Source organism: Varanus komodoensis, unplaced genomic scaffold, assembly GCF_004798865.1.
Source record: "Varanus komodoensis strain SLA01 unplaced genomic scaffold, ASM479886v1 scaffold16, whole genome shotgun sequence".
Classification (NCBI taxonomy): domain Eukaryota; kingdom Metazoa; phylum Chordata; class Lepidosauria; order Squamata; family Varanidae; genus Varanus; species Varanus komodoensis.
Window position 1 is genome coordinate 23,410,117 of NW_025335468.1, and position 72,089 is coordinate 23,482,205.

At 41.5% G+C, this 72,089-nt stretch overlaps 1 protein-coding gene and 1 pseudogene across 5 annotated transcripts; one reads left to right on the forward strand and one right to left on the reverse strand.

The window, feature by feature from the left end:
* Nucleotides 1-2,679: 2,679 nt before the first annotated feature.
* On the forward strand, nt 2,680-25,065 carry CCDC34 (coiled-coil domain containing 34). Of its 5 annotated transcripts, XM_044426002.1 has the most exons (9): nt 2,680-2,783; nt 3,354-3,589; nt 6,909-7,038; nt 8,543-8,650; nt 10,539-10,697; nt 13,002-13,143; nt 17,798-17,888; nt 20,394-20,443; nt 25,028-25,065. In XM_044426002.1, the coding sequence occupies exons 1-9, from the start codon at nt 2,733-2,735 to the stop codon at nt 25,048-25,050; spliced, it is 990 nt and encodes a 329-aa protein (XP_044281937.1). In that variant the 5' UTR covers nt 2,680-2,732; the 3' UTR covers nt 25,051-25,065. The 5 variants fall into 5 exon arrangements, with proteins under 5 accessions (XP_044281937.1, XP_044281935.1, XP_044281936.1 ...); XM_044426000.1 differs by lacking the exons at nt 20,394-20,443; nt 25,028-25,065 and having other exon boundaries at nt 8,543-8,659; nt 17,798-18,222; XM_044426001.1 differs by lacking the exons at nt 20,394-20,443; nt 25,028-25,065 and having other exon boundaries at nt 17,798-18,222.
* A 46,954-nt stretch (nt 25,066-72,019) lies between these two features.
* LOC123021324 overlaps nt 72,020-72,089 on the reverse strand; it is a 949-nt pseudogene continuing 879 nt past the window's right edge.

Here is a 72,089-nt window from a genome sequence, read left to right on the forward strand (position 1 = left end):
CAATAAATTGCTCTAAGAGGGATATAACCTTGGTTTTATTTTCAAGTTATGCCAAGCATGGAATTCGTCTTTTTCACAGTTGCTGCACACTGGATTGACATTTTCACTGAACTTGTCTACCACAACCCCAGGGTCTCTTTTTTGGTCTGCTAGCTCAGATCCCATCAGTTTATACTTGAAATCAGATGTTTTGCCCAATATGCATCACTTTGCACATGGTTACATTGAGGTATATGTGTGATTCTTCAAGTTGGAGAAGCTCTTTTGAAGCTCCTCACAATCCTTTTTTAGTTTAGCTAGCCTAAATAGTTTGGTGCTGTCTACAAACATAGCCACTTCACTGCTGACTTTTTATTCCAGCTCATTTAGAAACAGATTGAAAAGTATTGGTTTTCCCTGTAGGACCTTATTAAATTCCTTCATTGGGAGTATATACCATGTATTCATATTCTCTACTTTTTCTTATTTCATAAGTTACTTCGAAGGTCCTCTCCTTTTATTCTAAGGTTGCTTAGAAAACTTTGATAATGGATTTTGTGAAAAGCCATTTGAAAGTCCAAGTAAATGATAATTATCAGGTCACCCCATCTACATGTTAAACATGGCACTCTCCACTCTAAAAAGGTTAGTGCAACAACGCTTACCTTTGCAGAAGTCATGTTGATTCTTGGTTCACCTATATGCTTGTCCAACTATATGCTTACTGATTTCATCAATAATAATGCTTACAGCCATTTTACCCACAAGCTAGCTAATTTCCCTTATACCCTGGAATCCTTAAAAAAAAAGTTAAATTGGCCATTCACTAGTTCTCAGGTACAGAAGCTGATCTTAAGGACATGTAACATACCTTTGTCAGATCACGGGTTTCATATTTGAGTTAAAGCAACTCTAGGATGGCTACCATCTTGGTCTGATGATTATCTTTTGATTTGTCAATAAGGTTGAAAATTTTATCCTTTATCTCCACTATTTGCCTCACTTCCTCAGGTTTCTTTTCTGAACGCATCTGCTCATGCACAAATATCATTCTGTTCTTTATTTTCAGCAGTGAAAACAAATGAAATAACTCAGGTTCTCCTTAATATCCTTGTCCTCCTTTAGTATTTCAACTTTGTCATCCTCCTTTAGTACTCCTTGAATTCCATTATCATGTTTTTCTAGCTGGTTTCCTGGTTCTGCTATAAATAATTATTGTTGCCTGTTTAAGGGACTGTCTGTAACTTTCAGAATAGGTAGTGCAAAATTCAGCTTAACAGAGAGCTTTCATGAACTCAAATGTGGGGAAAAAGCCATGGCAAGCTTGATAAGGCTCATGATCATGGCAGGGAGATGACAACTTGGTCCTCCTGCAGTGTCTCTTGGGAGAAGCAAGTATGTGTATGGAAGGGCCAACAAACCACAGTGATACTCACCATCCGTCCGATACACTGGGATTTCTGTATGACAACCAACCCAGTGTGGCATATTGCAAGGGCAGGTTGTCTTGATGTGTGAATGTGTCCATTGTCTGCTTGCATCTTCTTCATGTGAGTTTGTGTTATGTTTTCCTAATCCAAACAGGCTTCCATTTTCTGAAGGAAGCATTTTTTAAAGTATCTTCCTTGATCTTGCTCATTAACCATGCTGATTAGACATAGAACTGTGGTATGCAGCTTGTATTATTGTCGTTTTGAGTGATTTCCATGTATTTTGAAGGGGTTTAATCCCTTTGACTCTGCTTTTCAACTTCCTGTTTACCAGATCTCTTATTTTAGAGGTTTCCTCTTTTCAAGTCAAATGTGACTGTGCAGGAATTTCTTAGCAATTTTCCTTTTAAATATACCTTAAATTTGATAGCTCTGTGGCCACTCTTTCTAAATGGTTCAACAAAATTTGCACCTTGTGCTAGGTCCTGTATGACACAATTTAGGATTAAATCTAGGGTCATATCCCCTCTGATCATTTCCATGACTGACTGTTCTCAGATACAGTTATTTATGGCATCAAGAAATTTAACTTTGCTGTGACAGAACCACGTATCCAGTCATAGCATGGGTAACTGAAATCACCCATCTCTGTTCATCACGAGATCACCTGGAGCATTATGCTCTGGAAGATAACATATCGCTAATACTAAATAAGTTTTGGAGCCCGTTGTTGTCATCCACAGCAATCCTGTCTGGCCCTTTTAGGTTTTTTAGTCAGCTCAACATTATACCCTATTTGATGCACAGAGCAACACCTCCAATATGCCATTCCCCTTCCCTCTTGTTGAGTTTATATTCAGAGAGTTTTTCTCCTGCTAGTTCTCTCCATTCCACTAAGTTTCTGTAATGCTCAGTATATCCAGGTTCTCAAAAAAATTGTGCAGTCCAACTTTCCCATTTTGGTTCAGATACTTGTAGGTTTTGCATTTTAAAAAATCCAGTACACAACGCTGCTCCTCAGATGTCCCTGGCATGCGCATCTTCAACTATGGCACTTGGGCCCCTTTCACTGGTTACCATGTTTCACCATATGCAGATGGTCTCTCTCATCTCCTACATCTGGTAATCTGGCAAGATTTTCATGGTCATCTCCCAATCCAAAGAGCACAGGGCTGGTGGTGAGTCGATACTTCTATGAGCCAAGGAGACACATTGGAACAACCTTGCATGTTTATTCTTTCACCGAGCTCTTTGTTATTTCACACATTCCCAGCCTGACAGGCCTTCCATACTTCCATAAGGTTCTCGGACGGAGGCGCGGCAATGCTACGCAGCTGGAGCATCTGTAGTGACGGCAGCGGCCGCATTGTCGAGGTAATTCAATCAGAGATCAATGATCGAGGGGGCGGGAAGTTCTAACTATGTGAAAGGAAGCGACGGGTTGAAGAGCAAACAACGGCCGAAAAGCGCGGGAAGTGGCGTCCCGGAGAAGAGAGGAGGAGCCCGGCTGCCGCGCCTGGAGAGTGGGCGGGCCGGAACGCGCTTGGGGCGGGCGGGCGACAACGGCCAAGGGCAACGCCGTTGCCATGGCATCCGTTGCGCGTGGTGATTGGCGGAGTCCGCTGCGCCGCAGGGACGGCTGGGAGCAGAGTAGGCGCTGCGCGGTTCGAAGCGGCGGCCTCAGGTAGAACGGGCCGTCGCTGCTTCGGAGCGAGCCGTTAGGGGGAGGGGCGCAGATTGGGCTGCGCCTGGAGGAGGGTGCTGGGCTGTGGACGGACGGAGGTGGGCCGAGCCGGGCCCACGGGTTGAGAGGCGGCTGCGAGCGGGGAGGGGAAGGGCTCTGTATGGGTCCGGGCGAGGGAGTTGAGGCAGGAGCTTCCCGAGGTGGGCCGGGCGACCTCTGAGACCCTGCCCGCCGTTCACTCTCGTGTTCCTTCTTCGCAGGTCCCTGTCACCATGCCCACTTCCGTGCCCCCACGGAGCAGGCGAGGGGCAGCCCATTCCACCCCATCCTCCCCTGTTAGCTCCGACGATGAGGGGGCCGGCAAGTCTTCCACTTTCTCTTTGATCTCGCCAAGTTTTCATCAGAGTTTCTCAGATTTCCACCGCAAGGAGCAAGAGGAAGAAGCAACACCAGCTAACGGGGGATCAGCCATCCCTCAGAGGATTAAACACCATAGGTAACGTGCTGCCCAGGCTGCAGCTCTTTTGGTTAAACTGAGGTGCTCAGGGTCATCTGTCTGGAAGTGACTAGGGAAAAAAAGGCCCTTGCACACTGGATCTAAGTACAAAAAATGTTGTAGGTACAGGTGGATCAACTTGCCCCTCACCTGCTTTGTGGTGGATCAACTTGCCCCCCAGATTCCCAAAGCAGGGCAGCTAGTTACATAGCATTAGATTTCTTCATGTTCATCGCTGCTGTACAGAGTTTCTTCTGCAAGCGATCTGCAATGAAACCTAGAGAAATGGTTTGGTTTCTGGTACGGTTATCCAAAAGGCTAGATTGTTGCTGTTTTACACACAGGTTGTATACAGCTTCCCATATAAAAATCTTTTCTATATATAATAGTTTTATTCAGAGCTTCTTTTTTTTCTTATTATTAAGCAGCTCTAGTTTCAGGTTTTTGAGGGCCCTTGGGCAAGATGTCTCAGTGGGCCCTCTCCCTCAGTGACTTACTTTCTCTATTTTTATTTATTTATTTAGAAAATTTCTATGCCACCCCATTCTCCGAAGCCTTGGGGCGGCTCACAAAACATCAATTAAAATATAATACATTAAAAATTAAAAATATAAAACGAATTAACAATATAAAATGAGTCGCCCTGGTGTAAAATAAGTTGCCCTGGATACAATATTCTACCTAGTATTGTAACTAGCTGCCATTACATTTTTATCCCAGCTCTCACTTAATTGCTTGGCAGACAGAGAGCTAGTGAGCAAGTAGACAGTGACTTTTCATTAACACTTCTGGGCCACAATAAGAGGCAAGTAAACAAGTATGTTGCACTGGTGAAGAGGAAGATTGATACCAAGGGCCTCTTGTCAGGCGGTTACCCAACAATAACAGCCCTCTGCATAATCACAGACTTTTATTTGTGATATTCTTGAAACTCCCATTATAGTAGTTCCTTACAACCTTATTCCTTTCAGGAAGAAAAATCTTGAAACTTAACAGTGTAAATGAAATGTCAGTGACATTGCGTTCTCGAATTATTCTACTGAGTGAGTGGAACAAAAAGGTGGCACGGTAGAATACTAGCACATACTTTAAGCACTAAGCAACAGGTACTCAGCCAGAGCAAGCTTTCAGTACATTCCTCTTTCAATACTTTTCCTGATTAGCCCATTCCTTTCATATATAAGCATCAAATTAATTTGTGGTGTTTTTAGAAAAAGTTATATAAATCTGAATGCACTGGTTCTTTCACAGATAGCCAGTAACTACTGATAATTATTTGGTATAACATATTATAGACAATATAACATGAAGGTGGTACCCATCTTACTGACCAGGGGCTTTGTGACACAGTAAGATGGGTACCACCTTCATGTTATATTGGGTAAGAAGGGTACCACTCTCATAACTCAGTCTTGAGTATTATGTTCATGCATTTGGTACTCTTTTCATATGTAACTAAATTTAGTTATTTAATCCTTATATTCATGAATCAAAAGCAGCATATTTTGATCACGTGATGAATTTAATTATTTCATGCCTTGTAATTCTCCCAACTACCCTCTAGGCTTACTTGTTAATTATGAACAGATTGCAGTCATGAATGTATGTTCTTGGATTTTTGATAATTCTTTAGCAGTGCCTTCCACCCACTCCATCACTTTGCGCAGGAAGGGGATATTGGCTATTGGTCTAAAATTATTCACATCACCTGGGTACAGGCCTGGCTTCTTTAGGAGTGCTATTAGCACAGCCACCTTTAAAGGGGGCTGGCATCACTCTCTCTCTCTATCTCTCTCAAGTAGGTGTTAACAGCCTCCTGGGTCCAGGTGCGAACCCCCTCCCTAGATCTCCCTAGATTAGCCATGATGGGCAAGGGGCAACTGGTGGGCTGGATTTGTCCAGGCACCATGTCTACATCATTGGGCTGCAATAACTGAAATGGATCCAATGAAACAAGATTAGATAGTGTGCTAGACACCTCTGCCGATTGGACTGGGACAACCGTGGTGTTCAAGTCGGAGCAAATCAGAGTGATTTTGCCCTCAATGTGTTACGGAAATTCATCACAGTGGGCTGCCGAGGGTTTATTATTTATTTTTCGATTTATAACCTGCCTTTTTCCTACAAAGGGCTCAATGCAGCTTACATCATTCTCCTCCTCCATCTTATCCCCACAACAACAATCCTGTGAGGTGGGTTGGTCTGAGAGTCTGTGACTGGGCCAGAGTCACCCAGTTGGCTCCATGGCTGAGCGGGGACTAGAACCCAGGTCGTCTGAGTCCCAGTCACACGCTCTTAACCACTACACCACACTGGGTTCAATGATACCTCTTTTGGAACCAAAGTGTAGAAGGCCCTGAACCACACGGAACAGCTCCACTGAATGGCACTCTGAAGATGTGATGCAGGTGGAATAAAAGTGTCCCCGTCACCTTTACCACCATGAGATAGGCTTGATAGTGAGCACTAAGCCATGCTTGGTCGGATTTGGCCCAAGTTTTCCTCCACTTGAGCTCCAGCCATCTTCCCTCCTGCTTCATCACCCTCAGCTCAGATGTATATCGAGCAGGTTGGGCTCTGCGATGGGGGAGAGGATGGTTGGGGGCAATCATGTGAACTGTTCAGGTTATCTTCATATTCCATGGAGAGACCTGGGCTTAGACAAGAGCACCTACCACAGCAGCCAGAAAACCCCCCAAAGCCTTCTGGAGACATAGATTCCATTAGACTCAGAACAGACCAGCTGAATGGGTCCTCCAGCCCTGCAGAGGGAAGAGGAAGCTGAAAGTTCAGAGTTGAGAAAAAGACCTTCATCCCATTGTTCCTTTGCAAATTTATGTATGCAGAATCAATCTCTTACCTGTTAAGTGCTAAGTTTCAAAAAAATTCAATGAATAGAAAAAAATTGTTGGGAGTGGAATAGATCTGCAGAAGAAGCTAAGTGTGAGGAGGGAGGAGCAAGTAGTAAAAATGAAAGTGGGCCGTTTCGAGCAAAATACTCTTTTGTATATGTTTATCTTACTATTTCACTAGAGGAGAAAACCTGATAGCAGGCCATAAAAGAGACCCAATGTCAGAATACTTTAAGTTGCTCTATCTATGGGTAAGGCATGTATGCATGCATATTATGTAGAAATCTAGCCTTACTGACTAGTGGCTTAAATCACATCCACCCTATCTAGGGGACAGATGCCTACGGGTACGATGTCATGACTGTGCCAGTGTTGTAAATGTTTTATAACATCATTTGTTCTGTATTGTATTACTTGAAAATAGTATTCATATAAGCTGTTGCAACTAATATCTTGTCATTTCACAGTGGTGAACACTTTGATGGCACACAAAAGAAAAATAAGTCACCTATGGAAGATAATCTGTCAGCGTGGGAAGAATGGTTTCTTTGCAAAGAGAAGGAGCTGCGTGCTCGCTTACAAGCACGAGCTTTGGAGGTGAATACTCAGATTATTTTTACAGTTGACATCAGACTGTCAGCACCAAGATGCCTGTTTCCCTTGTTTTTGAAAAATAAATTGCATTGAGTTTTATATTTTAATGCATTTGTGCTTGCTTTATTTTTTATTTTTATATTCAGTGATGATTCATTTGTTGTGTGCAGTGGTATTGTTATTTCTAAATGGTTATGCATGTGTTTCTTTAAGTGTTGTAACACTGTAAGCCAAGGTAAATAGTCAAGGAGGTCTTTGGCTCTAAGACATCTGGATACATTGTATCGTATTTGGTTTATTGTTCCAGGATGCATACTGTCATAACCCCATCCCATTTCTTACTTTGATATGGGGGTGGAGGTGAAAATCAGAAATTTTCTAAATAATCAGACTTTATCTTGACATTATTTTAAGTGTAAGTGTGCTGTCAACCCTTTCGACAAAGTGCACGTGCACATAGAGCAATTCAAGTAGATTACTCATTCCATATTTTAAAAACATAGACACTGTATATTGAATATGACTGAAAGAGATGGTTTTATTGAATTAAACACTGTTTCATCCAGATAATAAAAACTTCTTACTTGATCCTGCACTTAGGCAAACTCTAATATCTTAACTTTATATTAAAAACAAATATCTTAATTTTGTTATTGTTTTCACAAAGCATATCAACATGGAGTTCTATATTTTTTTACTTCCCCTATAAAATAAACTAGGTTTGATCATTGTGGGCTTGATCAAACACTACCTTTCTCCAAGTTCAGCAGATCGTGCAGAAATGGAAGTGTTTGCTCTTCCTAAACCTCTGAGGCATATCATCCCAACATCACCATTGAAAACAATCTGTGTCAGGTAGTCCGTATGTGACATCCATGGGGACCTGCAATGGCACCCATGTGACATCCATGAGGACCTGCAATGGCACGTGTAATGCTCTCTGTTTCTTGGTCTCTTTCATTTATTTTAGACCAGGTTCTCCTTCCTCTTCTAGAAAAACAAAACTGAGATAATGATTTTTCTTTGAAAAAGGATTTTAAACATCTTAAAACAGAGTTCATCTCAGAAAGATTCTTTGAGCCATACTTAGAGAAGGATAAGTGGCTCCCAAGGAAAGAAAATCCTTTCCAAAATGAATTGGGTATAAGAAGTTAGTCATGCACCGGAGATCATCTTTTCTTATGTTTTGGAACACATTAACGTCTTAACCTCTTACAGTTTCCTTGGGTCATATATTGACCACTGTTTTATACAACCTCTGTGTGTGTACAATCTCTCCATGGTATATTCTTTGGACAAAACTATTACGTGTTGATGGTGACTTCATAATATGTTAAAACATATTTAAGAGTAAAATAGCCCTGAAAGCTATTAAATTTTCACTCTTAAACAATTTCTCAGTGTTACCTTTTTAGTGTTACAAAATGTTCTTGACAAATGCTTGTAATAATAAAGACATTTGAATCCAGTGCAGAACCAAAATAGTAATTTTGTTCTTTCGTAATAGGAGTTGAACATAGAAATGGAGAAGAAGAAGGAAAAACAGGAACGTGAGAAGAAAAAACTGATTGCGGAAGAGAAACACAAAGAATGGGTCCAGAAAAAAAATGAAGAGGTGAAAAGGGTGAAGAGTTCCTTCATTCTCTCATGTTATTGTACATTTTTACAGGACCAGTTATTTCTACTTTATGATATTTAACTTGGGCTTGGGATAACTTTTTCACTTTCCAATTTAACACAAAAATTCTACTGTTTTATGCGTTTTAGGGGGGTTGTACAGCATTGTACTTAGGAAGAAAACCTGATGACTGACCTGTTAGTGACTGTAATGAACATGAATTTAGAATGCAGTCTTGCATGTTTAGACAGAAGAATAGACTTTATCTCTGAGCATTCCTCAAGCAGCTAGGGAATGCTGGGAGTTGAATTTTTTCAGTCTGAACATGAATATGATTGCACTGTAATTAAATGGCAGAATTAGCAGAATAATCCTAATCAAAAGTTAGCCTATTTCTGTGGAGATTTTTCCCAGTTAAATGGATATAGGATTGTATATTTTTTCTTGTAGGTGTTGTTTTGAATAAGGAAAACTGATCACTGGCTTGTGCACTAACTTGAGGTTCCAATACTGCCCATATTATTTTTAAGAAGCTGTGTAGTAATGCCAAACAACTATGTTCACTGTGGATGTGTTCACCAGGGTCACATACCTCCTTCTCTCAGGAATTAGCTTGGCCCATTTTTGGCCCAGCTGCAACTAACCTTTTAACATGCAGGTATCAGTTTAAATCAGGGGTGGCATTTTTCCCACCACAAGGGCTGTATTCTGTTTTGGAGATGCTCTCAGTTGCATTCAGTGCCACCTCTCCCCCATTCCATTGCTAACCATTGATAGTAGGAAACATGTCTACTCACTCTTTAAGCAAAGTAAGCCTCTGCGTGTCTGCTTAGAAGTAAGCAGGAGAGAATAACCTAGCAGAACTTTTGATCAGCATCCCAAACACCAAACCTCTGCACGTCTAGTTGGACATTAGCAGGACAAGGCAGAGAAAGAAGTAGAACTGAATTACTTAACAGCAGTGTCAAACAACGTTTTTATTCCAAATAAGCATAAGCATCATGTCTACTCAGAAGGAAGCAGGGCAAGCCTCTGCAGGGCAAGGCCCCTGTATGCCACAGGGAAATAATGCTCTCATCCCCTATGGAATGCTGATTGGAGATTTTTTTTTCCTTTCATAACAAAGGAAGAGTAGATAGAGGAGGGGATTGGTGGGCTGGATGGGGGACCAGGCTGGAGTTTTTCCATCCTGAGTATTAGTGAATCCACATATAACAGACTTGGCCTGTCCCTGATTGAACAAACATAAAGCTTCCACTTTGAGTAACCATATCAGACTTGTCTGCCACCATAACAAAACTGCTGGGATTCATTTATGTCAGTAGCCATTAGAACTGTGTAATCACAGTTTTCCCATCTAAGAGTGGCTATTAACATTTTAACTGAGAACTCTCCTGTAGAGAGATGACTGAAGGCACAAAAGTGCTGTACTAAGCACTCTGTGAACCAGAGCAATAATGTGACCAGTTACCAATGAATGAAACAAAAATGATAGAACATGATACAACTAATGTGCATATAATAGATAATACAATGCAAAGGCTGGCTGCACATTCAGTTTACAAAAAGTAGTTTTGTACTCTTTTAAATAGACTGGAGCAGATCCTGTATTCCTGATCATAACCATAGCCTGGTTCTCAGTAAGATGGTAAATCTGTTTTTAGCCTGTATCATTTAGCAGGTCTGGCAGCCAAGAAGATTGATTGATTGATTGAATGAATGAATGAATGCTGCCCCTTAGCCAGAAGGCTTTCTGGGTGGCTCACAGCACAAATCATGACAATAATACCGATAAATCCTGCACATAGAATACCAGGGACAAATTGTCCTTCGAATAAGCTATTTTTGTCACTGTTCTCTCTAAAATATTGAACATTATTAATAGGAAAAAAGAGAAAAGGAGCGTAAGCTCAGTAAGGAGATGGCAGAAAAAACTGCTAAAGAACTTGAGAGAGCACAGTCAAAAGAAAAAGCAAAAGAAATGTATGAAGAATGGCTAAAGAAAAAGAAAATGGAAGACGTTCAGAAGAAGAAGAAAGAGAAGGTATATTTTATTTTAATTTTTCATTTGGAGAGAGATTGTAGATGGGCTTTGAGCCTTCTTGGTATGCAACCAGTTAACCTTTTTGTATGCATTTTTTTCCTGAACAAATTGGTTAACAATCGTTGGGTCTTGATTCTGTCCTTTAACATGTTGCTTGGCTTTGTTGCTGGCTTTATTTGGAAAGTTTTGTTCTATTCTATGAACCATTAAATTAAATCATTTAGGCACTTTTTGCATAGTGTATGAACTCTTCTCCTCGTCATATAATTTTATTGTTAGGATAACTTTCAGAGGAAATTAATGGGTGAAGAAGATTTATCTTAATATGTGGAGGATCTAATTTGTTCTACAAATTATTTGTGAAATAAGATTGGTCAATGAACAGATGTTTGGGTTTAATGGATTGCACACATCCATTTTCTAATTGCCCTTCATAATGCAGTTATTATTAGTAGCTGCATAAGAAGATCAGCAGGGTTTCTAAAATCAGTTGCATTTTTCCTCAGTTGTCACCAAACTGAGTTTGTAGATTTTGCAGTTCCAGTGGTACTTCGGCTCACGAACGCCTCAGTTCATGATCAGATTGAGTTGCGAACAAAAATTTCATAAAAATGTTGACACAGGTCACGAACTCTGCATTGGGTGGTGACCGTGATGGCGGCCATCTCCCCACCCTCCCGAGTGGGAAGATGGCCGCAATCGTGCTGGGGGTGGGGGGGAGATGGCCAAGATTGTGCCCGCCTTTTCTGCAGGAGTATGCCCATGATTGCGCCCGTCTTTCCTGCATGAGTGCAACCGCAAACTCATTTCCCCCCAGCACAATCGCGCCCATCTCCCCCCCGCAAGCATGCCCGCGTTTACGCCCATCTCTCCTCCCCAGCGCACCCGCATTTGCACCTGTCTCTCCCCCCCAGTATGCCCACGTTCGCGCCCGTCTCTCCCCCCCCCCCCCAGCGCGCTGGGATGAGAGGTGCGTGCAGGGATGACGGCGCGATTGCGGTCGTGCTGCGGAGGGGGGAGATGGCTGGGCTCTTGCTTGGGCAGGGGGAGGTGGCTGCGATTTTGTTGCTCTTTGTCACTTTGCTTCTTCACATTTTTCTAATTAAAAAAAAAATAGTCACAGAACAAATTAACCTTATTTACATTGAACCTTATGGAGAAATTTAACTTGACTCACAAACAATTTGGGTCACGACCAGAGTCCTGGAACAGATTAAGTTCATGAGCCAAGGTACCACTGTATAATAGAAGTGCTTTGAAATTGTCGAGCATGTCTTGTTGATAAACTGTGATGCAGTGACAGTAACAATGATAGTTATTGAATGATGGTAATACTAACAACATTTTGCAGCATTTTTGCATGTTTAGAGTTCTCTTTATATACATAATCCAGATTTAGGTGTGTGCAGCTAGGCTGGTAGATACAGACCTTCCCCATCCCGGTGGCAGCCCATTCAGTCCCCAGCAAAAGCTACACAGAAGGATGGGGGACTCTCTGAGCTGTTGAGTGTTCAGGGGGAGATGAAGGAGATAAGATCTTGAAAGATCAGGTGGGAACACCAATCTTGATCCAAGATCATGTCAGTAATCTGGATTTAATTTATGGTGCTGCTTTTAATACTTAAAGTCCTTCCTGATTTGGGACTGGAGGACCTGAAAGATTGCCTTTTAACATTTACTTAGACTTTGAGAACTTCACAAGTCCTTGTCCAAAGTGAAATGCAGCAAATAGCTATAGGCTATGAGAGCAGAAGCCATTTCAGTAATGATGCCCTAAGGAATGCCTGCCCCAGAGGGCTTTGCTATGCATATCTCATTTTATCCCTTGAAGATCTTATTTTAAAAAATGGGTCTTTAATTTGTCCTAGCTTAAAGATGTTTGCACTCTGTACTTCTCTATTATCATTTATTTTTTAAATTTTAAATAACTTAGTATTTTGAGCTGTTTTGAGAATGTTGTCATATGGCAGATTATAAATAATACTTTTATGTTCCATATTGCCAGTTGAGTTTAGAACTGACTAAATAATCAATTCATGACTGAAGTGATATTTGAATTGGGATCTTTCCATTTCTGTACATTATGTTGTGGTGGTACTACAGTGAGATTGTTTGTAAATAATGAACATATAGCTGAAACTTTTAGAACCCTAAGGTAAATTAAATTCCATTAATTTTAGTGAGGGAGTTAAACATATAAGAAACATTCTCCAAATCAAATTAGTCATACTGCAAGGGCTTAAAACGGATTGAGTTATGCCCAAAGAAATAAAATAGATTGAGTTGGCTGTGTTCCTTTTGTAGGAGAAGGAACGGCAAAAGGAAGCTGAATTACAGGAGAAAAAAGAAAAATCAGAGAGGATGTTCAAAGAATGGCTGCAAAATTCTAGAACTAAGATCCGCCCAGCATCAGCTGACTATGTCTATGCCAATGGGAAACTGACTGGTTTGTATCTATACTAGATAGAGTAACAGAGTATGTAATTAATTTGTAATAGCAATATCAGTTTTCTGATATCTTTCCTATTTATTTTCAAAGGCTTTGTTTAAAATGTTCATGAGATAGAATTCCTTATCCGTAGATGATATTATGGAGAGACTACAAAAGGTAGATGTTGCCCCATTTCAAGGAGTGTGTGTGCATGTGTGTGTGAATGCATTGTTTTCCCATAACTCAGTGGTATTTCATGTAAGGTCTTCTGCTTTTCAGAGCATTCATTTTGGTCAGTCGAATTCAATGAAATTGAAAATGGGAGAAGATGCTTCTACTTGCTGACTTTGCATTGTGATTCTGTCATGAATTGTCCTCTTGTTTAAGAACTTATTAAATGTCTAATCCACCTTTGTACTGAAAGATTTGAAGGCAGTTGAATATAAACCATAAATCAAATGCAACACAGCACACCAGATATAAAATTACATTTTTATTACATTAACCAAGTACTATCAGCCCATAATCAAGCACTTAAATTAATACAGAAATACAAAGCAAGCCATAAATGAAACAATCAATCATAGATATGAAACACATGTCACCATACTGAAAAGTTTCAAAATAAGCTTTCCAGATCTTCTCTCTCAAATAGACCATGCACAAAGATTGCATTTTTCAATTCTTCATTCTCCTTCTGCTCCTTGGAATGCTGTGTCCGATCTTCAGATTTGTGAAGGCAAATGAAGCAACCACTGTTGTGATTTAGAATCATTTTATCCAACAGAAAGGGGAGTATCAAAGATATAATGTCAAAATCATTCAGGACTGGCTCATAAATTTGGACCTCACTTCATGACAGAACAATATGACAGTCTTTCCTTTACTCCTTATTTATGTTTGTTTGTGCATTTGTTCTCAAAATACTTCATCCCTGAAACACATTGGGCTTTCCATAATAAGCAGTTTTCCTAACATAAGTTGAGGGTTCAGCCTCTCCTGTGTTTATGTTTAATTATGTTTAATTATTTCTCCACTGAGTGTACCATCCGAGAAATCAGGCCCTTCCCTGTGATGGATCTGGAACTGTTTTTGTGCATTGTAAAAGTCATATTTGTCTCGCTGTAATCCTGCATCAAATTATACAGATCTAAACCCTGTTGAATGCAGTTGGTCTTTAGTACATGAAATGAGGCACATGATTTCAACCTCTCGTTCCATCTTTTTTCACACAAATAGTTGTTATCACAAAGCCATGATTTGTTGCTGTTTCTAACCACATTATTTTACTATAATGAATGTAATGCATTGTCATTAAATTACATTTTTTACTTAGCATTTTCCCCATTTTTATTCATCAAATATATTGCCATTATACAAATGTTAACCTAAAGTTACATGCTGATGAGGGGGCAGGTACTGCTGTTCTTTATGAATACTAAGTAGCAAACCAGACACAAAACAAGTTGCACTTTTGACTTGATATTATTATTATTATTATTATTATTATTATTATTATTATTATTATTATTATAACATTTCTATGCCACCCCTTGCCGAAGCCTCAGGGCGGCTTACAACACAATAAAATACATTGAAATACAATAGAACATAATAAATTACCATTAAATACAAATTATACAAATATATTAAATACAAATTATAAATGGTGGTGCATATTTATTTCATTCTTTGTGTTAAGATATCATAACTTGTTGACAGCTGCCATCTCTTGTCTAAGTGATTTATTTAAAAAATTATTTCCAGTTTTGTTCACACAGCGAAACATATTGCAGACCTTGTTTTGACCACCCTAATAAAATGCATTGAAATTCCTTTCTTGACAAAGATGTTGTCATGGGGAAGGCAATCCATCTCTGCTGTCACCTTTTAGGTATAGCCCACAGGGAATGCTTACCCTTCTCTGAAAAAGAGTGATAACAAGTACTGCTGAAAATTAACTGGCTTTCAGCATTGTTATCTTGGGTAGCTGTATTCTGAGATCTGAATTTTGAAATGTTTCCCCCTACCTTCCCAGTTTTCCCCAAACAGTATGGAATAGGCTGTTGGGATCACCCTACATCAGGGAGAAGCATTTTGTGCAGACATTGTTGTGCTGTCCTGTAGAGCATCAACCCACGTTTGGGTGATTTCACTTTCCTCTAGCAGCTTCCTGCACTACATCCCATACTGTTCAGGAAGTTTTCTGATTCTCCAGAGAGGCTGTTCAAAGAGTGCAGCGGTAGGAAGACACACAAATGTCCTTTTCCAGGAATTGCCTTGTGTGAATCTTGAAACCTAGCCACTGTGATATTACAAAGCTATAAAAATAATACAAGAATTTCATTATTTTTATATTTCATTGTATGAGATGTTGCACATTATGTGACAATATTTACACATAACTATGATGTATAATATCAGTCCAGACTATAAATGTTACTTCTGTTAAAGTAATTTAAAAAACAAGTAAAACCACTTTATTCTAGCATATCTACACAAAGTTCCACATAAGAGTATTACTTCCTTGTTCACCTCCAGGTTGAGAAAGTTTTAATACTGACTAGTGGAAGAAATGGCCCCTCCTTGCTTGCAGACTGGTGCCTAGAAGGCAGGGCTACATGTAAACAGAGGAAAACCTCCTCATCCCAATTTTGCTCCATTTGCTAGTCTGTGCTTAAAAACCTAAGATCTCCTCAGAATTCAGAGAAACATTTTCAGTTAAAGCTTTTGTTTCAAGCTTTCCCATTTTAAACCAATAAGCATTATAGAAGTATATGTAACTGCTAAATGCAAATGGCTTAATATTTGCTGTTTAACCTGTTAAAATAATTTGAAAAGCCTACCATTTTTAATATTGTGCCTTATATGTAAACAATTATGCCCTAAGAAGTAAGGACTGAAAAGCAGCATGTTGGAACCTTTTCTGTTGATCACTTCCATCTTCATGAGGAAATGTAGGTACAGAGATGTTTTTCTCCCTCACTTGTAATCAAGCCTAGGGGAGAAGGAGAGTCAGGACAGATAAAAGGAAGCATTTCACATAGTGCATAGTTAAACTAGGGAATTTGCTTCTAGAAGGTATAGCTGTGGGGATTGCCTACTAGTCATGATGGTTGTATATTACTTCCAATATCAGAGGCAGTATGCCTCTGTATACCAGCTGCTGGAGAACATGAGTAGGAGGGTGATACTGTACTCATACCTCGTGGGCTTCTCATGTGTGTCTTTTGTTGGCCACTGGTTAGAACAAAATGCTGGGTTACACAAGCTTTTAGTGTGATCCAGCATAGATCTTCTGCTTTTGACCTGTTTTGGGGAGTACTATTCCTACATATTTATTCAGATATATGTCACATAAGAGAAGAATACACTCAGAGTAATGTAGAATTAATATATGCATATTGTGCATACTGCACATTTATATTGGTCTGATCCCTTCTCATTTAATGTTTGGAGAAAGAATAAGTTAACTGACAGAATCAAATCTCATTCACACAACTTACAAGTCCTGAGAGACCTAACCCTAGTCGATGGTCTGACCATCAGAGCATTCAGAGTTGTATGCTAAGCCAAAGTTCTAGCTTAATTCCCTAAAACTATAAATACATTTCTAAGTAACTGATGCAATCTGTATTAAGAATATGGTGGGTTCTGTAACACAAAATGAGCTGAGCAGTTTAAAAAAGGGTGTTCCATCTGAGAGAGTTACTAGTACAAAGTCCAAAAAGTTAGTCAGAGTGACACATAGATAAAATACTTCAGATTTGAACTTTTTAGTTGACCTAAAATGTTTTTTTTAAATGCTCCTCACTATTACATTTGAGGTTATACTATTCCAAAAACTGGCACTGATTCATTCAGACTGTGAATTAATCACCTAATGAATGCTTGCTTCCTATCTTACCATACTGGACATACATAGAAGTAATGTGAATGTTAAAATAAGTATGAAAAGGAGGCCTGTGAACAACAGCATTTAATAATTGCTTCAAAGTTGATGCTTCTATTCTCAGAACATTTCTATTTTGTTTTTTGTTTACTGTACAATGCAACATATGTGCATATAAAGTTTTGTGGGATGGAAGTCTTTGTTATCTTTCAAGTTCAAGTCAGATATGATCAAATGGAATATAGACCATGTGGTCCCCCCTTTGCTAACAGAAAATGTGTTTATCAGGACCCTGTAGAGGTGAAAGTAAACCCTGATTAATATATTAAAATGAACTATCCCATCTGAGAGGGATGGTTTAACTTGGAGTCCTGCACTGAGCAAGGTGGCTGGACCTGATGATCTTCTTGGCCCCTTCCAACTTTACTATTCTATGCAGATCATATATTAGTTAGATGGATGATTTACAGTGCTGTCCTTTGTGAAATCAATCCAATTGTCACAAATCTTCAGGTTTAGATGATCAAGTTAAATTAATGCTATTTATTAAGGATGTAACCCTGTGCATCTTTAAACAGAAAAGGTCCTCCAGTTTTCAACATTGCACATCCAGCATGGCTTGCAAGGAAATGCTATGATTTGTAGGGTTTTTTCTAAATATGCAAAGGAATGTGCCCTAGATAACATATTATAGTTAACCTACCAAAGATCTTAGCTTGAAGAGAAATTTAGCACAAATACCAGTTCTTAACTGTTTATCCTTTCTAAACATTTCAGGATATCCAGATGGAAATGCCTATCCAGCGCCAGCCTTTTACAACCCCATACCTTGGAAGCCAATACATGCACCTCATCCTAAGGAAGAGAAGTATGTTTCAGTGAAGAAAAATAAGAGGCCTATATCCAGTAATACATATAGACCTTCAGTGCTTTTTCATAAATCAAAGAACAATCTTTATATTGGACCATTGTGCAGAATTCAGAGATAGCACAGCACAGGATTTTAAAAAATCCATGTAGGCCCCATATTGTAATTTCATAAATTGTGTTATTAAGTCTAAGATTTTTAGGCATCTATGATTTATTAACATTTAGCAAATGTTTCTGATTATATCTTGTTAAAATAAAGCACCATTCTAATGTTTAATGTATTTTATATGTAATGTGATCTATATCTGAACAATAAAAAGTAATTGTTTTCAGCCTTTCCTCAATATTCTGTGTACTTCTGGTACTGCATTTGTAAATGCAGCTTCTTGATTATGTGTGCTTGTTGAGATAGCACTTGATCTCGGAGGTTATAGCAATTTAGTGGAAAAGGAAGAGAAAGCATTGACCTCCAACTATGCAGAGAGGGGTTTTGGGATTTAAGTCCATTTGGTTCTATCAGTCAGTGGAATTGTGTGGGCTTTGATTTAAGTGTGCTTACATAACTAACTACAGAGTGACATTAAAGAACGTTCTGGTATCGGCCCTGTTAAATGGTTTGTGTGATGCCTCACTTTGATGTGCTATGATTTGTTAAGGAATAAGCAATACATATTCATTTAAAGTAGCATTGGTATAACTACATTACCTGCTCGTCTTGGTTCTTTTGGTGAATTTTGAGTATTAACAAGTTTTTGTGGAGGTTAAATGTATACATAGTGGTTATTCAATGCTTATTTTTAATCTTACGTTAGTGAAACTAAGTTTCTTTGTAAACTTTATACAGAATTAGCCACTATACACACTTAATAGTTTCTAAAGAGGTTTTGTGTTCTACTGTGTGCTTAAAAGCAACTATTTTTAGAATAAAAACAGTTGTTAGCAAGGCAACAGAATTTCACATTAGTAATCATTAATGGATTAACGAAACGCAATGTACTTCAAGGCACGCCATAAACAGAGTATATGCAAACAGTAACTAGATCTTCCATATTTAAATTTAAATTTCTTTGGAAGCTTTTCAGTGTAGTTTTTGAGAGCGTAAATATACTGAACCATGATTCTTGCCAGCACTAAAGGAGAAATCACTGGCTTTATGCATAATTTAAAAACAAGGGCTGTTTCTGTCTATTTGTTATCCTAACCACAATGAATATTCAGATATTCAGTTTTCCAGACATTACACATGCAAGAATTCCTTGCTACTCCCCCCACCCTGCCCAAGAGATAAGTTGAATACTGTTTCACAGAACATTTTATTGTCAAATGTTCCCACATGATTATACAAATAGATTGGAATGGGATCAAGTTTTACAAGCAGAAATAATGTCTCAGTATGACTGTCAGTGATACGGGGCGGCATACAAATGCGATACCATAGCTACTACTTTACTGCCCTTGCTTAGAGTCATACCCCATGTAGAGGTTTGATAGAAGTCCATTTCAGTATTAACAATTTTGCCTGTTGTATGCATTTGTTTTTCAAATGCTTATATTCTCAGTTTGTGTATTATATTACAGTAATTGATAGGTGATGTTTTAAAAGTCAACCATTTCAGTTTAGCTGTTGTTCTGCCTTTATGAGCTGAAAGATGCTTGTTTCATGAGACTTTCAGTAACCAGACAAAATAGTAAGAATTATTTATATTATTACTATGACAAGTCTCTGGCCTCTTCCACTCTGTTTAATGAAGAAATTTTGGCAGTCACACAAAGATGGGATCATGCAGAGACTAGTATTGGAAATGAATCACATATGTGTTCAGTTCCCAATCATATTTCTACTACTGTCACGCATGTAATGGCAAAGGAGTTGACTGCATGTTGAATCTGCAGCACAGCAGGCTCTAGGTTTCAATGAGGGCCTAGGCAAAGTGTCCTTTGCTGGGCCACAACACAGCTATTTGGCACAACGCAGCAGTTGTCATTTAATTTTCCAAAATTCCCGCTAAATATCACTCTGAGGAACAGTGGGAAATACTCTACTGCCTGTTGGTGCTCTGAGTCCCCAGCCCATTTTAAAGGAATGGACTGAGTAGGGCAGATTTTAGTAATGGGCCCTGGTAGGATGCTGGGTAACTAGTGACTAAACAAGGATGTCTAGTATTAGACACAACACTGAACAGTGGTGTATTTCTTCTGTATCTTGTATTCCTTCCTTAACTGTTTAATGTACTAAGTGGTATAGAGTATTTCTAACCTAGTTTCCAGTAGTATGTGAACACTGAGATGTCATATTTGTCAACGTAAACCATGGACTGCTTTTCTAACTCTGGTTGAAGAAGTTGCTGTTGCTGAAGCAACCATATAGCAGCTCATTTTATCATATCAATTTCCAGTTTCACCTTTTAGAGATTAGTTTAAATCATTTTGAAAATGCTATTTTGTTGGATTAGTTAAGCAGGGTTCTCTTAGCTCACTGTTTATCTGGTCTTTGTAATTGCAGAGTTTCAGTCTCAACCCAAGTTCGCCTATTTGGGGACAATGAAGACAACAGTAAGCAGACATAAAGGCTGTTAGTCACTAATTCCTCGGCTTTCCATGCTATACCATAGCATACATGAAATAAACAGAAGGCATAGTGCAGCATTACTGTGAGTGATAGTATTGATGGGAATGTAGATGCAGGATACTGTCTTTAGAGACAATCTTGATTACAGTATTTTTCTGATAGGTACAAATTAATAAATATTTCATCTTTGGTCTTAGCTATTCATTCCCTGTTGCTCAAACATGTCATGAAACAGTCTGTCCTGTCTTATGCTTATGAGGCAGGGAGAATGCAAAAAAAGTCATGTGAACTAGCCAGTATACATAGTAAAAAATTCATGCACTTCCATTGTAGGGAGACAGACATACTTGCTGTGTTGCATAAAATACAATTTACAGTTGCTCTTAAAGTTCCATCAGATCAACCAAGAGCTCATTAAATTGCTGCCTTGTGGCATGCTCAGTTGGACTGAGGGAAAGAAGGGAAATTTGCATTTAAAAATAAGAGCTGCATCTGGTTTATTTGGATAATCCTTCCCTGAAATCATGTTAGCTAAATTGCCACATTCCTTTTACTACACAAAATGAATATAGAATTTATTGTGGAGCTACCACCATTGATTTTTCAAGGTGATTGAGGTATGTGGCCACTAGTATCTAGCTCACACCTCATGATGTCTATTCATTTAAACTAAATTTGTGTGTCTAGGCTTTCTATCACACTGGTGTGTGATAAAGTAGAAAAAGAATAATGGCATATAACATCACAGATACTGGCAGATTAGAAAGCAGGACTGGTCAGTCACAGTAAAGGGAACTAAAATCCCAAATAAAAATTTGACATCTAAAAAACGATGACAGACGTTGAATGAATGGTCATAGGAAGTTCAACATACAGGGTGCCACCGAGCTCATCTCACATAATGAGACTCTTCGGTGAAGATTTTAATGAGACAGGTTCATAGAAGAACCTTTTTGTTTTATGGTGACCGTGTTCTGCATTTAATACATGCACATGATCAGCAGGCAGTTATGGTGAGTGGAAGTGAGGTGAAATGCTAAATATGATGTCACAATATGAGAAATTTTAGACAATGAGGGAACTGGACTTAGGGACTCAGTTGCCTTGTTGAAATCCCATAATTCATGGTATGTTCAGCTATACAGTCTAAAACATAGCCTAGCCAAAAACAAAAGGGGAATCTACAGCATGAGATTGAGCAAGTCCTTTGTAAACAAAACAGAGTGTTCTGCCTACAGTAATTCTAAAATTCTATTGACCAGTTGTGATAATGAAATGGATGACTGAAGGGACTGAAATGAAGAATTTTCCTTTCAACCAGCCTTTCCTGACCTGTTTCCCTCCAAATGTTTCGGACTACAACTACCAGCATTTCTGACTAGTGGACATGCTAGCTGGGGTGAGGGAACTGGAGTGCAAAACTTCTGAAGGATACTTTGTTGGGGATGGCTGCATGAAATTCAGATCTGACAGTGGAATTTACCCTTCTTCCTCAAATTTCCTGGCAAGACAAGTATTTTATCTTATTTGTAGAATATATTGCATCTAGAAACAGGCCTATCTAAATCTTTAAAAAGGCCAACTCCTATAATCAAAGCTCTTGCCTTATCTGTAGCATCACAAATGCAATTTTGTTCCTTTTTGAATAAGGTTTTTGGCAAGATTAGTCATGAGTGCACATGCTGGCTTCAGTTCAATCAACATAATGGTTTTGCTGAGCAGAGATGGAAGAAAGTATTGTTTGGCTGGATTCCAAAAGGATATAAAACACGGAGAAAAATATTATGGTTTTAAAGCTAGTTTAAAGATTGGACATTGAAAAACATTTTAACTTGTGTGGCTTTGGTCTGTTTGTTTTTTAACACAGTTCAGTTTTATTTAAGTGTAGAAAGGTAATTCTGAAATCTAGAGAAAACAAAGTTTTGTGTGTGTGCTGAGGTAACTTCTGTGGAAAGAAATGAATGTTAATTAGGCAGATCTTTGGGAAGTGTGATACTGGAAACTATGTCTGACTGTATCTGTTTCCATAAGATCTATTGAAAGTTTTTGCCTGATTTCCTTGTTGTTGTTTTTTTCCTTTTATGTTTGGCAGAGTCTTAAAAATGCATCTGAATACCTGGAAGAAGGTGTTGTTGTTTGTGCTCTAAAGCTTTTTGGCTAATCAGGCAGTAAAGTGAAGTAAACCTTTTGCAGGCAACTCTGCCTGAGGGCACAGGGTCTGATGCAGCAGGGCTGACTGGTATCAGCTGCCACCACCAAGAGCAACACAAGCCCAGACTTCCTGCTTTTGGTCCCTTGGGAATGGCTGGCCAAGGATCCCACTGGGGTCCTTGGTAATGAGCTTCTTTGCATCCAACCTGTGCCCTTAGGGGAGCACAGCTAGGTTGCAGGTTGCTCTCAGCATGTTGAGTACAGGCTGGGTGTTGAAATAGCATAGCATGTCTCCAAAATCTGGTGAGACCTCTTGTGAGCCTCCAACCTTTCACCACCCTTAAAAACACACAGTCTGATTTTTGAGGAAACAGAGTTAAGATTTATTAAAGAACCAGGAAAAGAATGATCAGATGATACAAATCAGTTGCCCGGCACAAACAGTAAGTTCAGTGAAGCATATTGATGGCAAAGAGCAAACAAAGAAGAAAACATGGTCTAGATAGCAAAGCCTTGTGCTAGGCTGTCTGTTGGGTTCCTATGATGGACTACATATGTCCATGGCAGGATTCTCCTGGTGCCTGTATCAGGTCTCCTGCCTCTCACTGGATGGGGAAAACCACCTGGGCACCTGTACTGGAAAAATCTTGGGCAATATATCTGCATGTCTGCCTCAAGCTCATTTACTTTCTGGGAGACTTACTCATGGCACCCGGCACCTATTCTGGAACAGAAAGACCCACCTCCACTTACTTCCTCATTGTGGCATATCCCCTCTAGTTCTTCCCCTGTTGCTTGGGTGGAGATTTCAGAAGAATGTCTTTTTCCTGTGTCTGCTGTCTAGTATTGGCTCATTCCCAGCTCTGAGATGGACTCTAGGAGATTAAGCACTTGGACGGTTTACTTTGGAATAGATTGGCTAAGTTGTAGCACTTGGCCTACAGAAGCCAAGCCAGGAAGCCTTGTCCTCAGCCAAGTCAACTGCTTTGCAATTCAGTGTCAGGTGACCTTGCCTTTAACTTAAGCAGACACCTGATTGCAAAAGGAAGGTTACTATTTCCTAGACGCAGGTAAGATTAAATCAGTCTGGTCTGGCTGAGTGGGCTACTCCAGGACACCCATGAGAACACTGGAGTATGAAGAAGCAGCTAGGAGATACGCATCCAGTTTGCCCAACAAAGCCAGCCCACAACGAGCTGCAGTGCATTCCAAGCAGGGGTTGCCATTTTGTGAAAAGTCAATCACCAACGGTTATTTGCGAGTTAATCCTTGCAACAACTAACTGAAGGCTGTTCAAGTAATCCTCAGTGGCTGGGTTCACACAACACAAAACCCCAAGCAGAGGTTGCATATTTAAAATGTTATAAAGCTCATGCTGTGGCTCATAGGAACTGAAAAGCTTCAAAGAGCCCCCAGTGAGCTCAGTGTTTCATGTGAACCAGGACACAGGGTTTAGTTGAGCAGAAAAAAAAAATTGAAAAAAAAAGATTCCTGCAACCTCAGCTTTTGTGTGATGGTTTAATAGGCATGCACTAATACATTAATAGGGGTAGTCTGCTACAGCAAAATCAGCTCCAGGCATTGAGTAACCACTAACGCATCTTTTTCTAAAAATTTCTGTGGTAGCTGTTTCTGCGAGATCAGGTTCAGTGTATCCAAGCAGTACCTGTCAACAGAAGGAATGCCTATTCATAATAAACTTGCAACGTTAGTGGGGTCCCCTCCCATAATAACCCCTGAAATACTGCATTGGCAAAACCAAGTGTATCTGGTTCTCTTTGTCTCTCTCTGTCTCTGTCTCTGAGCATGGATAAGAGTGTCTGGGGGAAAAAATAGGCCAACCTAGCTGCTTTAGGACATTCCTGTCCATGAGGGCATTCCAGTAAGGTCATGACATTAGCCAAGTGAGAGAGGACATCCCTTGAGCTGATTTGCTTCCACCACTACACTTCAAGCATACTTGCATAACACTTCAATTATCTTCAACAGAAGCCACATTTCAGGAGGAAAAAAACGTAAAGGATGCTCCTGCTGCACTAGCAGACACTCAGAATGCACTGCTGTGGTTCAATTCGGGGTGCTGCTGCATAGGGGAGCTCAGCTGCTCCTACTCTTATTTCTGTTTTTATTCTATTTTATTAATGATGTTGCAAACTGTCCCAAGACGTCTGTAATGGGATGTATAGAAAAGTTTTAAATAAAATAAATAAACTAGTTACATTCCAATGAAAAATGCCCTCAAGAGGAACTTATTGAATTTAATGCTCTTTGGAGGACATTCTGACTTCTACCCTTCCTTACTTTTATCTCTTACATGTGCAATATGGCATTTGGACCTCTCTCCCAACTTCATTTTTTCCAGCCCATCTAGCCCATTTAGTCTAGTTTGTATACAGGCTTAACATTTTGTGCTCCAGTTTTCATTGCAGTTAAGTTGTGAAGACGACAGGGCAAATGCTTCTTATCCCTGGAACTGGTACTGTAGCCTGGCTATCCACTTCTGGAAGAAAAATGTACAGGTAAGTCACATCTGTCTGTCTTTTTGGACTTCTGTATGTCCCATTAACATCATCTTGCAGCTGTTCCATAATCTAATGCCCTCCAGTATTCCTGACCATTGGCTATGGTAGTGGGGGGCTGATGAGAGTTGAAGCCTGAAACTTCTTGGGTAAACCAGATTAGCCATTTCATACCTTGTCCAGCATGGGATTGAAACTGGTCTAAAGATGTTAAGGTCCAGGGGATTCAAATTAGGTATCTTCAGGAGGGGCCATATAATAGCCTCATTTAGGCAAACAGGCAGGAACCATACCCTTTTGAAGGAGGCATTGATATAAGACAAGATTATTCCCTCAGTGTATTCACTCCTTGGACTACCAGCCAAGGTGGACACAGATTGAGAAGACAGGTGGTTTTTCTCCCAGTCCAAGCAGCCTGTCAACATCATCAGGGCTCATAAATGGAAACTGATCAGAGATAACTCCATTCAAAGAATTACTGGACATGGATAGCTGTGTCTATCTCCAGCTCCACAATCACCCCAAGCTCGACTTTAAAATCTGAAAAATTTTATCTGCAAAATGGTTGTTAAAAGCAAGCAACTGAAGACAATAAAGATAGGTTAGAGGGCATTGGGGCTCGAGGCAAGTCTGCTGGATGTGAATTTGCAGATGTGATATGAGCAGAGAAGAAACCTTTCACTGCTCAGATCGCCACCTCTTAGAAGTGAAGATGCCCTCTAAAAAGAGTTTTGTCAGGGATGAGTTCCTCCATTGGCAGTCCAGTTGTCGTCCTTCCCACTTCATACGTTGGAGTTCCTTTGTACAGCAGGGAGCTCTTTTGGAAGCAGGACAGACAGGTCACTCAGGAGTGATCATGTCTAAGGCGACTAGGGACTCAACAGGATTGTTGGCAGAACTGACCAAAGTCTCCCTTAGCGTGGACTGGAAACCTGTTCCTATTAACCATGGGAATCCGCTTTATGCCAGGCTCAATTATTTGTTTATGTATCCCAGAAATGCCTACTGACTGGCAATTGCTCTCCAAAATTTCAAAGAAAGAGCTTTCTCCTTACTTGCTATCTCATATTTAAAGGAAGATGCCGGGGCTTGGCTTAACCATTTTTGGCATGCAAGCAGATGCTGATGATCCCAAACCTCACATTTGATATCATGACTATTTTGGCTTTGAACAAAAGTCCCTATCTATTGGGGAATGCTACTTAGCTGTTATACCCATATATCTATATTTTATAACATACTGAATTAACTTGAAACCACCTCAGTTTTACATGTGCCTTAATGCAGACTTGCCGGCTTCTAGCTAACGCTAAGATGTTGTAGCTGTGAAATTTGGATTTCTTCGTTGTTCAAGTCACGGGGCCAACGGCACTTAGGGCTGGCTATGTTCCACCTAGTAGTAGTCTGGCTGAGGATTGATGATACAGCTAGTGGAGCACATGATGTCTGATTTGGACTGAGGAGATCTGATTCCAAGTTAGCCATGAAGCATACTGAATGATTCACTCTCCACTTCACTGCCCTCCCAGAGTAGCCATGGGGACATATTGGGATGAACCTGACTTGTGTATTGCAGTGAGTTCCTTGGCTGAAGGATGGAGTCCAAATGTAATAAATAAACTAAATTTAATGGGCAATGGTTGATTACACCAGGGATCTTTTTTATTAATGGCAACGTTTTATTAAAGCAATTTTAATAATCCTCATTAATAAAAAGCTGCTCTTCATAAAAGTGGCCAACCCTGCTTCACTGTACTGGGCACAAATCCAGACAGTAGTTAACTGTGTCTGTGCAGGTTTTTAACTAAAGCAAAATTAAACTTGGAAATAAACATTGAAATGTGAGGGATTTGTGTATAGGAAAATCATTTAACTAAACTATGTTCTCCTTCCACAAGAAAAATTTCTCCAGACTGGATTTAAAAAGAAAAACTATACTATGCTTGTCCCACCAGCACTGTGTTTGCACTACCTTACTCTACTAGTTTCAGACACACAATCTACATCCCACTTGGACTTCTCACATGGGATACACTGGTTGAAAAATGTCAGAAATTAAACCACCTTTTTCTTGTACAAGCAGTCCCTGAGTTTTGGATGAACAACACATACTTATGAACCATCTGCTCTAAAGCCTATTAATTTAAATTGGCATCACCATAGAGATATAGAGTGCGAAAGAGCAGAGAGCAAGGCCTCCAAAGCACGCCTTCCAGCCCTGTCCATCTGGAGATTGAAATCTCTCCAGCATTTCCTTACTGCGAAGAGGCACTGGTGAGTTTGCATGCTGGGGGTGGGTAGAGATAGTCATAGTTTTTTTCACTTTCGTGGGGGTCCTATGCCCCTAACACCCACAAATGTGGAGGGCCAACTATCTGTGATCCAACTTGCATACAAATTCGACATAAAGATGAATTTCCTTTTCCTCGGGAACTGAACTGTTTGTAACCTGGGAACTGCTTGTATTGGAGAGAGAATGTTGGCAGTCCTTAAGTTTTTTCAATGGTTATTCCCCTTCTTCAGTGCAGCTACCTCAAGGCACATGCTACTCGGATATTGGCCCATACTGACTCCTTAATGCTTTTCTGTTGTCTTTGCACTGTGTGTGCTTCTGGATTAGGAAAAAATACTAGAAACTAGAAGCACAAGCAAGCCTTAAATGCAGACCCACCCTAACACACTTTATCTAGGCCTCATCTTGCTGATCCTGTTTGCTCCTCATCTGTTTATAATTCACCACCTTCCCAATCAAATGTAAGCAGTACTTTGTACAATCCACAGCCTTAACCCTTCTTCCCAGAGGCAAATCTGACATTAAATCTTTCCTTCCTTCATTCCTATCCTCTCCATTCAGCTGATGACCCATCAAGCTTCCTCCCTGCTTATGCCAAATCACACAGCCCCCTTCCATCGCATATATAAGGCAAAGTGGCAGAGTCAGGCCTGCTCCACCCATGGCAGTGTTTTCACTCAAAGATAAGAGGGCAAAGGGGGTGAGTGGGAGGAGACCATCTTCTCACATATGCTTAACTGAAGACAGCTTTCCTCTCCTGGTTGGACTTGTCCAACACATCAAGAGGGCTCTAGGTGAGGGAAGACTGATGGAGTTTTGAAGGATAGAGGGGACAACAGCGGAACTGTTTTCTCTTGGCATCAGGGCAGTAGAACCTCTGATCTCACAGGTTTCACAACCAACCCACAGAACCCCTGTTGGCTCCTCCATGTTGAGTAATTCCTGCCATTCCTTTCACATTCTGTGGGGATGCAGCCACAGGGGACTTGGTCAGTACTTGGAAGGGCAAATGATCATCTCAGTCAGGCTTTTGACCAGTGCTGGGAGGAGCTGCTTGTCTCAGCTGAGTGCATGTTCCCGGCTCCAGGTGCCAGCTCTTTTCTAGCACCTGCCGTTTCCCTTTCTGTGCTTCTCAGCTCAGAGAAAGGGAGAATGGGTTGGGTGATGACCATGGCCACTGATTTAATCCAGCCTCCAGAGGACTTCGTGGGGGCCAGTTCAGTCCCCAAGCCAACTTTTGTTCTGCACCCCTGCTTTACCCATTGCAAGTGGGTATAATAGAAGGCACCTCTCTACCTGACGAAAGACAGAAGGGCTTTGCTGGAATTTCATCCACCTTTATTATTTGAAGCAAGAGGACCTATATGAGACTACATCAGATTTACATACTTATAGTATTTGCCAGTAGCTGTGTTCTCCAGCAGGCTGGCAGGAATAAAATACTAAAATGCAAAAACCAAAGCCAAAATGAAAGCAACCATAAAAATATTACCAGCAGCATGTGAAAGAGTAAACTAAAATACACACCATCACTAAAAGTACAGAGCATCTCTACAGTTCAGTGGATTAAAAGTAGATAGATCTACAAACCCTGAGAAATCTTCCTCTGACACTGGAAAGTATATAAGGATGTTGCCAGGTGAGCCTCTCTGAGAAGGACCTCCCATCACTTGGATGCCCTCACTATAAACAAGGCTTTGCCCAGTAGCTAGCCATGTCTGAACTAGCCCCATGAGAGTAGCATTACTGGTACATCCACATGTAATCTTAATCAGAATTTAAAATTCCTCTTTGATAGTGGAACAGATCAGAAACTTTCTTATGGAAGATAGCATCATGGCCTTAAGCAAGATGTTCCATTAAGATTTCAGGCTCTTCTTTCTGTTTTGTTTGTTTAGTTATTGAGGTTACTTTGGAATCTGGTTTTATTCTGACCATGGAGAAAACAACACCCACTGCTTCTAAACTGGTTGCACTGGATGGCTTTGTCAGTGGGCAGGTTTGCATGTGTGTTTTCCAGAACGTTCCAAGTAAAAATGTCCTTTAAAAGAAATTATATTACATAACTTTGGGAAGGCTGTTAGAAAATAGTTTTTGCTAGATTCTATGGCAGGATTAAAGTGTTCAAAATGTAATGTCAACATTATTCGTCATGGTTCAGGAAACAACTGTATTTTTGCTGTGTCTTTCAGAATCAAACCACATGTGGCATACAGTTGTATGTAACTTTGCTCCATTTTTAAGAACTGAAAAGTAGGCCTAGGTAGCTGGCTACCCTCGCTTACCCCTAAAGTTGGGCCGCTTTCCCACTCCAAATCACCCATCTCTTTTCTGCTTTTCATGGGATAAAACATAAGGGGTCCTTTTCCTGGCAAGGATAAAATCATACAGCCTTTTTCTCTGCTTGTCTTATTAAAAGTGTTTGGTTTTCATTTTAAAACTAAATCTCAGTTAGTGGTGATGCACAGAAGAGATTCCCCAGTTGAATACAAGCAGAGGGAATGACAATATAGGGGGGAGTCCTTAAAATATCAAGGTCTTTAACCAAATTATGCCAGGAAACAGAGACACATCCACTGAAGCTTACAAGGTGGTATTTATTAACACCATGAGCATGATCCATCCAATACAAACAGAGGATTTTGTACATATCTCTTCTCCCATTTTTGTCTTCACTACAGCATCTTGGCTGTTAGTTGCAATGAGGGATCTGTGTGCATTCTGTGCCCCTTCAACCCTCCCCACTTTAGCTTCTGCAAACCTCTGACACCCATGCACACCCTTGGGGAGATGTGAAGAGCCCTCCACTTGTGAGCTCTGCACCAAAACTGTTTCCAAAAGGTTTTGTGAATGCTATACATGGAAAAAAGCAGATGGCTTGGAAGGAACTCAGTGACACTTGACCATCCATGAACATTTATTGAAAGAGTGGAAAGGACCTACTTCTGGGTCAGCTGATGCACCAGAATCGTATACTACCCAATAATCAGAGCTTAGGACACTGCTGTTGCCTGTGGCAATGTTGGAAACCCACTCTAGCCTTTCTGTTGCCCCAGCAGTCTCTACTGGTACTGATGTGCTAGTTGTCTTTCCCTCTGCAGAAGCTGGCAGACTTGCAAACAGCCATCTGTTCTGGCTTAAGTTTGTGCCTAGAGCTGTTTATGTATGGTTAATAAGCAACTTTTGGGGACTCTTCAAAGTAAGTGGGGTGAACTACAAGCTTATTGTTGCAATTAAAGCAACCCCTTGGATAACTGCTCATCATAACTGTGGTATAAAGGAGGAGGACTGAAATTGTTCAGTGGTGATCTGTAGGATCATCATTTAAGCACTTTGCTGGCCTTAGCTGAAGTTATTGCAATGTGAAAAAGAAGTTTGGCTATGTTCTTGTCTTTTTTCTCACTTGACTATCCCCGGCATGTTTTAACATGACATGGTCTTCACCAGCAAAGTTGCTCAAGTAGGGGGAAATAGTGAACTGTCTGAGTTTTCTGCTGACATTAACATTTTTATGGTGCTTAAAACCAAAAGGGGTTGTGAGGGGCTCCAAATGGATCTATCCAAGCTGGAAGAATGGGCATCAAAATGGCAAATGCTGTTGAATATAAGTAAGGGTAGAGTAATGCATATTGGGACAAAAAAGCCAACTTTAAGTATACACCGATGGCATCTAAACTAGCAGTGTCCGAGCAAGAAAGTGGTCTTGGGGTAGTAGTGGACAGCTTGATGAAAATGTTGGCCCAGTGCTCAGCTGCTGAGAAGAAGGCCATCTCCATGGTAGGCATAATTAGAAATGGGATAGAAAAAAACTGCCAAAATCTTACTCCGCTTATCGAAATCTTTGGTGCAACCGCACTCAGAATATTGTGTTCAGTTCTGATCACCTTACTTGAAAAGGAAAAATATAGAATTGGAAAAGTACAAAGAAGGGCAACAAAAAGGATCAGGGGGTGGAGCAGCTCCCCAGTGAGGGAGCTAGGCAACTGGGAATGTTCAGCTTAGGTAAAAGGCAAGTAAGTGGGGGGCGGGCGTGATAGAGGTGTTTCAGATAGTGTATGGTGTGGAGAAAGTGGAGAGGGAGAAAAATATCTCCCTGCCTGTAACACTGGAACCCAGGTTCATCCTGTGAAGTTGATTGGTGGGAGGTTTAGGACAGATAAAAGAAAGCCCTTCAAACAGGCTATAGTTAAACCATGGAATTTGGTGCCACAGAAAGTGATGATGGCTACCAATCTGGATGGCTTTAAAAAGGGATTTCATAAGGGAGGAAGCTATTGGTACCTACTAGCTTTGCTGGCCATGTGCTTCCTCCTTTACCAGAGATGGCGCGTGCTTATACCAGTTGCTGGGGAACTTGGGCAGGAGGAGGTCTTACACTCATCCTGCTGGAGGGATCCTGTGGGCAGCTAGTTTGCCACCGTGTGTACAGAGTGCTGAACTAGATAGGCCTTTGGTCTGATCCAGCATGGCTTCTTATGTTCTTATGCCTGCAAGCCTGGCTTCAGGGTCTGCACTGACAGGGACCGACTGCAATCCAAGTCCCAGAAGTGGATGCCCTGCCAACTGCCACACATCCTGACCCTCCTCTTCTTCCTTCCATGCTCCCACTGCGTGCTGCCTGTCCTCTTCAAGCACCGTTCAGCACCATTCCTTACCTTCTCCTGAGCCATACAGCATATTGGTTACAGAGGAACAGGGCAAGTGGATGGGCAGCAGCCATGAGGACAGGATGGCTCCTTGAGAACATCTTGGTCAACTCTTCTTCAACCTCAAGGACAAACTCATCCTGCTTGCCTCCGGTGGACATAAACTTCTTCAAATGTTGTACTCAAGGCCATCATGACACGATATTGTCTCATCATTTAGACTCTATGCACTAGCCATGTGTCTTCGTTTTCTGTGATCATTGATCATACAGTTTTAGTGTCCCTTAGTGTCTTCAACTGTATAGTATATTAATGATAGCTTTGTATTAACCAGATAATAAATGGTTCATTTTACTGAATTATTTGAAAACATGGAGTTACAGAAGTTATTTGGCAATAGTAGTGTAGTCAGATGGCAAATTAAGGAAGTGTATAGTGTAATCAGTGTAGAATGGGGAATGGGGGAAGACTCGGATATCATGCAAATAATCCCCCCCCCACCCATTTACAACTCAGTGCAACATTTGGATGTTTGCCAGATGTTTTTACATCAATCCAGTTAAGGGAAATGCCTCTTTCCTTTGAAAAAATGAAAACCTCAAGACTTGGCCACCCACCCTGAAAGGCTTTTCCCCCCATTTAATTCAAACAAATCTCATCTATTAAAAAGTTGTCTTTCCAATATTTACAGGTACAGCCAAAATCATAATGACCAGCAGTAATATAGCAATTAAAAATCCTTTTCTGTTTCTTGATTGCTGAAGATAGAAATTAGTTAAGAAATATGAGATACAGTGGTACCTTGGCTCATGAACGCCTTGGTTCACGACCAAATTGGGTCGCAAACAAAAATTTCATGAAAATTTTGACTTGGGTCATGAACTCTGCATTGGGTAGCGACCAAGATCGCAGCCATCTCCCCACCCCACCCCCCCAAGTGGGGAGACGGCCACGATCCCAGTTGCATTCATGCAGGGAAGACGTTTGTGATCACGGGCGTGCTCCTACAGGAAAGACGGGTGCAATCTCGGCCATCTCCCCCACCCTCAACCAGCACAATCATGTCCATCTCCCAACCTCCCCAAGTGACTATACAAAAAACAAGTTTTTTATTGACAAATTTTTCACCAAAATTGACCCTGCAGCTAAGAGACAAAGAAGAGAGGAAACCCCTGAAAGAGATCTCCCCAGTGTCCTTATGGAGGGGGATTCTCCCTCAAAACAATCCCCTAACCTCCCCCCCGCCCACCTAGGTTAGTGTTCTCCACTGTACAGTACTTTGTTACTTTGTTGTTCTTTGCTACTTTGTTGTTCTTTGTCATTTTGTTTCAGTTTTTTCTGATTAAAAAATAGTTACAGAACGGATTAACCTTATTTACATTGAACCTTATGGGGAAATTTGACTTGGCTCACAACCAAAAATCGGCTCATAACCACATTCGGAGGGGCCAGAATAGATTAACCTTATTTACATTGAATCTTATTGGGAAATTTGACTTGGGTCACAACCGATTTGGGTCACAATCAGAGTCATGGAATGGATTAAGTTCGTGAGCCAAGGTACCACTCTACCCAAAGAGAGCAACAGTGGAAACCAGTTTGATGAAATGTAGAAATGTAGAATTTCAATCTTAGTGGGGTAATTCAAGTGGCTAAGTGGGAGATAAATTTTTTAGCACAGCACAATGTATTTGTATTTGGGCCATAATGCAAATGGAAAAATGTGTCTTTCCTTTTGTGCAGAAGCTCCAGTCCAGATCTGTACCCTCCCCAATACCAATTAGTCATGGTCAGGGGAACATGTAGCCCATCCATATGTAAGAATAGTTTGGAATGGGAAAATCTGCAATTGGAATTGGTGTATACAGGGTGGAGGTTAAGTTCCCTCACCTTACACTACCACCCAAATTCAAATCTCTTCTTTTAACAAACCTTGCCAGGAGATCAAATCACAGGTTTGTCACGTAATGCTTAATTAAACCCTCCAAACCTCAGAGAGAGTTGAGAAGAAGAAAATGGCTCCTGGATCACCATGGTTGGGGAAAAATGCTGGAGTAGATGAATGTTTTTCTGATCCAATGAAGTAATAGGTTTCAGTTCAGTTAAAAAGCACTGCAATAGTACTAAACAGCTCTACATAGGATGCTCCTAACATAATCAAAAGGCACTGTGCAGATGTTCTCTTTTTTGTCTCTGAACAGATTATTTTCTGTTATGAAAAAAGATGGAAGACATGAAGGGAACATGCAGGGAGTTACAAATTAAGGACAATGGCACTTGCCCCCACCTATTAAATCCTTTGAATGAGGCAGCACATTGTCCGGATGTACTCTTAGGACCAGGTCCCCTTATTTTCAAAAGAAGTAACAAAGAGATGTAAGCCTGCCTAGGAGAAGAGCTTATGAATGGTAGGATATGATCTATGCTATTAATGCCACCATGCACAATGACACATCTTCTGAAAAAATGTGTTTCTGGACCTGTGTTAGCTATGTGGTTTTAAATGCTAGCTTTAGAAATACTGAGGTCAAGCCAACCCTTTAGAAACCTAATAAAAAAGTAGTTAGCGACGAAAGGAGTGACCTAACTAAACTTTATTTTAAAGTCAGTCTTGATACATTTGGTGCCAGAGCAAAAACATGACAGAAAAGATATATTTGGAGGAATATTCAGAACTTTAAAACATGTCTGTAATACTGCTGAAAAGATTTGCTTTTGTCCATATAAGAAAAAGGAGTGCAACTATGACCCCATCTGAGTTGATTCCATGTGGTGTTGTCATTTCTGGCATCCAAAGCTAATCTTTGAAGCTTTAAAGCCATGGCTCTATAAAACAGGTTCTGTGCATTCCAAATAAATCTTTAGGCCATTTGCACAAGTGAAGCCAAAGTGCTTCATTTTGCAATTTCCATGCTTTCAGCTCAAACGGCACATCCACAAGAAAGTGAATTTGTTTGTAAAGTGTCTCTTCCACTTTTTTTCCACCCTCTGCTCATAGCCATAGCTTTATACACTTTGAGGAACACACTTTGTGTGTGTGTCAAAGGGATAGTCCACTGGGTTGCAGGTGGAAGCAGCACATTATAGATCCTTCCCTGTATGTCAAAAACTAGCACTCATGCTATTGTCCTATGGTGGGAGCTTTTTTTTTAATTAGTATGCATTCAAATGTCTAATCTCTTGCTTGCAATCCAAAATGGTATAGCCCAGAGAAGTTGTGCCACTAGATACTTCTGCTTGTATTTTAAACTGACCATTAGAGACACCTGGGAAAACGAGCCTAGCACGCACCAGTTAGGAATGAATGCAGGCTGTTTTGTTGCATCCCAACCATATGCATGGTTCAGAAGGTCAGGCATTACCACAATCTCTCTCCTGTTATTTTAGGACGTCCATGTATTATGGTTGGCCTTGGTGACATGGCATTTGGTTTCAGTTATTTTTTCTTGGGGTTTGGCTTTTAAGAATAGAAAAGCACATTTCAAGCAAAATCCAACAAGCTGTAAAGTTCGTGGCAATTCAGATCAGTTTCAGGCTGGAAACATTTAGCAAGAGCCGCTACTCCTTCCCTCCCCCTTTAAAGGACTGGTGGCACTTTATCCTAAAAATAATTATTCTAAATTGTTGCAGAGGGAGAAAAACCAAACTGGCATTAAGGGAGTATTTTAGTATTATAGACGTCCTATATTTTGCTAAGTGAAGCCAATTGTATCTCAGAGCACCCCAGTTTCCTAGTGGTTGGGATTCATTAACAAAGCAGGATGCAATCTTTTTTGTTGAAACAAAGTCAAAATATCACAAGCTGACTATAAAGGTGGGGTGGGAGAAAAGAGGAGGGGTCATTTTGTTTTAAAAACTGACCTTTCAGATCTCAAAAGCACGGCATACACTGAAATTGTTCTTGCTGCTATGGCACTTCTGGAAGTATTTTCTGATCATTAGGAAGCATACCAAAAATTTAGTATCGGACAAGAAAAACAAGAAGATGAAATAGCCTAATATATAAACAAGTCATCCTTGGACCAAAAGTAAGAATATATTTTCTACATTTCTTATAAACCTGTGTCGTGGCATACAGCAAATATGAAATGATGACTGGAATGATGGATCTGGAAAGGGCAGATCTTGAGTCTGAAGGCACCTATGCATCTCACTCTCTTGACTGTGGGTCTACTCCTTTCAGTCTAAATTACCTCACTGGTGGCTTTGCAAACCAAAGGGGTAGGGTCATGAAAGAAGCATGTTTACCAACCCGAGCCCAATGCCAATGTGATAATAAATAGTCCAGATTTTGGTTCTTCATTTTAAACAAGTTTCTGGTTTGAATCCTTTCTGTACATCTGGCCCAGTAGCCATGGACATCCTTAAAGGCTTTAATACCAGACCTTTATCTTGAAGCAAATAAGATAAGGCTAGGGAAATGATACAACAATCCTTTTGTTCCCTAGACAGTGTCTACAGGGCTATAGTACTTTTGAGATTCTCAGATTCAAGATCAGAAGAGAGCGCCTCCTACCTCCACAGCCAACATGGAAAAGCAGTGCTGGGTGCTTCTCTGAAGTTATAGGAGCAACCTGGGAGAAGAGGTTTGGGAGGAGAATGAAAGTGGTGCTGGCAGGGCATCCTGGCGGTGCTTCATTCTCCTTCCCTTCCCCACTCCAAAAAGCTGAAGTTGGATTGCCAGACTTGGGAGGGCGGCTGGGAGGAGTGTGGAGATGGCAGTCACTTGTGCAGTTCTCTGATCCTGCATAGGATGCCCCAAATCCTCCATGTTTGGGGGGCCAGAGGCATCCTTACTGGATTGCATCCTAAGTCTTTTGTTATCTATTGTAGACCTGGCAGGCAAACTATGTCTCAGTTGTGTGAAACATGATATTCCCTTCTCATGCAGATGGGCCAATAGTGCTTTTGTGAAACTTTTGGCATGCAGTGGGGATGCCCAAAACTATCAATTTGACTTTGTTTATTCTTCCCAAGATTAAATGTGCTTCTGTAATAAAAATACAGAAGTTGTAATTTTGTAATAAAAATGTCTGCACAAAAATTGTATTTATTGCCATACATATTTCTTCTACTACATTTGTTGGGTTCCTCTCCTCTCCTCTCCTCTCCAAGCAATTCCTCTATTATGTTAAACCTTTGTATATTATTTTTATTAATGCATACATGTTTGTACATGTCTGCTGACTGGAAAACTGCACTATGAAATTTGGAGGAGTGCTAATATCAAGTGATAACTCTATTTTGGTTTGCACATCAGTTCACTAAGTACAAAATCATTTAGTCTATATTAAAATGCAGGCCAAACTCTCTAACTCGCAGTTCTTACAAGGAGACTTCAAATGGAACAGAGACGGCCAACTTGTGGTCCTGCAGAGTTTTGGCCTACAAATCCCATCAACCATAGCCACCAGCACAGTGGAATTGTCACTTTCCAGATTTTTAGTGTACACATTTCTTACCCCTGAAATAAAAAGTAAGAATGGTACAATCAAACTACTAGAATAACAAAATAGAAAGCAGATAAAACAAAGGTTGAAGAGCAACTTAAAAAAAATCAATATTTAGTTTTTAAGTCTGGAAGAATATTCCCTAAGCTATATAGAATCAATTCTATATATATTCTTCATCATCACTGGGTGATTTTCAGCTAAATGTATCAATGGCTGTCTGAGTGAGAAATACTGCATTTGCAGATATCAGGTGCTGCAAAAGCCTGTCTGTCCTGCCAAATCCGTCATAGATTATTTGCTCATTCAATGATACAATCATAGCTCATTTGCACAGTTTTCATTCAGTGATACAATCGATGAGTTATGTGCCACCCACCCCTCCACCCACCCACCAATGACTCTCTCATCCCATGCAACATTACTTGTCTTGCTGAAATTCTTGTGGCTTCACTTTTTCTCAGGGTTTTTGCTGAAGCCAGATTGCTTCAAATGTTGATGGAATGTGGTAACAATTTAAGAACAGAAGAAATTCCTAACAAACAGCAATAGTTTTACTGAAGGTCTTGGCTTCCCTCAATACTGTCACCTAATCAAGAATATGAATTTTCTTCTAATTTAGTTCAAATATGGCAGTGGTAATATTCACATCCAGCAAATTATGCCTCTCCCTATTCAACCTTGTGTTTAATTACCTGTTGGCAGGAAAGACTTTAATATTAGTGGTAATATTGTCAATCTGTTCTGTTATAAAATTAATCACACAACATTAAAATATAAAATCGAGGCATAATCCAGCCAAAATTAAGCACTGTTAAATACCACTGACTGGAGTGAATATGTTAAGCTGCTTAACTCTCCCAGTGATATTACTAGGACTTCATTTTTGCTGGATTGTGACCCAAGTTATTGACTGGATGCAGGCCATTCCAGTTGAGTAGTATTTGGCCAGTTTCCTTAAGTGAAGATTAGAGGTGAAAAAAAAAGACTTCCTCTCTCCAATAGCCTAAGGAAGATAAAATGTGAATCCAAATGCAAAAGGGAAAACAGCAATGTATGCTTAAAAGAGAGAGAGAGAGAGTTCTGCATTCTGTTGCCCAGTTAAACAAAGGCTCAGTTGACTTGTTTAACTGAGGCCCCATTAAAACAGATTTCACTGTGGGTCACCTGGAGTTTAAAAAGTCCAGGAAGAGTGCAGAGGAAATATTTTGTTATGCGCTGCTAGCAGACCTCTGCAGGGGCTCAGGAGTAAATGAGCTATTGTACATGGGGGCTGGATGTCTTGGATACAGCCGCTGATACGGGGGAGACTTCGAAGCTAATTGGAACAAATGTGTTCTTTATTGTCTCAGACAAGGCTGTAAGGAATGTATAAGACTCCTGGGGAAAGTGGGATGCAGAAGAAGCCTTCTTTGCTTTTTTGTGTGTCATAGTTTGAGAAACAACTTTATGAAAGACCCAGACATTTTTTAAAAAATTATCCCAATATCCTGTCTTTCCTCCAGTGAGGTTAGGAAGTACATACCTTCCTTCACCTTTATCCTCATTAGCATTCTGTGAGGTAGTTAGACTGAGGAATGGTAACCAAGTAAACTTTTACGGCTGTCGGGATCTGAATTTGAGCCTTGCATGACTTTACACCACTCTAAATTCTACACCTTATACTGGTCCTTATTCTGTAGGACAGTATGAAAGTAGTTATTTTTAGGAGTGTGCATCAGCTACAAGAATTAATTCGGATCCTGATCTGGCAATTTGGAAAACAGCCTCATTCAGGTTGGACCAATTTGGAGGCTACCAATTGCTGGGTGTGAATCTAAATCTTAGTCTTAATTTGGCAATCCAAACTTTATGTCTTCCAGTGACTCTACAGGTAATTCACAAGTGGCTGTATGTGCTTTTCTGTTTGGGAAACTAGTACCCAAACTAGTACCCATTTTTGCTGAAAGGGAATTCTAAATTTGAGGATAAGAGAAGTAATTTGAAGATGGGGGAAGTGAACAACAATTGCAAGTCTGGGGCATTTATATGAAAATGGTATGCCATAGAGGTTCCCTAGGCAAGAAACCCACAAAAAGTTAGAAAACTAGGTGAAGAGGCGAGGGGCATATGATGAATGAAAAGCAGTTTAAGTTTTAAAAAGTTTAAGGGGTTTTTTTTAGTTTGTTTGATTGGCATCAAAGTCACCTAGGGAGGAATTGGACAAGGGTGGATAATAGCTGTGGAACATGCAGTAACAGTGCAAAAGAACTTGAGCATCCAGATTTTTTTTCGAAACTTCATCTTCTCAGGTCCTACAAATTCCACAACCCCCTTTATATTTCTGCTTCTGAAAGAGAGTCCCTCCCCCAAAGCAGCGGGACTGGAAGAATCCTGGTAAAACCATTCACTATGATTGGAAGTTAGAGCTGCCAGCCATATACCACCATCCACCTTCCTCCCTTCTCTCCCCATATTTGGTGTTTTCTTTATATAAAAACTTAGGGGAGAGTGCACCAATTTTTGGAGGCATTCTGTCTGTGAGTCTGTGTTCCTCTGAATCCCACTTTTTCAGGAGTATTCAGATTCAGATTTGGCCAGTTTTAGAGATGCCTTGTTTTGATATGGATCATCTCCCAAATCTGTCTATGGTATTCTTCACCATAGAAGACTGGTGCTTTACCAAAGTTTCTTCCTACATTTTCTTTCTGATAGGATTACAGCATTAGATTACAGCAACCTTTATAAGAGGTTTCCTTAGAAAACAATGGTGGCATCCAGGAAAATAGCCAACTTTTCTCTCTCCAAAAATGCCATGAGAATGGTTGGAAAATTTGGGGAATGCCCTGGAGGATGACAACATTCATTCCATGAACGAAGGCTTCTGAGCACATAATAAATGTCTTGTGTAGAAAACCTTTATATCAACTCTATTCAATTAATGATTCACCTAGATTCAAACCACTGTCCTAGTTATTTTTGCTTTTGTAATAGGCTCCCAAGTGTACCTTCTTCCCATCCTTGAGAACCAGGATCAAGGCAATATAAGAAAATCTGGACATTTTCAAGGGTACCAATGCGAAATTCTCATAGTTCATAAACTGATTTACAGAAAATATGCTAGTGGCTGCTGTCTATGATTTGGAAAATGTCTCCACTCCCCTCCCCCCCCCATTATATACCACTAGTACATAATGGATAAGCACCATATTGGTGTAGGATGCAACTTGCTGTGCTGCCATGCTAAGTATCTCAGCAAATGAGTACCTGCACAGACCCAGCAACAGTTATTTTCTGCTCAGTACAACAGAGTAGTTTGCACTGGCTCTGCTAATGGGCCATTGTCTATGTATATGAACAGAAGCTCAGACTAGATGTGTAGAATCCATGTCAAAAAGTTTGAATGGCCCCAATAACCAGGAAAGCAAGGAACAACGAGTGGGGAAAGGAATACCCTTTTGTGTGCGAAGGTCATTGCCCATCTAGAGCAGGTTCCATGAATGTTATGATCCCTAGATAGATACAAGCAGCGCAGCTCTCTATGTATGCATTTTCCCTTGCCAAAAGTTGAAGAGTATGCAGTTAATTTCCAGCCATGAAGGAATGGAAGTTGCACAGATGTGCTGTCATTTTTCAGCATTTGATCAAAAACTCAAAATATGACCCTTATTATTTGTCATTCAGAATTCTACAGAGCTGCATGTCTTTCCAGTGTACTTTTCCTTCATCCCATTCCTCATCAAGCATATTTGACAAAGAACTGAAATGTGTACTTAAGTGGAAAATGGGCAGAACTTCTTGGAATTTCTTCCAGCAGAAAATATTTCAGTCTTTAATGGCCTCCAAGGAGGCAATTTCCTTGACGGATCAAGGCAGCCCCACAGTTCAATACTGTCAGGAATGTTGACACCCATCCCAACGCTGCATATTAACATGGCAAAGCATGTCAAAAGGGCTTCTGTGGCTATTTCGGAGTGGCTTGGAACACAAAAGAATAGCCGTGATGGTCATAATGGAGGTATAATGGGGCTTTGTAAATACATGTCTGCCTGTCGTGTGTATCTGGATTCTGTCACTGGTGATAGCCTCTTATTTTCATGTCCACTAGAATTCATGAAAGCCTAGTTCAAATACCGTTGCTGAATTCAGTGGGTTTGGATCATCAGCTGAAATGTCATGGCAGCTCTAGACTACTTTTTTGTTTCGTGTCTTGAAAGATGAAAAGATTCTCAATAGTGTTCCATTCATTTGCTTCATTAGTTATGGATAGGATGATCAAGTGCAACAAAGGTGAGCAGCTTGTGGACCGGGCACAAAACTCTCACCTTAGCCAATGTACCTACTGGTGAGGGATCATAAAAGTTTTTAGGCCAAAACATCTGGTGGCCCAGAAATTGTCCATCTTGGAAACATTTCTATTAATTAACTAGCTCATTAAGGACATGATCCTGTGAAGCTCCCTGTGGCACTCTGAACTTGAAGGATTATGGGTGCCCTATGCAGGGAGGAAAGAGCATGAAGCCAATGGTCATTTCTGCATCCCTCCCTCCCTCTCTCTGTCCAAAGCAATCATACAGCTAATATTGGCTATTGACCAGCCACACTTTGGTGGAAGAGGGAAGGAGGCTGAGGCGCTGCCAAGTTATGCCATAATTCTGCAGCACTGGTTTCCTCCCCAGCCCTGCCTCCTATATAACCCCTAAATCTTTTTCTAAGGTCACTTTTGTGACCTCAGAGAAGAGCCAGCATGGCTCTTTATATGCTACAGAAACTTTTGTGGCCTTTGCTTTTCTGATGTTGGCACTCCAACAGCAGCCGTAGCAAAAGGGAGTATTTGGTGGGGGAACACTTGAATCCATAGCCTTTCCATTCTCTTGACATGTTCCTGGAACTGGGGGAAATGTACACCATCGTAACAGCAACGAGTTGTGGGAAACTGTAAATGTTAAACACACACTCTTTTCAGATATCCTAACTCCTGCTTCCCTTCAGATCTAACAGTTGTGAGTTCGGGCTTTGGGCAAGTTAGTTCCTTTGCCTTCAAATCTCCTACATACCAGTAAACCAAATGTTTTTCTTCCTGTGAAGAAATCCTCTAAGCACAAACAATGAGTTAAGTGAGATCTGAATAACCAGTGGAGGCTACAAATGTGTTTAATATGTCTCACTATTCATGGGAAGGTGGTCTGTCTTCTCTAAATTTTGCTAAGATTGTATGGAATAGAAATTGTGGAAGGAAAGCATATTGCCTTCTCCCATGAGTTCCAGGAAGTCTCTAACAATGTGCTATTTGTAAGAGGAAAAGTGTTTTATAATCACTTTTATATAGTCTTAATGGAAACAATTCTTAAGTTTTGTCCAGACATAACAGCTGCCCCTTTGCAAAGAGGCCTGGAACATGTGGAGCTTCCTCATGTTTCCAGAAGCCCATGCGTTTGAGCCAGTGGCTTTCATGTCATCATGCTGCACTGGCCCTTTTATAAACTACTGTGATAGCTTTAGACATACAATTAACTCCCATGGGATGGTGCTAGTTCTCACAGCCACAGCTTGGTGAATGTTCTTTGACTAGGCACCAAACAGCAGCTCTGTACACTCCCAAGGCATTCACATGGAAACACAGTAGGCAGCCGGACACTTGTGTCCTGGCCTTTTGTCTCCATCTCAGATTTATGCTTTTAATCACACTGTTTTCAGCTCATCAGAACCTTTAACCAGCAATGGAATCTTGAAACGGTTACACTTCTATAAATTTAAGTATCAACTCTCCCCTAGATTTGACTCAGACCCCAGTGTGGTGCACTGGGAAATGATTCAGTTCTGTTTGAACGGATTTAGGCTTGGGTTCTAAGCACAAGCTGAGATTTGGAAATCCAAGGCTTTGGGTCTCCCATTGACTATTATGGGATATTTTCTTTTTAATGGCTAGAGCCATTTCTGTCTGTCTGTCTTCAGATGGTTGTGGTAGGCAAAGAAGAGCTTATCAAGTGGGACTAACAGAGAGAAATGTAGTGGGAGTTTCTTTTCTTTGGGCTACATGCCCTCATATTTTGCTTTTTAAAGAGGACTATTGGTATCTTTTTGATTTCTTGGCAAATTTGGAGAAAATCGCAAGCATAGTTGTATCTTCTGAGAAGATGAAGCCTGACAAATTTCAGAATGATAGCTACAGGTGATTTTGTGTAAGAGCAGAAATATCCTTTTGAGAACATGGTTACCCCCTATATTCCTTATGGAGTGTTGTTCTGAAAATGAAGGAGAATATTAAATAAGAAACTAGTAAAGTTTTAGAATGACAGGTGCATCAATTCATATGGAAAGGCAGTCCTCATATTCAGGGAAGGGAAGTTTCACTCACAGAATCACATTCTCTATCCCCTTCTGCTCATCACCATTTCAGAGAAATGAAGCCAGAAGACACTGTTTGGAGAGGAGATAGAAAGTCCATGTCTTTGAGCACAAGTCAGTAATAAAGCTTCATTCTGGTGCCATTGGACAGAAACCTGCTTCACCTCAGGAAGCAGCAGAAACAGACCAAAGTGGCCCAGTTCTACTCTGGGTTTGGACTTTGTTTGAAACTGATGCACATCCTTACTATTAGCATGATCTGATCTAAATTCCTACCAGCACTCAGGAATTCAGATTGTGTTGCCCTTGGCCATTCATGAAAAGCCAGTGTTCCCCCAGATGGAGGGAGACTGAGTTCATTTTCCCTTTAGTGACCTGAACAGCCTTGGTGTGTATCCCTTTTTCCAGTCCTCCTGACCACCTGCAACAACTTCCCTGCCATATTTTTCTTGCAGTAAGACAAGCCTTAGCTAATTCAGTGTCATGGATAAATATAGGCAATGCACAAAATTGCTAGGCAAACATCTAGTACTTTCTCAGAAAACCAATATAGCCAGGCTCTGGAACACCACTTGTAGGCATTTATAGGGTATAATCATTTTGCCATTTCCCCCCTTTTCCACAAGTAATTGGAAAAGACACAAAACCACTCTGCAATTTTTTTAAAAAAACAACAACACCCACCACCACCACCCTGGTCTCTTGCACTAATATGCTATTACTGCCATTTGTCAGAGGATCATTTTACGGATTATTCATTTTTAAGGGCAAGTGATTCAGAGGAGGCACCCATCTGTTAAGAAGGAAGTACATCCTTCTATAGTTCAAGCGTGATTGTTGCGGCGGATGGGTATGCCGATGCTCCCCACTCCTGCTGGACGTTTGCTTTCATAGCTATGTCCTCAGTTTTCAGAGATATTTATTATTTTTATATTTTGCCTTTCTTGCATTATAGAATTCAAAGTGACTGCATGTGGTTCCCAAACAGACCTGCTTAACTTTAGCAAGAGCTCATATGCCTTCTGACCATGCCCGGAGACGTGTTAGACATGTTGATAAATATAACTTTACAGGAGGAGTTTCTGCTCAGCAGTATCACTTTGGGAACCATGGGAGTGCATGCACTGTGTATTTCATATGTGAGGTTCAGCACATGTCTCTGTGTTGTGGTCACAGAAGCACAGAATCACTGAAGAGTGAAGTTGGAAGGGGTCTATAAGGCCATCAAGCCCAACTAAGAAATGACTGAAACAGCTGCCCCATATGGAGTCACAGTGAGGCTTGGGCCAGCCTAGCTATTGTGGTTTCTGTGGGGAGGAAATAGAAATGGGGTGTGGCGACCAGGTTTAAGCCAAAAGACACTCTCTATGCCTGAAAATATATGATAGCAGATGGAAGAAAAATGTTCCTTCCAACCTAATCTTTCTGCGTACAACAGAAGCCACACACTGTGCCTGGGGTGGTCTCCAAGGTCTGAGTTAACCTCCAGATCATGTCTTGTAACACAATCCCAAACTGTACCCTAGGTTCCAGCTGTGTATGCATTTCCCATGAGCTGGGTGTCACAATTTGTAAGCTAATAACTAATGAAACTGTCTCACAGTTGTTCGAGGGAGATTTCCTAGCAGCAGATTATCTAATGCCTCTGTCCAGCCATCAGCAGAATGTAGACCCCTGCAAAGGGACAACAACAGCTGTTTTCGCACTGCATAGCACGAGCTTCCAACAGGAAGTGGAGATGCTCACTACTTCCCGTGAGAGAGGAAACAAGGCAGAAAAGTTTGGATTAGAAGTAATTGGAAGCGGAATTTCACAGCTGAAAGAAAATGCCAGCATTTCTGAAAGGTACATGGGGAACTCTGAGAAGAAAACATTTTTTCCTGATCTTTTCTAATGGGATCAAGTTAGGGACTTCCACAGGCAAAGACACAGTAGTCTATTTCCTCCATATGCTGAAATTCAGAAGTGGCACATATACTCTAACTGTGAATTCCTGCAACAGGAAAGATCATTATTGTTAACTCAGCTTGCCTAAAGAGTATGGTTTACCATGCATAGACTTTGCTTGGAGATTGTTCATGTGCTGCAAGTATCCCTTAACAGTGAATGTTTAGGAAAATCTATTGGATTATGTGCTTTGTGTTTAAAAAAAAACATACCTATATAAGGCATGCTCAGTAATTAGTCAAACTCTAGGGCAGTATCCTATTTGGCACTAAAGCTAACATAAAGTATATCGCACAAGCATAAGCTCTCTCTAGCTCAGCACCAATAGCATTTGCTGGCACAATGACTTTTCCAGGAAAACTGGTCATGCCAGCAATGCTAGTGGTGTTGCACAAGAGGTAGCTCACACTAGTGAGATATAATTTACACTAGCACTAGTGTCAGAGATAAGATGTTGCCATATAGTTTGACCCATTTCAGACTCCTGAGATATCAGAACTTTTCAGAAGGAGCATATTGGAATGAACAGAAGGAACAGCAATGAACGACATACATATAAAAGCTCTATGAGGAGAGATTGAAAGAACTGGCCAAGTTAAGCCTTAAGAAGAGAAGACTGATTGGAGACACGATAGCATTCTACAAGTACCTGAAAGGCTGTCACAAAGGACAGGATCTCTTCTTGATCATCCCAGAGTGTAGGACACGGAATAATGGACTCAAGTTAATTCCCAAGAAGGATGTTAGCCATCTTTCCAATCTGTCTGTTGGTAGGTATGGATCTCTTAGCCATCTTGCTATTCTGGAAAAAGGAATTTTGTCAAGGTTTTTAAGGTCTTGTTCACACTGACTGTTCAGTTACTCTAACAATCTTTAGCGTGCACTGTCCCTTATGCTATGTGGGGCCACAAATCCCATCATCCCCAGCCAGCCTGGGCATTGTGGTGGTTGTGATTTGACTTAGCTGGAGGGCAACAGGTTGGGGAGGCTGCCTTGGTTGATCTAAAGAGCTCGTGCTGATATTCTTTGTGGCATAACAATGCCCTTTTTGTTGTGTTATCACAGGAGTTTTGATTCACTAACTGGTTGAGTTGGAATACTTAGTGCCAAACCACCATAAATCTAATGTAATTGATCTGTTGAATAAAGCTGTCTACCAAGAACAGCTTCTTTTAGTGGAACCTGGAATATCTTGATGATTTTTAAAGCAGATGGAAATACGACACAGTCCATTTGAAGGAGTTCTCTGGATACAAACCCCAGGAAGAAGGACATTGACTATCCATCCCTGTGGATTTTGACATGCTGTTGACGTATACGACAAAGCATTGATTCAGGTCCATGGAGCTCAACTGAAAAATTCATTTATGCAGCTGAGGCTAACCCAGATGAATCTCTTATTACTTCCCAAGGTGACTCATCTCCTGGATTTTCTTGTCTTCATCTTACAGTCTCACAGCTCCCTACTTACTGCCCTTTTGTCCTCAGTGGTGTGCTACAGTTTTGTCTTAAATATTTTCACTGTATCATGTGTTCCTCATTTTCTTTTTAAATCAGCCTTGTTTCGCTATAAACATTTGGAAGCAGGAAGTTCTATTCTGTTTGGAAATGCTGAACCTATGATGTTGTAATTCGTTCAGATTTGGAAATACAGTTGGAAAGGGTTTATTTCATTCCCTAAACTCTCTTGTGAAATAGCAGTCGCTCTTCAACCTGAGGCAGCTCTTCTGCAGTGGCATGAAAAATGTACAGCTGCTTGAGCCGGTAGTATTTGCAATACCTGGGAATCGTGTGGGTGAATGTTGTTATTGCACAGGGAGCTTCTTCTGTTTATTGTGCTCTCTTGGCTAAAATACACTTCTTGCCACATGCGTAACTTCTGACTTGGGGTCACTTCATGTGTTTGTTGGTGCCTGCTCATATGTTGTAAATGGGCCTGTGTGTGCCCATTGAGACTGGTGGGGTAGAGAACCAGGCCATCCGAACTGCAGTCTTTTCAACCTCAACAGCCAGAAACCCACAACGCACAAAAAAGGAAACTGTGATGCATCGACTTTAAAATCATGAGTGCAAAATGGGGAGGGGGAATCTACACAGCCACGCCAAATAAAAACTTCTTTATTTTAAAATTCTATACAGTTCTCACCTTTAAAAAATACCTAAGAAAATAAACTCATGATAAGCACAATATAACCAAGAATTAAAACAATAAAAATGGATAACACATAAGATAAAATGAACTAAATAGGGCATAGCTGACAGTGCCGACACTCAGGAAAACGCTTGGTGAAGTAAGTGTGTCTTCAGTATTCTCAGAAGGACTCCACACTTCTGGTGTCAATGGTCAGGGAAACAGTTGAGAAGGCCCAGTTCCGTTCTATAGCCAAACTAAGCTCCGTAGGCCATGGTATGGTCAGCAAGCCACCTTCATCCAAACGTAGAGTCTGAGGCAGCCAACAGGGAAGAAGGTGGTCTCTTAGAAAATCTGGTCCTATGCTGTTTAGGGTATTATAGATCAACAATATCATCCCGAATGTGGATGGGTAGGTAATTGACAGCCAGTGCAGAACTTTCAAAAGCCAACTGTGCATGGTAGGGATCCAGCCACCACATCGTGTACTAGCCACAGCTTCTGGGGCAGGCTCAAGGGCAGCCCCATATAGTAGAGTGCCGCTCCTATTTATTTATTTATTTATTTATTTTCTGAGTTATATCCTGCCTTCTTCCTACAAAGGGCTCAAGGCAGCTTACATCCTCCTCCTCCTCCATCTTATCCCCACAACAACAACTCTGTGAGGTAGGTTGGGCTGAGAGTCTGTAACTGGCCCAAAGTCACCCAGTTGGCTCCATGGCTGAGCGGGGACTAGAACCCAGAACGTCTGAGTCCCAGTCCCATGCTCTTAACCACTGCACCACACTGGCTTATAAGGCAAGGTAAATCTGTTCTTTTTGCTAAAAAATTTGTGGGAAGAAACTGTTAGGTATGTTAGATTTTTTGACCCAAGGCTCCCCACTGCCGTATCAACTTTCAATTTTGTTGCACCACTGAGAGTAGCACTCTATCTTCCTTTGGTGCTTTTCCGCTACATAACTTCTGGGTAGAGCGGTGCCTTTTCTTCTGTCCTGATAGAAATACCCCATTTTCCATATAGGAGAGCTTTGTGAACATCCTGGACCAACAGAAAGGTAAATAAGTGGGTCCTAGATTAAATCAAGCTAGAACTTTCCTTTGAGGCCAAAAATGACAAAACTGAGGCTGTCATACTTTGGACACATCATGGAAAGGGAAGACTCCCTGGAGAAGAGAAGAATCATGCTGGCGAAAGTTGAAGGCAGAAGAAGAAAAGGGTCCAAATATGATCTGGACAGAGTCCACAAAGGAAGCCACAGCCTGGAATTTAAAACAGCTAAGCAGGGCTGTCATGGACAGGACATTTTGGAGGGCTTTCATGCATGGGGTCGCCGTAAGTTGGAGATGACAACACATGACAACAACAAACACACACCCCGGTTAAGTGCTCTGAGAAAACAGAAATTGCTCTGAGAAAACAGAAATTAAACTGGAGGATCACAATGCGCTCCCCAGAGAGGTCCGCCTGGTGCCGTCGTTATTTGTTTTTTGGCGCCAGGCGAAGACCTTTTTAATTAAACGTCCTTTTAATTGTTAACATTATTTGCTTATTTTATCTGGCCAGGGCGACTTATTTTATATTGTTAATTTGTTTTATATTTTGAATATATTATATTTTAATTTTATGTTGTGAGCCGCCCCGAGGCTTCGGTGAATGGGGCGGCATAGAAATGTTTTAAATAAATAAATAAATAAATAAATAAATAAGGAGCAGGAAAACCCCCACGAACAAGGACTCATGAGCAAACAGTAATGCCTCATGTGGGAAACGTCCATGTGTGATGCAGCAAAAGCAAAGATTTGACTTGTACAACCTTACAGATCAGCCCATTGATCACAGAACAATTTGTCAGTTAGAAAATGGCAGGCTTCCACACGGTACTGGGAGCCTCCACAACTAGGAAAGATGCCTCCTGCAGACATTTGCTTGCAGCTCATGGGAGGCAGAGAGGATGCTCACAGAGAGGTATGGAGGCCGCGTGCACATCCTCGGTCTCCCTCACTGCAGAAGTAATGTGAATGTCTGAGGAGTGCTGCTATTGCCTGATAAGGTGCAACCATCATGCAGAATATACTCCAGGAGCTGTAGAACGTCAACTAGCACACTGCAGGGTTAACACATGGGTATTCCTATCTGCACGCACGGGAGATAAGATGCCCCTAAAGAGACATGCAAATAGGCATGGAAAGGATGAGAGGCAGGTCCAGGTTCAACTTTTCCTGCTGGGGAGGGCACTGAATCCTGGAAAAGGACAGCAACAGCAACAACCACTCAAAATAGGCAAAATAGTGATCGTAAATTGCCTGGGACAGATAACAAAGGGCTAAAATATAATAATATAAATGAGGAGGAGAGGAGAGGAGAGGAAAGGAGAGGAGAGGATGTGTGGAATGACCAATCCCAACCGTCATCCAATATTGGAGCACAATATCAGGATAGAAAGTGAGCCAGTTTCTACATCCTGGCCAATTGGCCAGGATGTGAACTTCTGTATGATCTGTTTCAGTTTTTGGTAAGCAACCTCTAGTTTTGACCATGATACATCTATCAAGACTGTTTGATTGTTTTAGGACTAAACAAACCAGTGATTAACCAGACAACAAACCATGGGTTAGTGGTGCCTTGTTTAAGCCCTAAACAACTCAGCAGTTCAGGATTGAGCTGAATTCACAAATTCTGATCAGAAATGTTTACAGAAAATGGAGGTAGCTCACAGACAGTATGCAATATATGCCTACAAACTGTGCATTAAATAACCTGCGATTTGCCGCCATGATATGCAAACCAGGTCACATTGTTATTTCAGCTGCCTGATTAATGATTATTTATAAGGCACATAATCTTATAGATTTTCCATTGTGTTTTCCTTTTTCCATTGTGTTTTCCTATCAATGCAGTGCTTACTTTTAATTTGACCCTTTTGAATAGTTGCTAGAAAGTGCTAACATCTATCTCTTCATCTGTGTCCAACACCCAGCAATAGATTTCCTCCTTTTTCACGACTGGAGGATTTTAAGCATGGTGCCTTGCATTAGAAAGTAGAAATTAATCCTAAATGGAAATAGGACTCTCATGTGTTGGTATTTTACCTTTCAAAACCTGTGTGTGTTTCCCTTTAAGGAGAAATGCATGGTCTCTTTATATGGGACTCTAGTCAGTTAGCACCAGATTAGTGGTAATTTTATTAACTGCAAAACCATCCAGTTTTATTTGGATGAATCTGCCTCATTTTTCATCCCCACATCTGCTCAGCAGCTGCAGGCACACCGTTCCCAGGGGCTTGGCCTAATTTGTAGAATTACAGGGGTTGTGCCTGGCAATAGAAAAGGTCTATTAGTGCTGCTCATGTTAAAAATTGTAAGCTTGATGCCTTCCACATGCTTCTGTTTTATTTTTGTAAGCCTGTACACGTTGGATCCATAATTAACCTTTCAGAGCAATTTCTCAATGCGCATGACTTACTTATTCATTAACCGTTGGCAGTTGTGGCTCATGCCTTTGAATGAATCATGTAAATACGGAGACTTATTCTTTCAAAGCTTTGAATGTCCAAATCCATTTGTTTGCATTACAAGCTTTGCTCAGGCCTGGGAGAAGTGTGCTGTGTGAGTGCACAAGGGAAGGGGTGGGGATGCAGCTTGATGCATCCGGCTCCGCCTCTCCCCTGCCAGCCTCCCCTGAATGCCTCCCCGGAGCCCATCCAGACAGCCATACCTGCGAGAGCTCTGCTTAGGCATCTCGGTGACATTTGGAGATTGAGATGTAGGGCTGGCATCCCCTCCTCAGTGTGCTTGCCCAGGAATGTGTGCATCAGGCAAGTAAGAAGAGGTGCAAAGAAGTGTATTCTCAGGTCTCAGCTATGAACTGACACCCACTGAAGGGAGAAAAAGAGAGCTCTGGTCATCAGCTAGCACTGGGTAAAGACTGGGCCTGCCTGGGCCAAGACAGTTGGTGCCAGAAAATCAAAATCGCACCGTTCCTGTTAATTGGTATTCACCTCCATTCCACTGGGAAGTTCTCCAGCCTCAATGTATTCATTGAGGATCAGAAGGAAAGATCCTCAGGTGGTTTAAAGGCCTCCTCATTAGATACCTTTACAATTCAACTGCTAAAGACACAACAACAAAAACAACAACAACAGGGCATTTTAAGATTAGATTTTTTTGAAGCCAAGTATTCACTATGATAATCTAAGTAAACCACACTCCTTTAATAAAAGAAACAAAGAAAGAAGTGAAGGGATCTGTGCTGTTGGCAAAGATACCTACTACAGAAGCCAGTTTATTTGGATATAACAATATATTCTTGTATGATTTTTAACAAATTGGCCAGATGCATAGATCAAGAATGATTGCCTGTTGGAGAGGGTCTAGGAAGCTGCCCTCCTTTCCTTATACGTGCTTCTGGACTGCTCAAATACCTGGGTTTTCAAAATGCTGGAGACTGCAATCCTAAATGAATTAAGGGCACAATCTAATGATTTCATGCCTGTTGGGAGCATAGGATTATTCAGAACCCCTGCTCTGAGTACCTTGGATTGGGGATGTGTGACAAATCTGCATTGGCAGTCCGAGTCTGATGGATTCCCTGAACTCACTCCCTGGACCCAGGTCTGCCTTGCCACAGCCCTGAGCCCGAGTCACTGGTGAGTGTGCCCAGTATTTATGGTGCGCATGCCAGGAAATGCGCGCTTCTTCGCTGAAGTTAGACATTTGCTCCAGAGAGGGCCACAGGGGCCTGTGGGTTAAGCAAGGATGGCTGCCCCAATATCCATCCTTCTCCCTCTGTGAGGCTGCATCTAGACTGGCCAAAAGAGCTGTCCAGATGATACATAGAACTCAAGGTTTGGGATGGCAGGAATTGCTGCCCCTGTGCTTTGCGCCCATATTGGGTGCATATAAGGCTCTGTGTTGGTGACAGCAAGTGCGGAGGACATTGGACTGTGTGCTTATCTGGGAGAACCTCACTAAAAGAAAAGGGTCTTACGTTTAATTAGAGATGCATAAGGATTGTGCTCTAATGGTCACAATAGCAAAGTGTGAGGAATCCAGTTTGTGGGTGGGAATCTGTCAGATTTTCACAGCTTGGCTCCTCTGGCTACAGCCCACTTTTTCTCTGCCCTCAATCTGACTGGCACCAAGCATTTGTGCAGGACTCCAACAGGAGGTGAGTCCCGCTGTGTGTATTATAGCATGGCTGGCTTGCGCTCATGCCAACCAGACGCCCACTACGCAAGAGGATTTCCACTTCTGCGCACATATGGTGCAGGTTTTGCTGTACTACATGGGCTTTGCACCTGTATACTGAGGGCGGTGGCAAGGATGCACATGTGCGCTTAGCACTGCCCACAGGTTGTGCGTGTTGGGGATTGTATACGTAGCAGGAGAATGATTCTTTAATGTTCATGAGCATTTACAGATTTGCTCTCAGCTCAGTTTGCTTCCTAGGCCAGGATCAAGTGCAAGAGAGAAGCCTGGTGGTATAACAAAAGCTGGATTCCCATGCAGATGCTCACATCACTACTCCATGGTTCTTAGTATCATTAGTGTTTACATTTCCAGTTGTCACTCTATCTAGACAGGAATCTATTCAGTTGTCTCCTATGTTGCCAGATATTTATTGATAGGATTTAATTGGGTGGGTGGGTGATTTCCCTAAGAGCTACTGAAAGTAAATCATGTGGTTTGGGGAAGCAATAAATAGTTATTATTAAAGAAACTGTATCTGGATACTCTTTGGTCACAAATTTCCTAGTTGCCATGCACAACTGGTTGGTTATCATTCCATTTCCATTCCTAATCCCTAGCTATTGCCAGTATTTATATGAGGAGAATGGCTGGTTGTAGACAAATAACTGGAAGAAGGAGAGAAATTTCATTACTTTTTAATAACTTTTAGCACTGGATGTCAACTTTAACTGAGTTCATATATTATGAGTGAAAAAATAGAAAAAAAAATAGTTGGAGCGAGCCAAAATGAGAAACTGTCTGGATTTTTTAAATACACTTTGGTTTAGACAGAGTTTGAGGGAATAATAGCATCGTTGTGAGAAACATCAGAAATATGTTTGGGGAAAGGGGGAAGAAACTTCCTTCAATCTAAGCTTTAGTTCTTCCATCCCAAATACTAACTCTGTGATACTGAATAAATATGAACCTGGTACTGAGCCCTGTGCACATCGCATTGTGCACACAGAGTTCCTGCAAGCGCACCGGGGGATCTTAAATGTGCCAGCATTTTTTGAAATGTTTGGTGACTGAGCAAATCTGGTGAGAGGAAAACCTGTTTGTATCATGCTTACTTTGTTGTGATGTTTGTTTTATTCTACTTGTTTTTTGTAAGCCGTCCTGAGATGCTTGTAGTGGACGAGTTAGAAAAGCTTTAAACAAATAAATAATAAAGAATTGCCTAAGAGGATTCACTTCATCAAGTTTATCATACAGATTGCTACAATCCTTATATAAAATTGGACTTTTCTAAAGCAAAGGCTAATGTGAACTTGTAATAGTTTAATTGAACCCATGCTCAGTCCCTGAGTTCGTCTTATCATGTTTTCTGAATCTAGTCATACTGCGGAACAGATAGACTTGTGTGGAGACTATGTAAATCAGATTAGACAGACAGACAGACAGACAGACAGACATTATTTCCTTTGTGTTAGTGTAGAACTATTATACTGATATTTATGAAGCTTTTTCATTATTTCTATTTTATGCTTATTTTATTTTATTTTATTTTATTTTATTTTATTTTATTTTATGAATTGTTGCAAGCTGCCCAGAGGGATACAGTTATTGGGCAATATAAGAATCAATCAGTCAATTGAATGGAGCCATTGGTATCTTGAATCCTCTACTGAATTAACATCAATCGTGTGTGTGTGTGTGTGTGTGTGTGTGTGTGTGGAGAGACAGAGAGAGCGCCTTCCAGCTGTTTTGACTACAGCTCTCATCAGCTCTAATTAGTGTTGAGTTATCATGGGAGCTGTAGACCAAAACAGCTGGTGGCCACAAATTATGCTTGCCTGTTAGACAAGTATTCAAGATGGCAGCTTGGCACTGCAAGAACACCTCCTATCCCATTCAGACAGTGCCCCAGTATGGCACAGTCCTGCCATTCCGAACTGAGGCATGTTTCCCGTCTCAGCTGTTGCCATGACACTTAATCTCCCTGCGCTGTCGGAAGCTTTAAAACCCCCTACCTTGGCTCCTCTGCTTAGTGGCAAGTGATGCATGGAACATCTTTTCTTGTTGAGATCATCTGGCTTGACTGGGCACCCCCTACCTGCACTTGTGGAAAGAGTATTGGTGGGGAAGTGGGAGCAGCTGCTGAACTGCCTTCTGAGGGTCCCTAACAAACACTCAAAATGCAGACGGCAATCATATATCCACTCCGGTGACTGGTCAAGCCTTGGTAAACTCAACTGGGCTTACTAGTGAGCAGACCTATGTAGTATAAAGGTACTCTGACCACACAGCTGGGTCTCTGAGCTCAGCACATGTTCTCCCACCTCACTGATGGCATGGAAAGAACCTTATTGTCCAGGTGGTTTCTTGCGCTCAAACCAGCCACCCTGTCGGCCCTACTTCAAGTTTGTACAACAGAACAACCCATCATGGGCACCAGCCTACAATGGGTTGTCATGTTGTGCAAACCCAGTCACAGAGTTGGGAAGGAGTTTAATATGATATAAAACCAGTGTAGGCTCCTGATGGAGCCCTTTGGAAGAGACACATCAATCACTTTTAAAGTTTTTGGCCACTCAGCAATTACCAGACTATTCAAATTAAACAGCCACAGTTTCAGTGGCTGTTTCCTTGCAGTACTTATCTCTCCAGTAACATTCCAAAGCTTTGAAAATATGGGGAGAGGGTTCTTTGCCATGATTTGTGTGTGCCCTTGACTTTCCCAGATTTTACAAAATGGGTTTCCAATGCACATTTCTTTAAATGATTGTTTAGAATATTACCAAATATAAGTATACATGTTATATAAATTATCAAGTTGCAATCTTCTGTATTTTTCAGATATGATGCTTTATGCCAAAGGCCTTTTCATTTTAGAATTAATTGTGGTAGCATCTTTATTCTGTGTGTGCCTGCATTTTCTCAACAGTGTGTAAAAACACCTCAGTGACTTCTTTGTTTGTCTTAGACCAAAGAAAGGACCAAACTAGGCATCAGAACTTCCCAAACAATGAGGACAAGGTCTTGAAAGAACAGCACTAGTTTCACTAGTGTTTTGCTCCAGAAGCTATGATGGATGACAAAGCTGGGTTAGGAAAGGTAATCTAATCTGTAGAGAAAGAGCATGGAAAAACAGAAACATTTACCACTTGGCAGTACATTGAACCAGCAATCTTTTGTACTTCATTCTTTCTTGAAAATTATCAACTAAAATTACCACATTTGGAAAGATCAGTTTTAAGTAACTGATATTTGAGTAGTTGTTACAAACTGTCCTGTGAGCTTTATACCACCAAAGGTGGGATATAAATATATTAAATAAAAATGCGGTTACAATAACAAAGAGTCCTGTGGCATTGTAAAAACTGATAATTGAATTACAGCCCAAGATTTTGTTGACCGTGGCCCTCATCATCAGATGCCTCCAATGGACTGGACAATAGCCCTTTAAAACATACGTTCTCATTTATTTAAGTGTTTAAGGTACTACTTTCCTTTAGAGGGAAAGTAACCCCATCCAGAAGAGGTAACTGACTGATAAGTTGGTCCCAAGAGTCACTTACCCACCCATCCCTCGCCCTCTCAAGGTAATTTAGATATGGAATGGGCTTCCACAGGAGGTGGTGGAGGTGCCCTCAGTGAGGGCATTCAAGGAAAGACTGGACAACCACATGTTGGATATTATATGAGCAGAGCCTGCTTGGGCCAGAGATCAGACTAGATGGCCCAGGAGGCCCCTTCTGACTCACTATGTTTCTATGTAATTTGTCAGGGTAACCAAAACAAATTCAGTTCCAAAAGCAGGCTGAAACCTGGAGGGGAATGAATTTAAATGCTCAGCATCCTCCAAGAATGTCTATAGCTGTCCAGGTACCACATTCCCAAGTGCCTTCCCTAAAAATTTTAGCCACTGGTCAACGAATACCACAAGTCATTAGTGACTGTTTCTTGCTACTGTTGTATGGTTCAGATTCATTCTGCAGACTGGCTGTGTCAAAGCTGCAGTAAGTACCCAATGAGGACCCACCAGAACTAAAACTCTGAATAGCTAAGCCTTTTCCTTAAGTAAAAACAGGAATTTTCACTCCAGTGTATGCAGAATGACAAGCAAGAAGTGAGGCTCTATGGGAGTTTCCGGAGCGCTAACGGCCAAAAATCGTGCTGCACCTTTTCTGTCTTCCTGCTTTACAGATACTGGAATATACAACTGGAGAAGGAAAGTGCAAAGTTGGTGGGTTTCTAAGGAGAAAATAGAGAGGATATAGAAGATAGAGTAAGAAAATAGGTTTAGTTATGGGCATAGATATAAAGAGGATTCTATAGATAACCTGTTTCGTCATGTGCACTTCACTTCTGGGAAACGGTCAGACCTCAGGAAGTTCTGGAAAGTTTTTGTAAACCACACTGGAATCCAAATTCCAGATATTGGGTTGTATCCAAACTTAGTCTAACTTAAGTCCCATTCATTTCACTGCATCTGCTCTATACAGACTGATGATACAACCCATTAACTGGTAATTTGCACTGGAAACAATGGAGCATGTTGTAGCAGGCAGCCAGTATTAAACATTTTCACACTGGTTCTTTCTAGTGTCTTTAAAACTCTGCAAACCAGTCCTAGACTACAGTGGTTCTTACAAAGACAAGCTAGTTTTTACATGTAAGTGCATGTGTATTTCCCCTAGATCTCAGTGAGTGACCAATACCTTATGTAATGTAAACATGGTTTACATGTTTGGTCACCCTGTATGATGACATGTTCAGGGAGAAGGACAGGGGGAGTGCGTCCCTGTTGGTTCTTCTGGACCTCTCAGCGGCTTTCAATACCATCGACCATGATATCCTTCTGGATAGGCTAGCGGGATTGGGGGTCGGAGGCACTGCTTTGCAGTGGTTCCGCTCCTATCTCAATGGCCGATTCCAGAAGGTGGTGCTGGGGGACTATGGCTCTGCGCCATGGCAGTTATGCCATGGAGTTCCGCAGGGGTCCATTTTGTCCCCTTTGCTGTTTAATGTCTACATGAAACCACTGGGAGAGGTCATCAGGAGGTGTGGGCTGCGGAACCATCAGTACGCTGATGATACCCAGCTCTACCTCTCATTTTCCACCAATCCAGGTGAGGCAGTGGCTGTGCTGAACCGGTGCCTGGCCGAGGTAATGGGCTGGATGAGGGCCAATAAACTGAAGCTCAATCCAGACAAGACGGAGGTCCTGTTGGTTGGCGGATCGGGCTTCAGGGAGGGTGAACTGAACCTAGTCCTGAATGGGGTTGCACTCCCTCTTAGGGACAAGGTTCTCAGCTTGGGAGTGCTCCTCGACCCAGAGCTTTCACTGGAAGCTCAGGTGACAGTGGTGGTGAGGAGCACTTTCTTTCAGCTTTGGCTGATCCATCAGCTGTGCTCCTACCTGGAGTACGACCGCCTGGCGACAGTGACACACACGTTGATGACTTCCCGACTTGACTTCTGTAACGCGCTCTACATGGGTCTACCCTTGAAGACGGTCCGGATACTTCAATTGGTTCAAAATAGAGCTGCCAGGCTGCTAATGGGGACTGGGCGTTATGTTCACATGACTCCAGTCCTCCGTCAGCTTCACTGGCTTCCCATTGAAGTCCGGGCCCTATTCAAGGTGTTGGTGATGACCTATAAAGCCCTTAACGGCTTGAGTCCTGGTTACCTGAAGGAGCGCTTATGTCCATCTATGCCCGCCCACCCCCTGAGATCTGCGGGAGAGGCCCTTCTCCGGGAATCCTCCGTGAAGGAAATTAGAAGGGTGAGTAATCGGAGGAGGGCTTTCTCTGTGGTGGCGCCCAATCTATGGAATGCGCTCCCCAGAGAGGTCTGCCTGGTGCCGTCGTTATTTGTTTTTGGCGCCAGACGAAGACCTTTTTATTCAAATGTCATTTTAATTGTTAATAGTATTTATTCATTTTATTCTTTGGCCAGGGCTGACTTAATTTATACTGTTAATTTATATTATTCTATGGAAGTTTATTTATGGATGTGAGCCACCCCGAGGCTTCAGCGAATGGGGTGACATAGAAGTCTAAAAGACAAAAAGACAAAGACAAAAGACAAAGACATATGTTTATATGTTTACGCACAGTAAGATTCCAATCTCTGAAGGGAGACCCCCCCCTCACAAAGAGAGAAATGTATAATGTTAAGCAGATGCTTTTAGTGTACCAGTTCAAAACCCTCAGAGTTACCCGGAGCAAGCAACTTTTGTGTAATCAGCAACACTGAGGGTTCTACCTACTACCAAAGATCTGAAGCAAGTGGCAAAAGGTTGAGCTGCGGAAATGACACTTGCTGGTATACGGTGGGCATTGCTTCCTCTGCACCAAGGCGAATGCACCCACCAGTAAATGCGGACTGTTTGGAATTGGGACAGAAGTCCATTGTGAAGTCCAGGGATGAACTGAAACCTGCCTCTGCAACTTTGCTGAAGAGGTGCACACTGAGTTTAGCCCAAGCTGACCAGTGTGATATAAATAGTTGGCAGGCATATTAGAGGTGGCAATTGGCATGTTATTGTTTGTCTGGAGTTGACTTCTGGCCACACAATGCCATTCTTGCATGAAGAACTATAAGGAATCTACCAGGGCCCCCAAAATGACACCCATGGGTCCCATGGTGCCCAAAGGGACCTCTCCCTGTCCCCATATGTCTGTCTGTCTGTCTTTTAATTTTGAAAACTGGAAAAACAGTAGGATTCTCTTTCCTACTCCTGAACCTGCCTCTGATCACCTGTGCAACAAGCAGGAAGTTGCTTCCTGACTCTAACCCTTTTTCCATTCCTGCAGACCTTTCCATTTTATGTGCTTGTGCTCTGCCCCTCTGTCTGTCTGTGTGTCTCTGTCTGTGTCCACCCATCATCCATCCATCCTTACACACAGCCTGTAGCCTTGCTATTTCTCTCCACCAACCTCTTTCCCTCATTCTTTATCTCCTTTCCCTGACGTGCTTTCTTTTCCTTCCTATACCCAAGCCTCAATCATGCTCTTGCTCGCCATTCCCAGACTCTAACCTACCTGTTGCTTTGCCTCCCACCTGGCTGTTTCTTTTCCTCCCAGCCTCAATCTTTCTCCTCACTCTGCCTCCTTCCTTGCTATTCCCTTCTCCTCCCAGCCTCTAACCCACAATTTCTCTCACCTCCTGCCACACATATCTTTGGATTAACCAGGCTTCATGATGTGACTGGGGGAACTACTTTGTGGTGGTCCTACAAGCATTTCTGACATTCTCAGATGTGCCCATGGGTCCATTCTCCCATAATGGCTCAGCAGGAATCAGTAATATTAAGCACAGTTTGCAAAGGATACTTTCTATGCCTCTGAGTTTATGTTTCCATGTTTTTATTGTTTTTACAAAGTTTTGGGATTTAATTTTATGTAATACTTGATGGCATGGTGTAAGTTCTATGGAAAATAAACACAATTAGATCCAATGTTATTTCTTCATGGCAGCCCACCCTTGAGTAAATTTAAACATCGCTGTAAGCAATTACAAATTTTGGAATCCAGCGTAGGAAAAAAAATCTCAGAAAAAGTCAGATAATTTTGTTCCCAGTGAAAGTTTCTTCACATTAATGATGTCTTGGAAAGTGCCTTTTGGGTAAAACAACTCACTTTGCATGACAGGATTGATTGAGCCTGATTTTGTTATTGTATTCAATGGTCTGACATTTGTACATCACCATTAATTTCAGGAAGTTTTGGTATGATTAACTGTGCATTGCCTATTGGGCTGACCATGCGCCTGCTCTCCAGTATAGTCATGTACTCAATTAGCTGCAATGGAGGTATGTCTTTCCTCTTCCTCATGTATTCATTGATTACACTTATAGCCCATCTTTCTTCCCTGGAAGAAACGCAGGATGGCAGACAAGGGTCTCCCCACCATTCCATTTTTCCTCTGTGAGGCAGACTAGGCTGAGAGGCAGTGATGGGCCAAAGGCACCGAGAAAGGTTTGTGACTTTTGAACCTAAGTTTCTCCAGTGCTGGTCCGACATTCCAGCCAATACAGAGGTAAAAAAGGGAAAACATCTCAAGGTGTACAAAATAGTTTTATTTTTTGCCCCAGAGTCCCATGCTCTCATCATGCATACCCACAGACCCCAAGAACAAAATCCTTTCCATTATGCTTATTGTTTATCTACCTCAGCTTCCTCTTCATAATTGGTCCACTAAGATTTTGAAGTGGGTTCTCCCTCTTCCCCTTCCCGAATGTATCTAACACATCAATCCAGCCTCCAAGGGGTGCCTAGAGCAGCCCCTTCTACTGCCACTCTTCCTGTGAGACTCTATGATGCTTTTTCACCATGAACAGAAAATGGAGCTCTAGATTTGTATGTCACAACAGACAATTATGGTAAGCAGAAAACATAAATCGGACCATTGTTTCTTGTACTTTCCAGGCTCAAATCAACCTGTGGTGACATACTGTGACTGGGTCCAGACTAGAAAGAAGCAATTGATGGTAAAACGAACAAACAAGCAAAAGCAAAAACAAAAAACAAAAACCGATTGCTTGTCATGATGTACAAACCCAATCACTATATGTCTGCTGTTAAAAAAAAAAAAAAAAAGCAAACTCCAAAAAAGGCTTACTTAGGAAAGAAATGGAAAATGAAACTGCCAAGATCATATTGCCCTTATACAAATCACTGATACAACCACTCTGGAAATATTGTGTACAGTTTTGTTTATTACATCTAAGAAAGGACACTGAAGAGTAGGAAAGAGTACAGAAATGGCAACTAAAGTTCTCAAATGGCTAGATAAACTTTCCTATGAGGAAAGGCTACAACAGCTGGGATTGAAAAACTATGAGAAAAAACATAAGTAAGCAAACTTACTTATAGCAGAGGTCAAGAAAACGATGCATGGTGCAGAGAAAGTAAGGAGTGAGACATTTTCTCTCTATAATACTAGACCCCAGGGGCATCCCTTCAAACTGATTGGTGGGAGACTCAGGGCAGATAAAAGGAAGTACATTACACGTGTGTAGTTAAACAATAGAATTCACTTCCACAAGCTGTAATGATGATCAGCAATTTGGATGGCTTTTAATAAGGAAACTCCTTCATGGATCACTGCCTTGTTGTGGCGAAGGGGCTTGCATAGCTCAATGAAGCTATGAGCTATGCCGTGCAGGGCCACCCAAGACGGACAGGTCATAGCAGAGATCTCTGACAAAACGTGATCCACTGGAGAAGGAAATGGCACTCACTCCAGTATCTTTGCCATGAAAACCCCATGGTCAGTACCAAAAGCCAAAAAGATATGACGCCGGAAGATGAGCCCCTCAGGTCGGAAGGTGTCCAATACGCTACTGGGGAAGAGCGGAGGGCTAGTACTAGTAGCGCCAGAAAGGATGAAGTGACTGGGTCAAAGCCGAAACTCAGTTGCTGATGTATCTGGTGGCAAAAGAAGAGTCCGATGCTGCAAAGTTCTATACTCCATAGGAACCTGGAATGTAAGATCCATGAATCAAGGCAAGCTGGATGTGGTCAAACAAGAGATGACGAGACTGAACATCGACATCTTAGGAATCAGTGAACTAAAATGGACAGGAATGAGTTAATTTAATTCAGATGACTATCAGGTATACTACTGAGGGCAAGAATCCTTCAGAAGAAATGGAGTAGCCTTCAGAGTCAATAAAAGAGTAGGAAAAGCAGTACTGGGATACAATCTCCAAAATGACAGAATGATCTCAGTTCGAATCCAAGGAAAACCATTCAACATCACAGTAGTCCAAGTCTATGCCCCAACCACTGGTGCTGAAGAGGCTGAAGTTGGCCAGTTCTATGAAGGCCTACAACACCTTCTAGAATTAACACCCAAAAATGATGTCCTTATCATCCTGGGGGATTGGAATGCTAAAGTAGGAAGCCAAAAGATAACCAGAATAACAGGCAGGTTTGGCCTTGGAGTACAAAATGAAGCAGGGCACAGGCTGGTAGAAGTTTGTCAAGAGAATATGATGGTCATAGCAAACACTCTTTTCCAACAACCCAAGAGACAACTCTACACATGGACATCACCAGACGGTCAAAACAGAAATCAGATTGACTATGTGCTCTGCAGCCAAAGATGGAGAAGCTCTATACAGTCAGTAAAAACTAGACCAGGAGCTGACTGTGGCTCAGATCATGAGCTTCCCGTTGCAAAATTTAGGCTTAAATTGAAACAAGTAGGGAAAAGCACTAGGCCACTCAGGTATGACCTAAATCCTATCCCTGATGAATATACAGTAGAGGTGACAAATAGATTTAAGGAATTAGGTCTCATAGATAGAGTGTCTGAAGAACTATGGACGGAGGTTCGTGGCATTGTACAAGAGGCAGCAACTAAAACCATCCCAAAGAAAAAGAAATGCAAGAAAGCAAAATGGTTGTCTGAGGAGGCTTTACAAATAGCTGAGGAAAGAAGGGAAGCGAAAGGCAAAGGAGAAAGAGAAAGATACACCCAATTGAATGCAGAATTCCAGAGAATAGCTAGAAGAGATAAGAACGCCTTCTTAAATGAACAGTGCAAAGAAATAGAAGAAAACAATAGAATAGGGAGGACCAGAGATCTCATGCAAAGATGGGCATGATAAAGGGCCAAAATGGCAGGGACCTAACAAAGGCAGAAGAGATTAAGAAGAGATGGCAAGATTACACAGAAGAACTATACAAGAAAGAGCTTAATGTCCCTGATAACCACAATGGGTGGTCACTGACCTCGAGCCAGACATCCTGGAATGTGAAGTCAAATGGGCCTTAGAAAGTCTGAGCAACAACAAAGCTAGTGGAGGTGACAGCATTCCAGCTGAGCTATTCAAAATCTTAAAAGACGATGCAGTAAAAGCGCTACACTCAATATGCCAGCAAATTTGGAAAACTCAACAGTGGCCACAGGATTGGAAAAGGTCAGTTTACATTCCCATCCCAAAGAAGGACAATGCCAAAGAATGTTCAAACTACCGCACCATTGCACTCATTTCACATCCTAGCACAGTTATGCTCAGAATCCTACAAGCTAGGCTCCAGCAGTATGTGGACCAAGAACTACCAGAAGTACAGGCAGGATTTCGAAGAGGAAGAGGAACTAGAGATCAAATTGCCAATATATGCTGGATCATGAGAAAGCTAGGGAGTTCCAGAAAAACATCTACTTCTGCTTCATTGACTATGCTAAAGCCTTTGATTGTGTGGATCACAACCAATTGTGGCAAGTTCTTAAAGAGATGGGAGTACTTGACCATCTTATTTGTCTCTTGATAAACCTATATGCGGGTCAAGAAGCAACAGTGAGAACTGGACACGGAACCACTGATTGGTTCAAAATTGAGAAAGGAGTTCGGCAAGGCTGTATACTGTCGCCCTGCCTATTTAACTTATATGCAGAGCACATCATGAGAAAGGTGGGGCTAGATGAATCACCAGTTGGAATTAAGATTGTTGGGAGAAATATCAACAACCTCAGATATGCAGATGATACCACTCTCATGGCAGAATGTGAAGAGGAACTAAAGAGCCTCTTGATGCAGGTGAAGGAGGAGAGTGCAAAAGTTGGCTTGAAACTCAACATTAAGAAAACTACGATCATGGCATCCGGTCCTCTCTCTTCCTGGCAAATAGATGGGGAAGAAATGGAGGTAGTGACAGATTTTATTTTCCTGGGCTCCAAGATCACTGCAGATGGGGACTGCAGCCAAGAAATTAAAAGACGCTTGCTCCTGGGGAGGAAAGCTATGGCAAATCTAGACAGAATACTAAAAAGCAGAGACATCACCCTGCCAACAAAAGTGTGTATAGTCAAGGCTATGGTTTTCCCAGTTGCAACGTATGGTTGTGAAAGCTGGACCATAAGGAAGGCTGAGCGCCAAAGGATTGAGGCCTTTGAATTGTGGTGCTGGAGGAGACTCCTGCGTGTCCCTTGGACCGCAAGGCAATCAAACTGGTCAGTCCTAGAGGAGATCAACCCTGACTGCTCTTTAGAAGGTCAGATCCTGAAGATGAAACTTAAATACTTTGGCCACCTAGTGAGGAGGAAGGACTCCCTGAAGAAGAGCCTAATGCTGGGAACAATAGATGGCAAAAGAAGAAGGGGACGGCAGAGGATGAGGTGGCTAGATGGAGTCACTGAAGCAGTTGGTATGAGCTTAAGTGGACTCCGGGGGATGGTGGAGAACAGGAAGGCCTGGAGGAAGGTTGTCCATGGGGTCGCAATGGGTCGGACACGACTTCGTGACTAACAACAACAACGACAACAAATAAGGAAAAATTCATGGAGGCTATCCATGGCTACTCGCTACCTCCAGCATTAGAAACAGTATGCCCATTACTGGGAAACATGGACAGGAGGGTGTTCCCCCACTCATATCCTGCTCGTGCGTCTCCCACTGGTGCAGCTGGTTGGCAGTTGTGTGAGCAGAACACTGCACTAGAAGGGCCCTTGGCCTGATTCAGCAGGCCTCTTCTGACCCTCTTTCCTGTCAGCCACAATCAATATCCCAAGGCAACCGTGTCAGTCTGTTGAGTGGCAGGCCCCACTGGTGATCCTAACCTACCACTTTCCATTATTTTTCTCCCTTGGCCCAATGCTTCGCAGAAGCTCCAGCCAGCTCTACCAGCCACCATTTTAATTCTTAGCACTGCCCCAGCCTACTATTGCCCAGAGAAGAGCTGTAGCCACTTTCCAGGAGTGTTCCAAGTGCTCTTACCACAGTCAGGTAAGCCTGCCAAGATGCACTGGCAGAGTGGGTGCAAGGGCTCCCTGCATGCACTTTTGTGCCTGCCAACATTCTCTCTTTTACACACTTATTAGAAGTGCATCTCCTTCTCCTCAGAAGCTAGTTAACCAATGAACCAAAAATGCTGAGGAGGAGGGCAGTACCAAAACATAAGTAACAGAAGATGGTCATCTCATTCAGTGGCATCAAGAAGATGTTTTTATTTCCTAGACAACATATTTTGATCAAATCCTTGTGAGGAATTACTAGACATTTCAGTGAATAGCAAGAGCATTAGGCAAAAAACATCAACATTTTATACAATACCAAAACAAATTTAGAAGAAACCCCCATGAGAGTTCAACTTAGAACCAAAAACTAAATTACAAAACTATCTCAATATTAATGCATATACATCTGTTTAAGAGAAGAAACATAGAAACACTGCAAGGTAGAAGGGGTCTCCCAGGCCATCTAGTCCGACCCCTGGCTCCAGCCAGCTCTGCTCATGGACTGTAGGTCTGTAGATTTATAACCATGTGTATCATAAGTCCCATACATGTGATTACTGTGAAACAGGGCTTCCCTTTTACAGTTGCTTTATGCTGCAGATCTGGTACTTGTTCAGCTTAAAGAAGAAATCTGTGGTGTTTTTGTATGGGGCACTGTAACCGCATTTAAAAAACAAACAAACTAGAAATCTTGGTTGATCAGGACCACGTAAGGGTAGAGCTGAAAAGACCATATCACGTTTAAAAAAATTTAAAGCTTTCCTTCCAAGAAAGTAGATGGAATGTTACCCAGATGTGAAAAATGCAGTAACAACAGTTTGTAACAGTTAGCTATTCATTCATATTTACAAACGTGCTACCTACACTGACCAGGACCAGACGTTTAAGTGCACCCTTGGCTGAGCATCTGCTGTACTGCTGACTTGCTCCTAGGTCCTCTGGGTTCTTAGGCCTTGGGAAAAGGAAAGTAGGGGTGTGTGTGTTCTTTTGAGTCCCACACCCAACTTCTCTGAAGGTGCCTAATTCTGCACTTGGCCAGAAACAGTTCATTGTATTTTACAACTCCTTGATGGCTTCATGCCATCTTTCAAGGCTGCATGGGATCTTGTTGTTTTAGAATAATATCTCATATCCTTTTTCAGGAGCCCTCCTCATCTTCCATCCATTATAACTCCCTTTTGCAGTCTTGACTGATGCCGTCATACACCTCTCCCTTGACATCCTTATGGGCCCTTTTCTGTAAGAAGAGAAACAGTGGGCACACCAGCATGCTTAACATCCCTAAACATTACAAATTGAAAGAAAACAAAGTAAATCTATTCACAACAGGGTGTAACACAAACAAATCACACAAATGTAACTTTGTGTAATTAGAGCAGGGTATAGCTTAGCATAACAAAAGCAGATTTGCCAGTGCCTTGTCCTTGAGAGAAAGTTCAACCTGAAGGCTCCATCTTAGGCTAGACAAGCTACATAGGGGCATCTTCAAGCACTGTGAGGGCAGGGAAAGGAAGAGGACAGCCTTGCTTATGGAGAGGACCTTGCATCCTAAAAGATGCTTTTCGTTTCACTCATCACAACACCCTACCGGTTGCATCTTCTCATAGGTATGAAAGCATTCTTTAACTTTCTGCTTTTGAAAAGACCCATCCCCATCGATTTGTATAATGCTGTTAAATACAATACTGTAATAACATGTCCCCATATAACCTCTCCATATATTTGTATTATTGTTTAGACACAGTCATGGGATAACTGATGGAGAACTATCCTGATGGTGTGGAGAAAAGCTCTCTTCAAATGGGCTTGCCTACTCGTGTCCCCAGATGCGACTTCCTCCCACAGCCCACTCTCCAGCTGAAGGGTTACTGATTAATGTGCCTACAAAGAGTTAAAATCATTTGCCTTTTTCCCCTTTAAGAAAAGGGTCTGCAATACCTGATTAGTTTATTTTTCCAGTGGAGGTTTTTCCCCTCCTGTGTCTCCAACTTGGCAGGCAGGGCTGCATTGGCAGAAGGTTCATTTGCAGTGGCATACGAGCAGCTGTACTCTGAGTGCTATTTTGGTTATGTTGTGATTGATGACTTGAATGAGAGATGTGAAGAGTGGACTAACGGCTTTAGTAAAAACACATGGGATTGTCTCTCCACTGGCAGTTCAACAGAGAGCGCCGGTCCTGTGTCGATGCCTTCTTTGGCCAAGGAATTGTTTTTAGTCTGTGTTACCTGCATGAGGCCCAGTGTCTTCTTTTGCCTTTCTGTTTATCTCAAAAAATATTTCTGGTTCATTTTAGAAGACATAAAGAAAAGAAAAATAATAGGAGGAAAGCAGTATTGAAAGTCCTGCCTTGCAGGGAAGAACAGCACCTGACTAACCGGAAGGCAATTCATCAGTAAAGTTGGACCATGAGAAATGAAGTAATTGAAGGCAGAAGCAGATCGGAGGACATTTTGAGGACTTCTTCACATGCCAAGTTTAACCTGGCAATTCACAGATACTCCTTCTTTCATTTTCATCAGGGGACAAAGAGTATGTCCTTTACATGAAGTTTTGCCAGACTGTTGCATTATCTGCCTTTCTGGGCAGTCTATTAACCAAGCCCAAGTTGGTGCTGTGATACAGACACCGTAGAGCAGATTTGTGACAAAAGAGGAGGTTTTTGTTCTGATTTGAAATTTCATAGATCATTATTCACCCTCTCAAAGTGGCCTTGGAAATGGCTGGAAAATGCAGGACAAGCCCTGGCTGAGGAGCGTGTCATGAAAAGGCCCCCAACTAATGTGGGGGAGGCGAGGTGAGCTGTCCCATTCCCTTCCACCCAAAAGCAAGCAAGTTCAATTCCCTCACATGTGGACTTTCCCATGAGTTTGCTCCACTGAACTTTCTGTACTTTAGTTGTGAGACAGGACATTGGAGATAATCTGATTTATTTCTGAGCAGACATGCATTTTGACCTTTATTATTCTGGAGAAAGAATAAACATTTATTCTTTTGGATAGGAGAGGGCATTTGTGAGCCAGAGAAACTGAGAGAGAAACCGTAGTCAAAGGGTGGGGGAGGGGCAAAGGAGGCAGTAAAACGATGGAGGGATCTCCTAGTTTTGCTGAAGCTTTGATAAGACACTTCCTCTCCAGAGGCCATGCCTACAGGCCCCTCAAGCTGTTCCTCCTGGTCCCAGAACAGTACCCCAAGGGAGGAGACTGCGGCATATAAAAACCCATGCTATCACAGGTCTGAAGAAATCTGGGATACACTGGCAGAAAGAGTGCAAGGAGGACAGGTTGGTGTGAGGACACACCAGTGATTCAGGCATTACAAGGCTGACAAAAAGGCCTAGCGTGGATTGTCCATTGAACTACACATTCCCCACCGCCACCCTATTTTTACTTTGATATTGAAGGGTCAAAAGAAATGTGATGGGAAAGGCCAAGGTTTCAATCCTCACATAGCCATACAGCTCACTGGGTGACCTTGGGCAGTCACTAACCACCTCACCAGGCTGTTGTGAGGAGATAATTGGAACAATCTCCTCAGAGAAGCACCTGAAGGGAAAGGCAAATAGAAATGGAAATAAACAGATATGTGATCAGTTCATCTGAAGTCTTTCTCTGGCTTTAAAAGAACTCACTGAGGCCCAATTTGGATTGAAGATGGGCTAGGAGGGTACTCTTCCCTTTATAATGCTTCCCTGTTTTAAATCCTCTTCCCCTGAAACTACTCTGTGTCTGCTTCAGCACAAGTTGCAACCCATTCCTGCCATCCTTTGTTTGTTTCCTCACCCTTGGAAGCCCCATATCTGTTCTCACCCTCCACATCCGACGGCACTCTTTTCTCTCCTTGGACCACAGTCACTGCTATTCTCTTTTATATTGCTCCTTATATTGTAAGTCTCACTTACTAGTCCACCCTGTTTCTTCCTTCAAGATATGCATTTTTTCCTTTTCCCTTTCCCCTCCTAATATCTCCACTCTTCTTTGCTGACAGAGCAGTGGCAAGAGCACAGGAGGTTGGTATTGTCTTGACGGTTCACCCACAGAGAAAATTTGCAGTGCTGGTGGGCCAAGAAGCATCTGGCTGCTTGCAACAGACTGGAAAAACTGGTTCCAACTCCACCGCACACTTCTGGATTCAAGGAGAGGAACAAGAAGGCATTCTCTCACACCCACTTTTGATGGGCCTGGACAGGCCTTGTGTTCTCAGAAAAAGAGGGTGGAAAGAGCCCATAAAGATCTACCCAGAACTCTACTGGAACATTCTAGTATCCTTGCAATAACTCTTTCCGCTAGGGATCTATAATAATAGGTTACCATATTGAGTAAAATGGTGCAACCCTGTATGATAATGCCTGCCTGCCTGCCTGCCTGCCTTTCTTCCTACTGGGGCTGGTGATTCTAGCCAGACCAGGATTAGATTTACCTCAGGAAAACAGCAAACAGCAACTTGACTTGAAAGCTGAGTGGATAAGCCTTTAACTTTTGGGAGTCTCCAGTTGGAAGGGATAGCAAATGCAATCAAGAATCTGCAGAGAAACGCCATCCTAGGTATAGCTAAATTTACTTCAAGATCAATATATCTTTACTTCAAGAGACACATTTAAGGTGCAAGAGGACATGCAGATAACAAGTTAAGGCACCTGTCTTAACTTCTGTACCATTTAAGCAGTGAACCTTTTCACAGGCCGGGCCAGTACAAACAATGGTTTTCATCATAGCAGGAATGAGTTATGATGAGCTTTGAATTCATATACTCCCCTCTCCTCTGAGGAAAATATTGGAAGCTTTGATTTCTGTTTTATTAACTACATTTATGATGACATGTATATCTTAAACAGGCTTGCTTCAAACCAAGCTTAACAATGGTTTATTTGAAACAAGCCATCTTCATAACCCACAGTCTTAAGTTTTATTGTTTCAGACAACCCATGGTTAAGATTAACCAAGTTTGCGGACTCTGGGCAAACCACCAGCTGTGGTTAATCGAAAAATGCCCAGTCTCACTGGAGAAGGTGAAGGGAGGAGGACATGAGCCCAAGAATTTCTGCAGCTCGTTCCTGTTATGGTGTATCATGACATTCACATTGTTCATTGTCCTCAGTGCACCCACATGTTCTTTTTGTCCCTTGGCCACAGTCGTCCTCTTCACATGAAGATCCTTGTAATGGCAACCCTGAAATAGGATGTCCTCAGTGCCCTGCAGTACTGTGAATAAGGAGAGGCAAATTCCTTTACTCTGGAGTTGAATAAACATGGGAAATACTCAGTATGGGAAATAATATATATGTGACAGCACACGAGTTATGGTTAGTAGGATTTGTTGGCCTAAGATCTATAGGATTATAGCTATAATATTATTTGTTAATTAAACTTTTTATAGACTTGTGACCTAAACAGTATTTTAGGTAAAGCACTGAGATCAGCTGTTGCCAAGCAAAAGTTCTATGGGGTCAGGGCAAGTCCTCCAGATTTTTCACCTCAGCTGCTTGTTAAACTTGACCTTTATCACCTAGGAGTAGACAAATGAATATTTTCTGTGCACAGTTAGCAATCACATGATAGACCAAAAAGTTAACTGCGAATGATGCCATAAGCCAATGAGTTCAGGATGTAACCTCAGACTGATATGATTTTAAAAAAATCAATTTTAAAATTAATGAAACCTGGAAAGAAGAAAGCAGATTGCGCATTTGCACTTTGCTTGTTTTCTACTTCCTGTCTCATCTCATTTTCCTTTTGTAGCATACCATGAGCCTAATGTGGTTGCAAGCATTTTATAGGTAAACCAAGTCTCATGAAAACATTATTTATAACCTCTTTCATGTCAAAATCATGAATTATTCCCCCATCCCAAATCGATTTAAGAATGGCAGAACATAAAAGGAGCCACACGAGATCAGACCAAGGGTTGATCTAATTCAGCATCCTCTTCAGACAGTGGCCAATCAGCTACCCAGAGGAAACCCACAGGAAGGACCCAAATTCAACAGCACCTCCTGCCCATATCCCCATGGCAGTACTTAGGTACTTACCTCAGAGATTGGAGCTAGCATGCAGCCACCAGGACCAGTCGCTGTTGATAACCTCGCCTCCACAGATTTATCTACTCCACTTTGGCCCAAATTGGCCATCACTAAAACCCTGTGGAAGTGAATTTGATAGTTTAACTAAGTGCTGTGTAAAGAGTTACTTTCTTATCTTTTCAGATTCTCCCACCAATCAGCTTTTTGGGATTACAGTGAGTT

Excerpts from the sequence above, each read along its gene's own strand:
- CCDC34 (XM_044426000.1), top strand. The coding sequence starts at position 2,733 with ATGCTACGCAGCTGGAGCATCTGTAGTGACGGCAGCGGCCGCATTGTC. Across the intron at positions 2,784-3,353 it reads GCAGCGGCCGCATTGTCGAG|GTCCCTGTCACCATGCCCAC; the intron begins GTAATTCAATCA and ends CCTTCTTCGCAG. Across the intron at positions 10,698-13,001 it reads AGAAGAAGAAGAAAGAGAAG|GAGAAGGAACGGCAAAAGGA; the intron begins GTATATTTTATT and ends TTCCTTTTGTAG.